This window comes from Capsicum annuum, chromosome 1, assembly GCF_002878395.1.
Source record: "Capsicum annuum cultivar UCD-10X-F1 chromosome 1, UCD10Xv1.1, whole genome shotgun sequence".
Classification (NCBI taxonomy): Eukaryota; Viridiplantae; Streptophyta; class Magnoliopsida; order Solanales; family Solanaceae; genus Capsicum; species Capsicum annuum.
The window spans coordinates 54627101-54699189 of record NC_061111.1 but is presented as its reverse complement, the minus strand read 5'-3'; the positions used below and the strand labels follow the sequence as shown (position 1 = coordinate 54699189).

The 72089-nt window shown below is 34.3% G+C and overlaps 2 protein-coding genes across 3 annotated transcripts; one reads left to right on the top strand and one right to left on the bottom strand.

Moving 5' to 3' along the window:
• Positions 1–46731: 46731 nt before the first annotated feature.
• On the bottom strand, positions 46732–47484 carry LOC107846659. The gene has a single exon (XM_016690997.2). The coding sequence runs from the start codon at positions 47482–47484 to the stop codon at positions 46732–46734; it is 753 nt and encodes a 250-aa protein (XP_016546483.2).
• Positions 47485–49078: 1594 nt separating this feature from the next.
• Positions 49079–60645, top strand: LOC107874740 (NAD(H) kinase 1). 2 transcript variants are annotated; one of them, XM_016721493.2, is made up of 11 exons: positions 49079–49975; positions 52135–52282; positions 52375–52494; positions 53607–53776; positions 54298–54411; positions 54644–54738; positions 57888–57994; positions 58785–58858; positions 58974–59052; positions 59268–59575; positions 60090–60645. In XM_016721493.2, the coding sequence occupies exons 1-11, from the start codon at positions 49928–49930 to the stop codon at positions 60408–60410; spliced, it is 1584 nt and encodes a 527-aa protein (XP_016576979.1). In that variant the 5' UTR covers positions 49079–49927; the 3' UTR covers positions 60411–60645. The 2 variants fall into 2 exon arrangements, with proteins under 2 accessions (XP_016576979.1, XP_047250374.1); XM_047394418.1 differs by lacking the exon at positions 58785–58858 and having other exon boundaries at positions 49082–49975; positions 59272–59575.
• The last annotated feature ends 11444 nt before the right edge of the window (positions 60646–72089 follow it).

Here is a 72089-nt window from a genome sequence, read left to right as displayed (position 1 = left end):
GAATTGTCATGAGTTTAAAGCATGAATTTTAAGCCCTAAGTTTAAGTGTTATGATTTCAAGAAGATCATGCTCTTAAGTTTTCTTCGATAAGTTTATACCAAGATTTAAAGAAAGAAGTGATTTTTGATCCCAAGCTAAGACGTGGAATCCACATTTGTTCATATTGATTGTAATTTTAAGAAAAAGATGCATAACTGGTTTTCATTATAAACCCTTATGTTATTTTAAGGTGAATTTCCTAAAGAGCAAGCATATACGTAATATGGGAGTAGTATTTAGCACCGAGTTGGGTATGAGTCCAAGGTCACATCCCCTAGAACTATGTGCCACCGTAGGTTTTAATGCCCATATTGGGTTCAGTATAGTGATCACTCTAGCTTAGGTTCTATTCAGATGGCAAGGATAGAACAGCTCTCCCAAATGTGGGTAAGACGTTTGACTCCATGATAGCTCACATAGATTATGTCGGTTAGAAGAACCTTCTAAGGAAAGAGTAAAAGTTCAGCTTTTAGAACTAAGTGTTATGGTTCACAAAGTTTATTCAGTATGTTTTATTATTCATGATTTATGACTTTCATCTTTCAGTTTTATTCAAGCTCAAGGTGAGTCATTTACACTTAGCATGCATCATTTGAAATTTTATATGAATATTCAGTTATTTTTTTACTTATGCATTCACCCCCACATACTCAGTACATTCCAAAAGTACTGATCCACATATATGTCTATGTGCAACATTGTCTCATAATGTAGGTACTAGTTGTAGCCCACACATCATAATCAGACAGTGTGTAGTTTTTAGTAAACAGGTGATGAGTCCTTTTGATTCGAGGGCTCGAGTCAATCATAGTTCGAGTAGCATCTTATTTTTCTTTGTTCATTCCTATTGAATAGAGATAGCTAGGGGTCATGTCCCGGCTACCTATAGTCAATATTAGTAGAGGCTTCATAGATAGTCAGTAGTGTTGATGTATTTGATTTCAATTTTATTTTCTATAACCAGAGTTGTAATTGTTTTAAAGATGTTCAGCTAAAGATTTCTCTTCTGCATGTTACTTCTAATTCTATGTATTTTAATCAGTAGGTCAAGAATTATGCCAATATAGGGTTAGCTTGGGATCACTTGTGGTCCTAAGCACCGTGTGATGTCCAGGGGGTAGTCTCGGAGTATTACAGAAACAATCTTGGATACGAATTTTGACTGCACCGATAGATCCGTTATATCAATTTTAATCTATTTAGACCTTTGGCTCGTGTCTCGATGCACCCGAGCTCATTTTGACCTATTGATCAAAAAGTTAAAAAATCATAAATATGGGTGCGGGACCCATATTTGGTCAAAAAAATCTCAAATTAAAAATTCAACTTTTCCATCAGATCTAAAACATCAATTTTAGGGTGGTAACATGTTTGATGTGATTTTACGCCTTTTAAATCTCATTTCGACTCTAGGTCTGAAAAATTATAATTTTGGGTTTCAGGTGTCAACTCCATGAAAATGACATTTTTTTCAAAAATTTAATATTATCATTGAGTCTGTCACCTCAAATTTAGTGTGGTTACACAGTTTATTTGTATATATCAGAGTCCAAATGAATTTTGGGCACCACATCGAAGTCCGTCTGGACTGGGAAAAAGCTGGTGCAGATTTTTCTGCACTATTTAAAGCAATTTTTGAGTCCATTTTGCTCATTTTTTAAACTTTTCTCTTGAGAGTTGAAACCTAAAAGTGTGGGAGCTTAAAAGTGAAGCTTATGAGATCTTGAAAAGCTATATTAACATCTATTTTTTATTCTATTATGGATTTAAGGTAAGAATTTACCCTTTTATTAGTAATTTCTTGATTAATTTCTCAATACTTCAAAAATCTTAGGACTTGATTTTAAACCCCAATTTCTCTCCTTTTCACTTTAATAATATTTTTATCTTAGAATTACTAGTTTTTCATCAACTTAACCTTCAAAACAACTCCAATTATTGATTTTAACCCGAATTTTAAAGATTTTACCCGATAAAGCTCAAAAATAGTTTTTCTTTGATTTGAACCTCATCTAGATTTGAATTGGATTTTTAGCTTTCTAATAATATGGGACATACTTTTTTGAAGTAAAGTTATGATTTCGCCCTTCTTTTTTGAAAACCCATTTCGGGGGTCTGTTTGGACCTCGAACCAAAAGTAGTCAATATGGGTATCATTGGTCTCTTATTAATGAGTAGATTACTATTATGATAGTGTGATGATATTTTGGGATTGTAAAGTAAAGATGGACGCTTGGAGAACGATTTGAGGTTTTGTGGTCCGGTCTTGAGGTAGGCTTCTACCTACTCTTCTTTGAAGATGATGTGTGTTGTATATGGCATGTGAATGTGAATGTTAAGTTTGATTGAGATTATAATGACTTAGTCTTGATTATTGCATTTTGGGAATTAGATGAGGGTTTTGGACCCGTAAGGTGGAATGCTTATGGCCTTTTAGAATTCTATGACTTTCTCCCTAGATTGGACTAATTTATAGCATGAATATGATATGACACTAGGTTTGGGATGTGGTTTAAGTATTTAAATCATGGTAAGTATGATTAGCCTTAGTTGGGCTAGTCTAGTGGTCTTCAAATCATAATTTGGGTCGAGTTGACTTAAATGCCCATGTTCTTAGATGAAGCTCCTATCTTCGTATTGGTTATGGTTTACTTGAAATCTAGAAGTAAACTAGATACCTTAGCCTAGTTTGGGGCGCAGATTGTCTAAATGTGGAAATTGAGGATTTGAAGTTGGTTCGTCCGACCTACTTAGGCCAAGACTTGTATTAGCCCTTGTGGACTTAGTTGCGGAAGTTAGGCATAGTTGAGACTAATGATCCTTATTTATGAGATTTGCTTAGTGATTTGACAAATTATGATAGCTTTCCTCTATTATGATTAATGTCCTATAGAGATGTTAATTCCTCTTATACGGGATATTGGGCCTTTAGAGATGTCGTTTCCTCTTAGATGCAATATTGGGCCTTTAGAGATGCTATTTCTTCTTAGATATGATGTTGGTCCCTTAGAGATGTTTTTCTTCTTAAACATGTTATTTGACCTATAGAGACGCTATTTTCCCTTAGATACGATATATGGACTATAGAGATGATACTCCTCCTAGATATGATAATTGGCCTAGAGAGGTGATATTCCTTATAGTCATGATGTATGACATATAGATATGATATGTATTATAGATGTGATATTCTTATTCATATTATAACTTCTAGTGTGAGATGCCTCCTATATGTAAGATGATTATAGATGTGCTACGATTGTCGATATGAGTTCTGGATATGTATATGGGCTTAAGGTCGTGATTATGATGTTGTATTATTTCAGATATATTATTAGGCCAAGGGTTGTGTTATGATACTGGTTGAATATCCGGGAAGTATTTATACTTGTAAAGGATACGGTTGTAGAATGTGGATACATATATGTTTATATGCTTACGATTTCATTGATTGAATATCAGTAATGATGTGCATAGATTTGGTACATTCATGATTATTATATTTGTATTGATGTGATCCTAGCTGAAATATGATCTTATCACTATTTTTCCAAAATAAGGGTTAAAACTCACTTTTTACCTTAACAATGGATTTCTTGACTAAAATAACTGCCTAACTATATGGATTATTTATACATATAAAAGATATTAAAAAATTATTTTAAAGATTTGACCAAGACAGATTTTGGTCTATGACTTGACACTATTATTTACTCCGTTCATGAGATATTCTGACCCTTTCTACATTTTCACAATGATTTAGTCTCGAAGATCATTCGGGGGAACAGACTTACGAATTTACACTCTTTTTAGCCACAATTGAGTTTGTGCACCTATTATATATCTATATATATGTATTGATACTTGTGATGATATTGATACCCAATAAGGCCAGAGGATATTATGATTATATATTAATACTCAGCAAGGCCGAAGGATACTATTGCAATAAAATTGATACCCGACAAGGCCGGAGGACATTGGCTGGAGAATACTGTTATGATGATAGATATCCGGCAAGACCGAAGGATACTGTGATGATAATATTGATATCCAGCAAGGCCAAAGAATATTTTGATGATATATATACACCTGTTTTGAGTTTGGAGGATGGTTGTGATATTAACTATGTACCTTGCATTTATTCTTGCATGTGCATCGCCTATTACTACCATCTACCTATGTTTATCAACCGATATGGGACGGTTGCATAGATATGGGTGATGACTATGCCTTGTGTTGTTGTGTGCTCGTTGAGCCTTCCAAGCCTAGGGTAGTGGGGGAATGAATAGGCTTAATTAGGTATATGATTTTCCGAAAAAGCTGGTTATACGCATTGTTATGATCATTGTTATGCTTAGCTTATGACAGATTGGTCATTGATTCGGTATCGAGATCTGAGGTATAATTTTGGCCTCTCTTATATTATCATTGCATTATTATACATGATTATTTTATGTCTAGCAATGTGAATTAGAAACCCTGAGCTGGTTAGCACTAAATCTTATTTGGATTATAATGAGGCCTTATAATGATGATATGATGACCCAAGTTGTGCCTCGAGATAACCTTGCGTTCATATACACACACATATATATATGATATCTAGCTATATTATCTATGGTACTACTATATATCCCTTTCTTCTTTTGTTTACGTTGTATATTGATTCCTTGGCCTTGTATATTGTTATATATATTCTTCATTCATCCTTTCCTTCATATAATGGTCGGGGATATATGTATAGGATTAAAATGTATGAGTATGGCTAGAATAGGATAGTTCTTCCTTGATACTTTCTTAGCCTCATTATGTTGGTATATTGGACATGATTAGGATAGGCTATCCTTATTATCTCATTGGCTTGTTATATGATTATTGGACATTTGGGTATAGTCTTTCAATTTTGTTTATATGCATTGCATATCTTTTTTATATTTGGAGCTCAGTTTAAAGTTGTCAGCTGAGTACCTTTGTTTGGTACTCATCCTATACTTCTACAGCCTGTAGATCATATTATGAGTTATCATCGTTAATGTGTGCATCGTGCAGAGCATCTATGATTTGGAGACTTACAGTGGGCTCCTGATATTTCAGGGTATTACTTATATCTCTCTTATGTATTAGACTAGTCTCTACATTATTTTTGGAGATAAACTATATCAGTGTAATTCCTTTGATTTTTCATTTTTGTACTTTTATTATATTAGAAGCTCTTGTACTGATACCACCAGGTTTTACAATTTATTCATGCATTTGCACTTTTGTTATACTTATTTTGCATTCTTTCCTTATTCTATTGAGTAGTCTGTTACTAGCCATTCTGAACTATGGGTTTGGCTTGCCTACTGGTGGGTCATAGTAAGCACCATCATGACCTGAGAATTGGGTCATGAAAAATTGGTATTAGAGCCTAGGTTTCACCGGTGTGTTAGTATAAGAGCTAAGTGTTAGTAGAGTCCTGCAGATCAATGCGGAGATGTCCGTAACCTATCTTTGGGAGGCTACAGGGACATTTTATAAAATTCACTTATTGACTTCTTATCATGTATTCCCATTGCTATGAATCTAGAACACATTCTGTAACTCTATTCTATCCTCGAAAGATGATGTGACGTTATCGACAGATGCGATAAGACTTCAACATGCGTTTCTAAAGTTTTAGTGCAGCATCAGACTAGAGAGGTAAAGATGGATATTAAAGACCTTTAGCATCAGATAAAAGAATTTGGGGCCATCTTAGGATCTAGTTGAGCTCATGGCTACATCAGCCCTTTAAGGTTCAGCATTAAGGATCCCGAGTCGATTGTAGATCCCGCATAACCATAGATGACATGTGATTCATCAAGAATTCCTCAGACCAGTGTTGGGTATGTTGGTGTTCATCAGGGTTCTTAACTAGTTTCTAAGTATAAGATTGGGTTTCTTGACTGGGCCAGACACATTTTTATGCTATACTCTTTGAGTCGAGCATAGTGCATAGATTATTTAAGGTTTTGCATTATCACTCTATTTGGCGTCAGAGCACTTGATAGAATGTGATTCTTTCTTTTTGATAGAATGTGATTCTTTCTTTCCTCAGGATATTGATAATGAGAGGAACATAGAGAGAACAACTATTAAGACTTATGGAAGTAGCGGCGAGAGGCCATGCCATCACTATAGTGTTATTGGTATTTTATCCGAGAGTGAGGATCCTTTGATAGATTTCATCCTTACTTGCATCATATCAGCTTTTGCAGATAGTATTTCAAACAATGAGTGATTCTCAAATTAGCTATAATGATCATAGTTGGCGGAGTTTCTATTAGACTTTGTAGAGTTTTAGGTATTATTCTTCATGCCATTACAGCCACTCTAGTTTTTGAGAGGTAGTGTCATTGGTTGTGTTGTGATGAGACACTGGTTTAGAGAGTGCCCTAGATATGAGTTAGTTGATTAGATAGAGTTAGCATGTATTCCCAGCCATCCTAGAGTTTCTGAGATAGTCTATGATTGTGAAAGAATGGAAATAATTCTAGAGATTTCTGTTAGAGTCAGTTAGCCAGCCATTTGAGCTCAATTTGTGTTCTCGGTATATTGATGATTCAGGAGTTTCTACAAATATAGAGAGATCGACTATTGATCTATAAAGTATCCTTAACATGGGATTTTTAGTCATTTAAATCAGCCTCATGATGTTGTGGCATCTTCAATTAGAGACACTGCGTTTGGCGCCTTAGTTAATGATTTAGTTGGTCAGTTTGAGTTTGGACCCATTCAGATTTATTCTCTTTAGCCTGTCAGGTATGTGAGCGTGGATTTCACCATGATAGATGTGCTTTTATTTCCGCATTTATCTTTTATGATGTGTACTAGGGTTTTTATACCTATTGATGATTATATGCCTTGATGAATAGATATTGGTTATAATGTGCCTCATTATTGAATTCATGATTATGTTACTACTCCGTGATTTATTTTTTTAGTAGTTGATGGAGTAGAGTTGTATTGTTATTTGCTTTCTACAGGAGTAGCTTTGAGTTAGAGTCCCATTTATCTTATTGTGGCCCTTAAGTGGTACATGACATTGATGTTTATTTTGGTACCGCGTATTCATTATATTAATGTTGATATTGTTGTTGCTATTGTTATCACTTCTTGAGATTATTGATATTATTTGATATTATTACTTGATGTAATTGATCCTTGCTGAGTAGCTGTTTAGAGTAGTGTTATCTAGTTAGAATTCCATTTTTTGTGATCTTATTCAGTGGATTGAGTAGATATAGCCTGATTTGATGATTTATTTCCCATAGTACAGTGAGGTTGATTTTTCCCTCTTGGCTAGTTGTGTTAGATTGATTTAGGAATATATTGTGATTTCAAATGTAAGTTGACCTTCCGTTGTTCTGTGTGGTTTTTAAGTTGGCAATTTAGTTAGATTGGTTGTTATTAAGTCTGAGATTTGTAGACTTGCCTCCTGGATTGCGAAGGCTTTTGTTTTGGCTATCCCGTCCCATATAACCCATTTGTGAGATTGATCAATTTTAGATTCGTTCTTCATTGTGGCCATTTCTTTGCCTGATAGTGGTTTTGATATTAAGATTGAGATGATGTGGATTTATCTTATAGGCTTGTTAGGTTCATTCCCTTTTTATGGTTTTTCCTTATTATTAGTGTGGAGATTGGATGCTCCTTTCCTGTGATATGGTTTTACCTTAAGTGGATTTGGAGAGTTAGAGGCGGGTGGCCTTTCCTGTGATCACTTCTTAAGTTGGCAAATTAGAAATTATTTATCTTGATTTGTTAATTTTCTTGTGACGGGATTGACTTTGACCTTGGTTTTGAGATTGGTATATTTTTTCTTTGATGGTGTGATTCTTGGGTGGATTAGGGAAATCTCCATTTCAGAGTTTGTTCGGCCTAATGAGACTTAGTTGAGTGATTCTTCTCGATGATACGTGCCTATCTATTCTTTGTCAAGATAAAGTGTTAGATTGATTAGTTGTCGGCTAAAATTGCATTTCTTTAAGTTGGTAGATTTTTTGCCATTACTAGTGTGGTTTTTTTCCTTGGGGAGTTTTTGACTATGTTTGGGTAGTTCATGACCTTCAATGGTTGTAGAGTGGGTTAATCAAATTCTCTGTCGGTGATTTATCCTTTGCCATGATTTATGTTTTGTGGCTATATTTCATACCCTCTAGCTGATATAGAGTTTGTTGCTTATGTTTTCAGTCAGTGATTATCCCTATAATAATTTTTGTTCTTCAAATATGTCTCGACTGTGGCTTGGTATTATTCATCTCGGATATGTCAGATTTGGATACTAAAGTTGACATTGATATAGCCTTATTGGCTCAGTTTTTGATTTGATGTTTTGAATGGAGATTTGAAAGTATGATAAATTTGGAACATGAATGCCTACCCATTTTCAGGTTTGGTTTGGGCGGTTGAGATCGATCGATTCAACCTTGGTATTGATATTTTAGCTAGGTGTTATAGAGCTTGCATGCAACATTCGCTTTAGACTTATCTCAGTTAAGATTTCATTTATAGGTTGGTTGAGCCTACTCCATGGTTGCCTATTGGGTCTTCTCAACTTTGTATTGATTATAGTTGATAAGTGCTCAGATAATAGCCCATGGACCCGGTATTGGTTCTTTTCGCTTTGATCTTAATTCTCAAGTTTTCTTTGGGAATTTTGGATAATATACTCAGTTGAGGTATTGTACTTGAGTTGGATTCAAAATGGTTTCATTCTCGATTGATGGGACATCTTGGAGTGGAATATTCAGTGATGAGTAGTTATGCCTTGATCCTTTAAATTTCAGTTTGACTACCATCCAGACTGGTTGTAGCATTGGCATAGATTTCCTTCCTTGAGTATCTTCATTTGTTTTCCCAGACAATGTCTTATGGGTTTATTCTCATGTTTACCTTATGGACTTTCAGTGGATCATTTTTAGTTCTTTGAGTTCTCTATGATAAAATTGTATGAACAAGACTCAGGTGATTTTCCTCCTGGGTTTGGAGAGGATAGAAGGTGTGGAATAGTAAAAGAAGGATTATAATTGGATTTGGAGTCGGCGGTGTGACTCATGTATTGGTTTATTTTTGACTTAGATGAGCCTTTATTGGATTATATTTGTATCAAGATAGTATCAATCCAGTTAGTGGTGATGTTAAGTTTTGGCTGATTGGAAGTAAAGTGGGGGACCTGGTTAAAAAGGGATACCTGTGATGAAATCTCTTTAAAGTTATCTCTCTTTATTGAGGTCATTTGGGAAGTCATGCATGGAGCATGCAGGCCCAGTATCTCATCCTTTCGAGCTTTTCAGATTCTTTCCATTTGTTGACTTTTGGGGATGAAAATTCTTTTAGTAGTGAATATTGTAATGACCCTTTCGATCATTTTTCATATTACGACTTATCTTCGTTGTTTGAGTTCTCCATAGCTTCCCTAAGTCATTTATGACTTGTTGGACCGACGATTCGGTTACTAGGCAGTTCGTTTGGTTTTTAGAGACAATTTCCTATTTTGAAGTCTTTGTTGGTTCCAAATAGCTACCGAATGAAAACTTCAGTGAAATGGTCTCAGATGCGAATTCTGACTGCGCTAGCAGATCTGGAATATCGATTTTAGGATAGTTAGACCTTTGGTTTGGGTCCTAATACACCAAACTCATTTCGACCTATTGGCAGAGAAGTTGAAAAATTAAAAAATGGGTGTGGGACCCATATTTGGTTGAAACGCAAATTGAAAATGCGACTTTACCAACAGATCTGAAACATTGATTTTAGGGTGGTAGCATTTTTGGTGTGATTTTTGGTGGGACCTATAAAGTGAAACTTATGGGAGCTTAAGAAGCTAGCATAACATCTATTTCTTGATTCTATTACGAATTTAAGGTAAGAATTCACTCTTTTCATAGTAATTTCTTGATTAATTTCTCTAAACCCCAAAAATCTTAGGGATTGATTTTAAGATTTCACTCTTTTCACTTGAATAATATTTTTATCTTAGAATTACTAGTTTTTCATCAATTTAACCTTCAAAACAACTCTGATTCTTGATTTTAACCCGAAATTCAAAAAATTTACTTAGTAAAGCTCAAAAATGTTTTTTCTTCAATTTGAACCTCATTGTTTACTCGATTTGAATTGAGTTTTCTGTTGTGGATTCCTAAAAATATGGGATACACATTTTTGAAGTAAAGTTATGATTTTACCCTTCTTTTTTTAAAACCTGTTTCAGGGTTCGTTATGACCCTGAACCAAAAGTAGTCAATATGGGTATCGTTAGACTAATATTGATGAGTAGATTACTATTTTGATAGTATGATGGCATTTTGGGATTGTGAAGTAAATATGGGCACTTACAGAATGATTTGAGGTTTTGCAGTTCGGCCTTGAGGTAGGCTTCTACCTACTCATCTTCAAAGATGAAGTGTGTTATATATGGCATGTGAATATGAATGTTAAGTTTGATTATGAGTGTAATGACTTAGTCTTGATTATTGCACTTTGGGGATTAGATGAGGGTTTTGGACCAACAAGGTGGAATGCTTATGACCTTTTTGAATCCTATTGCTTTCTCCCTAGATTGAACTAATTTGTAGCATAAATATGATATGTCGCTAGGTTTGGGATATGGTTTAAGTGTTGAAATTATAGTTAGTATGATTAACCTTAGTTGGGCTAGTCTAGTGGTCTTGAAACCATAATTTGGATAGAGTTGACTTAAAATGCCTATGTTTTTAGACGAAGTTCCTATCTTAGGATTGGTTATGGCTTACTTGACATCTAGAAATGAACTAGATACCTTAGCCTAGTTTGGGGGCATAGATTGCCTAAATATGAAAATTGAGGATTAAAAGCGAGTTCATTCGGCCCACTTAGGCCAAAACTTGTATTAGCCTTTGTGGACTTAGTCGCAGGTGTTAGGCCTAGTTGAGACTAATGAGCCTTATTATGAGATTTGCCTGGTGAATTGATAAATTGTGATGACTTTAGTCGAATTATAATTAATGACCTATAGAGATGTTAATTCCTCCTAGATGTGATATTGGGCCTTTAGATATGCCATTTCCTCTTAGATGCGATATTGGACCTTTAGAGACGCTATTTTCTCTTAGACATGATGTTGGGCCCTTAGAGATATTATTTCCTCTTAAACATGTTATATGACCTAGAGAGACGTTATTTTCTCTTTGATACGATATATGGCTTATAGAGATGATATTCCTCCTAGATATGATAATTGGCCTAGAGAGGTGATATTCCTCATAGTCATCATATATGACCTATAAGATACGAGATATTTTATAGATGTGATATGCTTATTGATATTATGCCTTTTAGTTATGAGATGCCTCCTAGATGTGAGATGACTCCTATATGTGAGAAGATTATAGATATGCTACAGCTTATAAATATGACTGTCGATATGAGTTCTAGATATATATATATATATGGTCCTAAGGCCATGATTATAATGTTGTGATTATTCCAAACATATTATTGATCCAAGGCCTATGTTTTAATACTGGTTGGATATCCGAGAAGTATTTATCCTTGTAAAGGATACGGCTGTAGAATATGAATACATATATGCTTATGTTCTTACTATTTTATTAACTGAATACTAGTGATGGCATGTATAGATTCGGTACATACATGATTACTATATCGGTATCGATATGATCCTAGCTGAAATATGACCTTACCACTATTTTTCCTAAGTAAAGGTTAAAACCCACTTTTCACCTTAACAATGGATTTCTTGACTATAATAATCGTCTAACTAAATTGAATATTTATACGTATACAAGAGGTTAAAATATTGTTTTAAAGATTTGACCCTAACAAATTCTAGTTCATGACTTGACACTATTATTTACTCTGTCCATGAGATATTCTGACCCTTTCTATATTTTTACAGTGATTTAGTCCAAAAGTTCATTCAGGGGAACAGACTTACAAATTTACACTTATTTTAGCCACATCTTAAGTTTGTGTACCTATTATATATCTATATATATGTATCGATGGTTATGATGACATTGATACCCGATAAGGTCGGAAGATATTATGATGATATATTGATACCTGGCAAGGCCGGAGGATACTGTTACGATGATATTGATACTCGAAAAGGTCGGAGGACATTATGATGATATATTGATATTCGACAAGGCCAAAGGATACTGTTATGATGATATTGATATCTGGCAAGGTCAGAGGATACTATGATGATGATATTGATACCCGACAAGGCCAGAGGATGTTGTGATGATGATATAAATATATAACCGATTTGAGTCCAGAGGGTGGTTGTGGTATTGATTATGTACCTTGTATTCATTCTTGCATGTGTATCGCCTATTACCAGTATGCGCCTATGTATATCAACCGGTATGGTACGACTGCATAAATATGGGTGATAACTATGTCTTGTGTTGTAGTGTGCTGATGGATCCTTCCAAGCCTGAGGCGGTGGGGGGAATGCATAGGCTCGGTTAGGTATATGGTTGTCTAGAATAGCTAATTACTCGTGTTATTAATATTTTTATTATCATTGTTATGATCATTGTTATGTTTAGCTTATGAAAAATTGGTCATAGACTCGGTATCAAGATCTAAGGTATGATTTTGGCCTCTCCTATCTTATGATTGCATTATTATACATAGTTATTATATATTTATCCATGTGAGTTAGAAACCCTGAGCTAGTTAGCACTAAATCCTGTTTGAATTATAACGAGGCCTTATAATGATGATATACCGATCTAGGTTGTGCCTCGATATAACCTTGTGAAATACCCTAGTTTCTGGACCTTAGAAAATTTCATGTATTTTTTTATCTCTGGAGCCAATACGACTCATGGGTATGAGCCGTATGTTGGGGTACGAATGGTAAGGTCCAGTCGTATACTGACCAGTGTTGGTTAGTAGGATTTGGTCACTAGAATAGGTACGACTTCGTGGTACGAGTCGTATGGTTAGCTATAAATTGTTTGGTTACTTAACTTAATCTTAGAATTTATCACGAGTAGCTCATTTGGAGTCGTAAGTCAGGGTACGAGTCATACCCAGGATTCGTATAGGGGGTCAGTGTTCAATCCGCCAAGGATTTAATTTTGCCAGGGATACGGATGGAGGGTACAGATCATACATTTGGATATGACTTAGTTAGATGAGTCGTATCTTGGACAGTGTTTGATCCAAAGGTTGAGGTCTTGGGTACGAGTGGTGGGTACAACTCGAATAGGGAGGATACGACTCATGAGGGTCAATCGTATCCCTGTGACGGGAATTTTAAGAATTTAAGTGAGGGCAATATGGATATTTCCCCACTTATCCTAATTAGGTCCCATGATATATAAGGCACTTGAATGGCTATTTTACCCTAATATTCTATTCATAAGCACTTAGAAACTCTTCCTAAACACTTCATAATTCTCTCTAAAGCTTTTGGCCAAGGAAAAGGCTAGGGTTTCAACTAGAGGATCAATTTGGGATCTTGTTGCTGATTTCTTTCCATCTACTTCTCAATAAAGGCATGAATCTCTTCCTTCATTGTTATTTCAAATTAAATTTCCTTCATTGTTATTTCAAATTAAAGGCATAGCTTTTTTAATGCTTCCATGGTTTTATGGCTGTATGATGTTGGTTTTCAAATATGATTTGGGAGTTTTGATTCTAAATGGTTGGTAATGGTTTCCTATGGTTTAATCATGCTTTTATATGTATCATTGGTGGTTTTGGTTAATTGGATTACATGAGAATGGTTTAATGGTAATTGGAATTGATTTTGGTTATATTATACCCCCAACGTATTTGATAAAATGCTTATAAAGATATGTTTATTGCATTAACTTCTTTTAATGGAACTTTTACTTGTTTTCAAAATTTGAAAAGGAATGATCCATGGTTTAAATGGCTTGGAAAGGTTATTGGCTAATTGGTCATGCTTGTGGGGAACATGGAAGACTCCCAAATGGTTTAATATAGTAAATGGAAGGGCACTGAAAGTCCCCTTAAACCTATAAATGGTTGGCTATGGATGATACTTGCAAGTAAGGGTTGGCATGATAATACCAATATCAATGGACTTTGTTAATAATTGGTTTAATGGTTTGTTTATTTGGATAACGATTTTTAATTAAGCATTAATGGCAGGATGTGTAGCTAACCGCGAAAGGCGGTGGTTCCGGGGTGACCTAAACCAAAAACTCATATTTGTCGATATGATATTTGTCTTGGTGATCGCGTGTATGATTTCACACTTTATTTTGGGGTATGTACTAGTCCTCCCAATGGGATAATTCTCTGGTCGTGCGTCTACATGCAATGGGGCCCTTTCAGCAGGGGAGCTGAACCCATATAGCCCATGGATGGTTTAGGACGACAAAGCTACACAGCCCAGGTAATGGTTTTAATGGCATGCTAAACCCGATTTTCCTTTCCTGGCATGGCTATATATATGTGTGTATGGTTGTGTGCATTATGGATGGTTTTACTTAGTTTTATAAATGGTATTATTTTATCCTTATCCCGAGATCATGCTAGTGTTCACCCACTAACTCGTCTACTGGCGGTTATATACCCACGCTATGTAAGACTCGATCGTTCTTCTCCTCCTACATAGTGATTCACTTGGGAAATATTTGGATTGAAGTGGTCAGCTTCTATCTTTCCAAAATACTCTATTTTATGTTATAGATTCTTTTAGACACTTTGATTTTCTTTTGGATTATGGTTTTGGCTATGGTTGGGGGCATGTCCCAACTGAATTTTGTTGCTCTTTAAGTTAGAGGCTTTGTGGTACTTCTATAGGTTGGAATGGGCAGGATCGGTATAGGTGTTTGACTTGGCATTGGTATTAGTGTTGGGGCTTACACCCTTAGATGAAATTGTTAGTTGTTCCATCCTATTTCATTTTGGGATTAATTATATTATGATTTGGTTATAGCTTGGTTTATAGCCCTTGGTTTGGTTTGGTAGGATGATTTGACTCGATTGGGTTGGTCACGTTCATGATCTTATCATAGGGTCTTGATATGAACAATAACGTTATCTTGTTATATGTTCGGAATTCAGCCAACTCAGGATAGGTGACTATAGATTGGGTTGGGTGATGAGGGTTGACTCTAGTCCCAGTAGGACTTGAGATGCCCATTACGACATAGCCCGGGGGCCGGTTCTTGTCACCTTGCATCCATATATATGTATACATATATATATATATATATATGATATCTAACTATATATATCTATGGTACTACCGTATATCCTTTCCTTCTTTTTTTCACATTGTATATTCATTCCTTGGTGTTGTATATCATTATATATTTCTTCATTCATCCTTTCCTTCGTCTAATGGTCAGGGATACACATATAGGATTGAGATTTATGAGTATGGCTGGAATAGGATATACTAGCCTTATTATGTTGGCCTGTTGGACATGATTAGGATAGGTTATCCTTATTATCTCATTGGTTTGTTATATGATTATTGAATATTTGGGTGTAGTTTTTCCATTTATTTTATATGTTTTGTATATCTTCTTTATCTTTGGAGCTCAGTTGGCAGTTGACTAAAGGTATTAGCCATCGGTGACCATACTTTCGTAAAAGCACTATTGGGCTATGGTTCCTCTCCTTTCTCTTGAACCTCAAACAAAAATCGATCTCGCCATCAGCTCAACTAGGAGTTCCGAATAAAAAAAGTGAACTGAACTTTACTTAAGACGAAGGAAGAGAGTGCTGAAAAAAAATCTCTTTCTTAAATGCTTCAAACTACTAGTCATTAAGACTACTATCAATGAAAGATAAGGAAGTCCTTTACTTGACTTAGCCTGTATGCATTATACCTAACCCTTTCCTAAGATTTCTATCTCAACAAAGAAATGAAAGAATAACTCTTTGCTCGCTTGCAGCGCCTCTTAGTCATTTATTTTAGCTTGTCTTATGAAGATCTCTCAGGTGTCTATGGCAGATCCAATCAGTCTCGTGATGAAGAGAATTTCCGATATTTAAAGGTATCATAACGACAACTCAATTTGTTTGGTGAACTACTCGGGGCTCCCCATGGGTTACTAAAAGAGAGGGGATATTTTTTCTTCATTCGGGGGTTCATTCATTATGAACTAAAAAGTGGTTGTCTGATTAGTAAGGTCTTAAAAACGTCATAGAATTCATGATCGTCCATTTCATTTTTTCTTTCATCAAGTAGGCAATACGAATCTATGTTTTCTATCTTTCAATCGAATACCAATTGCTTAGATGCATTTGAAAGCCTCGAGATGACTTGCAAAAAAAATGGTTTCTAGGTTTGTCTTGTGTCTCCGAAACAAACACTCCATTTATTTTTGGGTGAACAACGGGGATTGAACCCGTGTGTGGTGGATTCACAATCCACTGCCTTGATCCACTTGGCTATATCCGCCCCTACTTAAAGTCTCTATCTACGATCAGATCCTTTCTGAACTCCTCTATAATCTCTTATCAAAGAGAATCTTTTTCCTAGACTATAGTGGCAACTTTTTTGTTGTGTTTTGGAATTATGTACAATTTGTTTGGTACTCATACTATACTTCTTCAGCCTATAGATTATAGTACAGGTTATCGCCATTAACGTGTGTGTCGTGTGAAGATGCCATGGTTCAGAGACTTAGAGTGAGCTCCTGATGTTTGGAGTATTACTTATCTCTCTATTATGTATTAGACTAATCTCTAAATTATTTTCACAGATAATTTGTTTCAGTGTAATTTCTTTGATATTTTATTTTCGTACTCCTATAATATTAGAAGCTCTTGTCCTGATACAAACATGTTTTAGGATTTAATCATGTATTTGCACTTTTTTTATACTTATTCCGTATTCTTTCCTTTTTCCATTGAGTAGTCCGTTACTAGCCATTCCAAACTATGATTTTGGCTTGCCTACTAATGGGTCATAGTAGGCATCATCATGACCTGAGAAATTAGGTCGGGACATGTATCTCTTACCTATATTGATTTTATATAAAAGCATGTATTTAAATTGTTATCGATGTGGTTTAATTGTTAGATTTTAAATGTGGGTTGAGGGATTTGGAATGGTTAGTGCATGAATTGAATTTCCATGGTTTTGAATTGATTATTTATGCAATAGTATCATAAATTTGAACTATTTAAATGCATGGGTGTGGGAATTGGAATGGAATATATAGGTTTCCCCAAACTTGATGGTTTAATGGTTTGGAATTGGCTTTAACCTTAACCCAATATTTGAAATTTGATTTAAGACATGGATTTATGCATAAATTTCTTCACTTGTGAAACCTTGCATTGCATAAAAGGTTAATGGAAGATAAATTGGCTTTTGAAAGGCCTTAGTGGCCATGGATTGATTTTGAATTAAAATTTTAGAGTCCTATTAGCTGATGGGTTTGAGTCCTAGTTGGCTAAATGGGTTGAAATCCTAATATTTGATGGGTTTGAGTCTCAATTGGCTGAATATTTTGGAGACCAATTGGTTGATGGGTTAGAGTCCCAATTGACTAAATGAGTTGAAGTCCTATTGGTTGATGGGTTTGAGTCCCAATTGACTAAATAGTTTGGTTTGGCATAATAACATTGGCTTGCAAGCTTGTTTATTTGGTATGAGTATACCATTCGGTAAATGCCTTAATGGATAACTCTTTGCTCAATGGTTGGGAATGTGTGTAAATATTTTAATTGGTCTTAAAGAAGGTTGTGTAGCTCGCCATGGAAGGTGGAGGTCCTAGGGGGACTAATACTGGAAACAATATTTGTCGGTGTGGGGTTCTTATGATTGTGTGTTCGAGTCACACTTGATATATATATTTTAGGGGACAGCTAGTTGCGCTGATGGCTTTAGCTTTCCCTTATTTCTCTTTGGTTCGTGTGGATAACACACACTAGGGCCCTTCCAGCGAGGGAAAGTCGAACTCATATAGCCCATGGGTTCCTTTATGATGGTTGAAACTACACAATCTAGGTTAATGATTTTAAATGTGTATATAAATGTGTACATATGGTTTTGAATGATTTTGAACTAATTTGATCATGGCATTATTTTACCCCTTATCCCTGAGTTACATGCTAGTGCTCACCTCATTAATCGTCCTAGGACACTATATTATTTCATAATGTAGTTTCCGAAGACACTTCTTTTGCCCCTATATAGCGTTAGGTGGATTAGCACGCCTTTGAGTTACTTTGAAGTGGTGAGCTTCTATTATCTGAAAGGCTCATCATTTCATAATTTGTTTCCCTAATGTTTTAGACCATCTTTTGGGTCCCTTTTTGGATATAGTCGGGGGCATATCCTGACCTAGATGATGTTCAGTTTTGTTAGAGGCTTTATGTGGACAATTATGGATTAAGAATTGATGAATTCTTAGAACCCCTACCTTGGTTCATTTATCTATCATTCATTACTATTTAATTGAATTCCTCATTATTATTATTATTTTGTGCTCATGAGGTTAGGTGATGAGGGTGGTCTCCGGTCCATGGTGGACTTGAGATACCTGTCACGGCTAGGCCCTAGTGCTGGTCATGACAAATAGCTATCATTTGAGTACCGAAATAGCCCTTTTCGAGGCATTGTATGGTAGGCATTATGTCACAATCAAAAAATCAATAGGTCATGATGGCACTTGTCACAGCGAACCTTGACAAGTAATCCTCTCCCCCAAACTATTACACACGGAGAAAAACAGAAATGCCCCCAAGGTAAGGCTTCTAGAACAAAGTAAACTACATAGATATAAAAAAAGTGGAAAGAATAAAATCAATACATGCAGTCATAACTCCTAAAACCTGGTGTCAAAAGTGTAAGAACTACTAATACTATCCAGGAGTCACATACATCAGAAAAATAACCACAAAGAAATAATATTTGTCTCTAAATACTAATAAAGACATAACTAATACAGAAAGATAGAGGTGAACTTCGGATGTATGAATGTCCAATCGTTACTTAGGTAATCTGAAAGCACCCAAAATCAACCGGTCTGAGACACACCTGAACCTAAAGCGGCACCAAATGGGTGAAGTAGGAGTGAATACGGTCCACTGGTACTTAGTAGGTATCATAGGTTGATCGAGCAAAGTAGAAAATAAAGAATATAAAATACACACTAAGGGTATGTCATCTAAAATTAAAAAATGTCCCACAATGGTAGCCCACACCATTTGCACTAACAGTTCTAATAAATCACATATATTGCAACATCACGTCAAGATAGAACACAAGTATGAATTATATCACATATAAATAGAACAGGGGAGACATGCATATACAAGATCATCAAATACAAGTAAAAAAAGATAAGATAATTACATAACTGGCAAGTTAATATAGCAATACAACACAATATAAACACAATAAAGTAAGTGCAATGTATATGATGATGATGATGATGACGCACGAGGTTGTCGCACAACCTCCGAAATCATCGCACAATCCCCTTATACATCTACAAAGCTAAAGCTTTTGATGTAGGACCCATAGGGGGTTCATCAACTCGTATACAATCCACATATCTCATATATCCTTTTCGGCACATCCCTCAAAAAGGGTTTTATAAGGTGTTACAATATATCCTCCCCGATACATCCCTCGGGGAGGGTTTTAAAAAGGTATTGCCAATGTTACTCATGTGTTGCCATAGTGGTACCAACGTTTCATGAAAGAATATGATATGAGGATGTAATGCTCACAACTAATCACAATAAGTATTTCCACAACCAACCACATGATATATTTCCACAACCAACCACAATGATACATTTTCACAACTATATGAGCCAATATCCACTTATTATTATTTTTACATCCATGAATTTCCATATGTCTCGTATAACAATAAGTATTAATATATCACAATACGTCTATGGTACCACATTAGGCATTTCAACAACACAATACAATTATTCACATATATTCAAGGCTATCAACATCACATAGGACCCCACACAATCACACATATCACATAATATCTCAGTTTCAACAATTACATTATATATAGGCCCCCACACGGGCACAACACATAGATATTCATTTTTCATGATTAGTTTCCACCCTTATTATTCATTTTGTATCATTATTTACTACCCAGCCCAGTCTGAAAGAGTTAAGTCATAACCTACCTCAAAAGCTGAAATACTACAACTAAGACTTTACTCCCAACACCTTAATCCTCACGAATGATCCCAAACTATTCAAAAAATATCAAATATGAAATCATGCATCAAAGAAAAATCAACAACACCTATATTGACTATTTTTAATTTGGGGTCAAAACAGACCCTCAAAATGGATTTTCAAAAAAGAAGGGAAAAATCATAACTTTATTTTAAAAATATATTTTCCATACTTTTAGGAACCTACAGTTGAAAATTCAAGCCAAACCGAGTTAGAAACGAGGTTCAAATCAAAGAAAAACTATTTTAAAGCTTTACCGGGTAAAATCTTTGAAATTCAGGTTTAAATCGAGAATCGGGGTCATTTTAAAGGTTAAATTAATAATGAAATGGAGTGAAATTAGGATTTAAAATCAATTCATAAGATTTTTGAAATTTTGAAAAATTAATCAAGAATTTACTAAGAAAAGGGGTGAATTCTTATCTTAAATCTATAATGAATAAAAAAAAAAGATGTTGATCTAGCTTTCCAAGCTCGTACAATCTTCACTTTTAAGCTTTCATGCTATTTTAAGGTTTAACTCTCAAGAGTCAAGATGAAAAATGAGCAAAATGGGCTCAAAAACTGCTATTAATAATGCAGAAAAATCTGCACCAATTTTTTTTAAGTTCGTACGGACTTCGATGGGGTGCCCAAGATTCGTTCGGAATTAGATATACACAAATGTTCCAGACTCATTGGTGAAGTCATATTTTCTAAAAAAACATCATTTTCACAGAGTTGATCCCCGAAACCTAAAATCATAATTTTTAAACCGAAGGTTGAAATGAGATTTAAAAGCCATATAATCACACCAGATATGTTACCACCCTAAAATCAATGTTTTGGATCTGCTGGCAAAGTCATATTTTCAATTCGAAGTTATTTCGACCAAATGTGGGTCACACACCCATATTTCTAATTTTTTCAACTTTTCGACCAATATGTCAAAATAAGCTCGAATGCACCAGGATCCTAACCGAAGGTCTACCTAGAGTATGTTTAGCCTTTCGTCGCACGGATCAAAAGATATACACATAAATCTAAAATAAGACTCTCTAAGTCATCAAAAATAACAATATCACAAAAATGATACTAAAATGCATTGAGGACTATCCCAATCACCCCCACACCCAAGAAATTCCAATCGGTCCCCTTGATTGGTATGAGATTTCATAGGTTAGATCACATAGTATTAACTTGATTCTTAAGTCTTTGGATAGGGTTTGGGTGATTCAGGATAGGCTCTAAACGTCTCAGGGTAAGCAAACAAATTTTGCAACCTACAGGCTCATGCCTTAAAGTTTGGTATTGCTAATAGGGTTTTCCTTCGTCTGTCGTCCATGAAGGGCATAATGAGATTCGGGAAGAGAGGAAAGCTTAGCACCAAGTATATTGGATCCATTGAAATTTTGTAGGCAGTTAGAGAGGTTGCTTATGAATTAGAGTTAGCTCCAGACTTTTTAGTCGTTCATCCCATTTTTAATATATCTATTCTTCAACGCTATATTCTAGATGAGTCTCATGTACTTATTTGTGACTCAATTCAGTTGGAAGAGGGGTTGATCTTTGTTGAGGAGCCAGTGTCCACTTTAGCCAAGGATGTGAGACGGTTGCATTCTAGAGATATTCCTGTAGTTAAGGTTTAGGGGAGACACTATTCTATTAAGGAAGCTAATTGGGAGGTCAAGGCCGACATACATAGTGGTTACCCGCATCTCTTTACCGATTCAGGTATTTTCTTGCCTTTAGTTCGTGGACGAATTGGATTTTAAGTGGTGGATATTGTAATGACCTAGGTTTGTGAATTTTTTATTTCTATGTGGTTTGACTAATTTTCCCTTTTTCGTAGTTGCTACACGTAGATATAGAGGTTCGGGGATGGTTCACATGGTTCCCGAGATGATTGGGAACGAGTTGTGTGAGTTGGTGGTTTTAGAGGCTTAAGAAGCCATATAGTTGACTTTGGTCAACATTTGTCGTTTTGAATGTCGGATGGAAAAATAAATTGAGATGTAGATTTGAAATGTCGTATTTAGGTTAGTAGCGGGGTTGGATCAATTTTGGGACCTTTATATCTCATTTCGATCCTTCATTTGCAGAATAGTGAAATAGGATTCCGGGGGTTAATTTTTTAAAAGTAACTTTTAAAAAAAATATGTTGTCGCCATTGATTCTCAAACGTCAAAATTGATTCTCAATGGAATCCCAATCAAATCCTAAGGGTCTGATCGAAGCTTCGTGGGCTTGTACCAAAATCAGCATTAGCTGATATCTGGTGTAGCTAATTAAGAAACAACGACCCAATACCGCTTAAACGATAGCCGCTTTAGCAGCCTGGTATCACTTTAGAGATAGTTGCTTAAGCGGCCACTGCCACTTCAGCAACAACCAATGTATATAAACCCTCTTCTTTTCCCAATTTCTCTCTATTTTTGGACCTTCAAGCTTTGAAAAAGGCAATTTTTTAGGATTTGAATGTTGATTTTTGTGTGGATAACTTCTAAACTCATAATCCCACAATTTTTCATTGATTTTACCTTCAAAAACACCTTTAAATCATCATTTCAAAATGAAAAAAAATTGAGGGGTTTATCGGTAGAGTTTAGAAAAGGATTTTCTTCATTTTGGACCTCGATTTTAATCTCTTTTTGCGTGGGTTTTCTCCGGTAGGCTTCCATAATCTTGGAAATATGTTTTTGAAACAAAATTGTGGTTTTACCCCTTTCATTTTTAAATCCTTTTTCAAACTCATTTAGATCATGGTTCGAATATGGGGAATATGGGTATCATTAGTGTTTTTAATGTGTAGATGCAACATTTGAATGTTGTAGTTGTTGTTGAGGACATTTGTGATAGGAAGGCTCCGTTTTAAAGCACTTTATATCAAGATTTTGTCTTTTCGAGGTAGGTTATGGCTTAACTTGTTTCAGATTAAGTTGGGTAGTTAATTAATAAGTAAAAAAGCATGCTATGGGTTGAGGAAAGTAACTATGGGGTTTATATTTCAAGACTATGTATACTGTTGTGTGCCTGCATGACGGCTTATATGTTTTTGTTGACTCGCGATATTTGGTATTGTTTGTTGTTCCTGTGGGACTTTATTTGACATCATTGGTCATATATGTGCATCTAAATGCCTTTAATTCTAGATATGATACCCGTGCGTGGGATTATTTAGCTAATTTTGGCCTTATTAAAGCATTGGTTGCTTTTATCATGATAGGAATTGACATGATATTAATGATATCTTGTATCCATAATTAATTAAATGGTACCTAATTGGAGTTGATAATTATGAATTATGGACATACTGAGTTGATTTCTGGGCTTACTTGTATATATTTCCTGTTGGATGGATTAGATATCATCATTTGAGTTGATTGTTAGTATTACATCTTCATTCCATACATATACATTTATGAGATACTGGTAGCACTGAAAAATGTTGTTTTTGAAAGAAAATGAGACACTTTTATGAAAATTCTCTCTGTGAAAATGAGTTGAAGACGAGAGTTGAGATTGAGATTGAGATTCAGAAATGAGATATAGTACATAGGTTACGAACCCTCTATAGGTCCTGCCTGGTAATTGCGAGTACAGTAGGTGTATACAGAAATTCATATGATCACTTTCACCATTCATTCCATCCACATCGCATTGCATACATATCTTGTTTGCTTTTCTTAGTTTACTTGATTTGTGTGTGATTTCCATGTATTTTCTCTTTTATATCTATGTTGTTATTATTTTTGTATACTTATATATGTTAGAACTGTTAGTGGAGATGGTACAAGCTACCGTTTAGGGCTTTTTTGTTTGCAGGTGACGTGCTCATAGTATATTTTACTTATTTTATTTTCTACTTTGCTCGGTCGGCCTATGATACCTATTGAGTATAAGTGAATCGTACTCACTCCCACTGTGCCCTTTCGATACAGATCCTAGCATGAGTACGACATGCGTAGGTTGAGATCGTGTTTTTGATTGGTGATATTTAAGGTACTAGACTGTTCTAGTGTTCAAGGCGGATTTTCGGATCTCACTCTATCTTACTATGTCTTTATTTGGGTCAGTGGCAGATTTTGTACTTTAAGTTTCAGATTTGTACTTAGATTGCTCTTACATTATGACACAAGGTTTTGGGTAGTTTATGTTCTTTTTGTTAGACTTGCGTGTATTATGTGTATATTCTGTGATTGGCCTGACTTTGTTCTAGAAGTCTCGCTTGGGTTATGTTATTATCATTTTTGTCTCTTTAATCAGTTTGAGTGATCGCTTACTTGTCAAGGCTATGCCGGGACAAGTACCATCATGACCTAGTTTTTTGGTCGTGACACATAATATCTCAACCTCCTAATAACCCAGAGATAGTACAATATAATGCAATATAGTGAAATGAATGCATAATACACAATATCACAAACAAAATTCAATCACGATAGTACGATACAAAAAGGAATAATCAGACGTAATATCGATCATACAAAAGAATACAATAAAATGCAAGTAGTGCAATGCAATAAAGTGATAATGGTGGAATGATAATGATATAAGTCATCACATGAATTTCGTATACTCCTTCTGAGCTAAAGCTCCCAGTAAAGAACCCATGGGGCTTGGCAACTCATATACTTTCATAAACTCAATCTCATATCTCAATCACCTTACCAGCACATCCTTTATTCAAGAGTTTTGTAAAGTGTTTCATTTTCTTTCAAAAATAATATTGTCAATCACCTTGCTGGCACATCCCCCGATCAATGATTTGTAAAGTGGCCTGTTTCTTTCAAAATCAGTGTTTCTCAGTGATACCAATCTCATGAATATGTATGGATAGACTGAGGATATAATGCTCAAAATCATTCAGTATGAAGATGATAATCAATTCAATACAGGTATAAATGATCTCAAAATTAATTCAATGTGTTAATACTTCATGATATAAGTCATAGCATGGCACCACTGGAATAATTAGTCTTTTAGGACATCAATAATATCAATCCAAGTCTCTATTTCAGGCATCACTACAATGATATAGGTATATAATGCACAAATAAGGCTTATATATAAATCTAAGCCCCCCCGCTCGGGCATTTCAATAATAATAAGGCAGCTAAATGCACAATTAAGGCATATAATATTAATTCAAGCCCCCACATAGGCACAACAAAACATATAATTTCTCAAGTAAATAATAATATACATATAAGCCCCTACACAGCCAACGCGATAATAATAACAATCCAAACAACTTAATACAAAGCGAAACTTTTCCATACCTAGCTTGCTTCATATAATAAGTCCCATCTTTTTTAAAGATGAAACCACTAAACTAAAACTATACTAGATAACAACATGCCCTATGAATTATCTTCATTCGCTTACCTAATAACTAAACGAAGATTTTCATTCTTAACTACTTAACTATAGTATCTTCCATTAAATCTTAAGAGATACTAAACCACAATAATTACATCAACTAACAATAATATCATAATTATCCCTTAAATGGTCGCCAAACCCTGATCATCACAAATATATCCACGAAACAAGATTTACTAAACATCAAAAGGACACCTATCTATAATCTATGCTAAGCATATTCTCAAGTAGCGAGATGATAAAGATAAACAATTATATAACTACCATCCATTAATAGACTCTGATACTCACAGAGATGCTCACCATTTTACCTAAGCGGGGCCCATAAACCCTAATCAATTCACAAAATACCAGCAGATAAGCATACAACACATAAACACCTCAGAAAAGAGTCAAGGTACATCTCAACTTTTCTAAAATAAGATCTTCAAGTCAAAATACAGTCTAAAGCATCAATCGAAAGTTATAATCCCATGAATCATCACCAAACACGTCCAATCTATTCAAATATGATATCTAGAAATCAAAAGAAGTCCAACGATATCTATATTGATGTATTGTGATTCCAGATCTAAAATCACTTTGAAAATCAGCTTCGAAAATAAAAAGGTAAAATTGATTTTTATTAAAGAATCACTTTCCCCATACCTATAGGATTCTAAATCTAAAAATCTAAGAAAAATTAAGTAGAAACTGAATTTGAGATCGAAGAAAACTCTATTTTATACTCTACCGGGTAAAAACCTTCACAATCATGTTTAAAATCAAAAATTTGAAGATGACTTTGTAATGAATCAATGGAAAATGATAAATACAAGGTTTATAAACATATTCATCGGAAAAGGCAAGAAAATCCCTTTAAAATCGCCTAATTTCGATATTCCAAACTCCAAAAATAGAGAAAATACGATTTGAGGTTGAAAAAGATTTAAAATCTACATAGGGGTCGATTGGCCATTACGAATACGACCCTCTTATCGCGAATGTGAGGATGACCCGACTTAGACCTTCCAAATACGAGCTCCCAGCTACGAACACAATAAGAAAATCGACCCAAACACTGATTGTTTCATCCTTCATCGCAATCATGTCCTACCCTCCCCTCCCTTCCCCTCCCCCTCTGCAAACGTGATTCACAAGTAATTCTTCTTCACAAATGTCGTCTAGGGCCACAAATGTGAAGAAGAAAATATATCTGCACCATAAACAACAACTCCTAAGTCCAAAATTCTCCGAACGGACCTCGAAATTCAATTAGAACTCCATAGTGACAAACCAATAATGCTACTAAGTTACTTTCGATGCTCGGACTCAATGGTACCAATGAATTTACTAAACGGGGACATTATCAATAAGTTACATACAAAAGCAATTTTAGGAAATTAAAACTAGGATTTCAACCAGATACTCAAAAAATCAGAAAAAAACCTAAATCAGAAAAAGACCTCGAGACTCAAACCAACTATGTAACTAACTCAAAATGGATATTTCAAATCTAATAAAACTGTCAAAATCACCATCCGATGGTTGCATCACAAAATATTGATCGAAGTCTACTACATCACTTTAAAGTCTACTCAAAACCACGAACTCATATAATTCACTCCTAAATGCATTGAAAACTAAGAAAACTATTTCCTCAACTCATAAATGATTTAGCGCAATTACAAAAAAGGGAAAAATGGTCAAAACATATAAAAATTTAAAAATCAGAATGAGGGTTATTACACACGTTTATACACATTTATACAATATCGATACATAGTTATACAATATTGATACTTTACATATACACTACATAATTATTTGAACACTATATATACATGCTTATGAATCATTTATACAATATCAATACATATTTATACATCATTTATACAATATTAATATATTAGATATACACTACATAACTACATATACACTACATAATTATTTGTACATCATGAATTCATGTTTACAAATTATTTATACATGAAAAAAGTTGCACGAAAAGAGTTTTAAAAAAAATTGAAAAAGTTTTTTTATTAAAGAAATGCAGCCATAAAAACAACTAAAAAAAGTTTTTCTTTTTTAAAGTGACCGCAAAAATAAGGAAGAAAATGGTATTTAACCATTTTAAGTAATAAACAAAAAATTGGCAATTTTTATTGTAAAATTTTTACTTTTTTATATATAAATGAATTTTTTTCCTATTTTAAATGGCATGATTATGTAAATACTCACTCTATTCAAAATTACTTATAAATTGTTTCCTAATTGAGTTTTTATTTTTACTTGTCATTTTGGACATATCAAGAAAAAATAACCTTTTTTATCTTATCCTTAATATTGAATGCTTATTCTACAAATTAATCTCAAGACACGATAGTATGCATCAATTAATAGGGATACTATGGTAAAAAGTCATGTTAGTAATTATATTCTTAATAAATGTGCCAAGTGAAATGTGATAAATAAAAGTGAACGGAGGGGTACGTCTTAAACCATTTCAATGCATGAAACTTAAGTTCCTTATGAATTTGAAAAAATATTCTTGAAGAAATAAAGGAAACAAAATAGCGTGATGAATATATTGTAGATCAGAGAAAAATCATTTGCACCTATTGTTTTCTTGTTTTTTCACTGTAAAATCCTGAAAAATTTTGACTAATTTTTTTTGGACCCTCCCTTGTGTGAAATGAAAATTTTTGACTTGAATTATGATAAGGGATATTAAAGGAGTGTGCTGGTTAAGTTTTGAATTTTTCGAAAGGAATTCGGGGTCATTTCGAAATCCTGAGGTAGTGAGGGTCCGCGATAGTGGTGTGCCACTCAACTTAGCCTCCACGATAAGAGTGTGGCATGCTGGCTATGCTCCGTAACAGTGGCATGCCACGCTGCTATGTAAATTTTGAGCAATTTGTTATTTTTCACATTAAGGTGGGAACTTTTTTATCCTTTTCACTTTTAAAACATCATAAACATCCCTCAGCCCCAAAAAAAACCCTAAATTTACTTGTTTTACATTGTTATTTCTTCTCCAACTCCTAAGTCAAGAAATACAAGGGGTTTCTCAAGGATTTCATTCTCCTGGCTTTAAACTTTGACTTCTCTTCAAATTCTTGTAATTTTCAGACATGTTGCTCATTCCCTAACTTGTATTTCAAAATGTGGCATAAAGTTGTTAATATTTATGTATTTTGAATGATTTATTTGAACTTGGGTTGAGGGTCTTTGTTTATTAACACTTGAATTATTTTTTACTTGTTTTAATGATTTGTTCATGCTTTAATTGATGATTTTTGGAACTGAATTGATGCATTGTTATAAGGGTTGAAATGGGTGATATGAATTTCACCGAATTGATGAATTTTTGGCATGATGATGATATTAACCTCAACCCACACTATAAGCTTAGTTTGAATATGAACTTTTGCATAATTTAAATATCTTTGAAACTTTGCATTGCATTAATGGAAAAAGGATAAAAATAATTTTGGAATGCCATTGATGGCTATGATTTTAAATTTTAAATGAAATTTAGAGTCTAATGATTAATTGGATTGGATTGGCATAGATGAAATAGCTTGCAGGCATATTGGTATGACGATACTAAGTGGGAAAATGCCTTAACATAGTACTCCATAGTTAATGATTGGTTTATGTGAAAATTATTTTAATTTGAACTTAAAAAAAATGTGTAGTTCACTGAGAAGGTGTAGTATCGGTGGGGGGGGGGGGGGGGGGGGCAACACTGGATACCATGTTTGCCAACGTTGGGGGTCTATATGACCATTGTGTCTGATGCACACATTATATTTTGGATGGCTATCGCCTTGGTGTCTTTATCCATTCCTCGATACATGTAGCTAACACGGACTGGGGTCCTTCCAGCAGGGAGAGCCGGCCCAAATAGCCAGCGAGTGTCTGGAAGGTCGTTATGAGCTACATAGTTCAGGACTAATATTTTAAACGGTCATATTTTATGTCACTTGTTCCTATTCCGGCATCCTATATATATGTATAGTTGTTGTGCGTGTTGTTTATGACTAATTTTTGATAAATGCATTATTTACCCTTTTTCTTAGGTTGCATGCCAGTACTGATCGTCTCCGAATACTACATCATTTTATGATGTAGGTTATGAGAGATTTTCTTGATACCCTGTGCAGCGTTAGGTGGTTTGGTACTCCTATGGATCAGTCGTGAAGTGGTAAGCCCTCTATCTGTCGGAAGGTCTGATCTCTCTTAGTTTATTCGTCATTTTAGATCTTTTGGACTTCTTTTTATTATAGTCGGGGGCATGTCCTGACTTAGTTGGCGTGCTTATATTAGAGGCTTTTGTGGACTGTATTGGGATGTCATTGATGTTTGGTTTTGACTCTTTATCTTTCTTCAAATTTATATACATCTTCTATTATTTTGATTGGCTTCCGTTGTTTACTTTTATTGTGCTCTTAAGGTGAGGCTAAGGAGGTTATATCCGACCTAGGGTGGGCTTGGGATGCTCATCATGGTCAGGTCCGGGTTCGGATCGTGACATTTATCTGACGTATAGTACTCACATTGGAGCTTGTAATGGAGTCAACTTTTTCTAGTTAGAACGCACTCGACAAAGACACACAGCTTGGCTTCAACCTTTACATTTTACTTCAACACTTAGTTTGCGTAGGCTTACTAAATGAAACAAACACACGCATGTACAGGAATTACTTTCTAATTTTGTATTAAACTCGTTCTACGAAAGCACACAAATTAGCCTTATAAAATTTAGCCAACATAGTCAAATCTGACTTGTGACCGCCTGTCTGTGCCTATTTATAGGCCAAATCATTATCACGTGCCAGACACATACCTCTATCCTAAATTAGTTAAAATTCTCAACTGATAGGCCAATTCAAATTCAAATATGAAATTCAAATTACAACTAACAATAAAGTTTGCCATGTCTAAGTCGGTTGTAACTATCCAACTGCTGGCATGTGCAAGGCACATGCCTAGTGCCAGTGCACTCTTGGTAGCACTTGTGCCAATATTTTGCACTAAGACCCTGGGTGTGTGTGTACGCGCCCATGCCACTGGGTCTGCACCCAAGTCGTCTTGTTTTGCCATGTCAACTCTGATTGTCTTGCCTTAGCCATGTCATCGCAACATGATTTGCCTTAACCTTAATCAGCCTTAGCCTTGATCTGTCTTAGCTTGTCCAATCGTCGTCATGCCTTAGCCACGCCGCTTTCAAGGCCTTGTTATGTCCGACCGACACGTGTCATGTCCTGCCAACATTCTCATGCCTGTAGACCGGCCTCAATTAAACTTAATCTTAACCGGAGTCATGGAGTTTGGCTAGGTTCATCATGTAAATCTCTAGACAAGCCTGAGCCTCCAAACCATCAGGCTGAGGGTCTAGCAGAGCCCAACTAAATTAGAATTTGCACCAAAAAGTTTCAGATTAGGGGGTAAATGGCTCCCTAACAAAGGCGAGGGAGACTCGAACCTGTGAAATCTCTGATTAAGATTGAAGTAGTAATTACCACTCCACCCAATCCTTGTTGGTACGCCTGATGTTATTTTCACATTGAGCCACTTTATTTTAAAAAATCAAGAAGTTATTGATTGCCAAAAAAAACAACCACCGAAAATACAATACTTCATGTACGTTTAAAAGAGATTGAAAATCAAGCCAAAATCGAAAAGGTCCAAAGTATTTAAAATAAAAAGGAAATTGAAAGTAAACAAAAGAGTACAGAAGAGACCTTACACAAAATCAATTGATATTCCGTAAGAGAATAATTCAAATTTAGTCAAATTATATCCTATAAGAAAATAATTCATATCTGAGTTATTCAACTTACAATTCTCTAAATATCTTTTCCCTTTTATATTTGGGTAATAAATGATAAATAATAAGTATTATTTTTTATATATTTTTACATTTTCAATCACTTGCTCAAACTTATATTCAAATCGAGTCTTGTTTCTCAACTCTTTCTCAAATTGATTCATTGTATATAACTAGTGGTGATAGGTCGTGCTGAGCACGGACCCAACATGCTAAGTTTCAATTTTTAAAATTATTATAAAAGCAGTGAAATAAATTTTTATTATTAAATAATTTTAAATAATTCAAGTTTTTAATTATTTTAATTTATAATATTTTTTCTTTTATTCTATTTTAAGTGACACGGATATAATTTTGAGAGTTAAGCAAATATCACGATTGAAGTAGCGAAGCAGACATGTCTTAAATGACTTATAATAACTAATTAGAAGTGATATAGCAAAATTGCTATAAAAAATACTTGTAAAAATAATTTAAGTGAGTCTCATATAAGATATCAAGCTAATTTAAAACATAAAGAATTATTTAATTATTTTATGTCTATTTTACTTTTTTTCTCCAATTTATTAACTTTTTAATACTTAAATGACTTATAATTAGAGATGATGTAGTAAATAATGGTTGAAGCAGTTGAAACAGACATATTATAAATGTCTATTTTACTTATTTATTTTATTAATTAGTTATTAATTTTCTAATACATAAATGACATATAATAATTAAGGGTGATATAGTAAAATTAGAGAGCAAATAGTGGTCGACAAGCATGTCGATCAGCTAAACGAAAAGGTTGTTAAAAAAATTAAAATTTAATTTCCTTGTTTATGTATTTTATGCTTCATTTAATTTTACCTAATAAAAATTAATATTTTAATCACTCAGATCTACATCGTAACTATGTATTTAATTTTTTGTTTGAATCTAATTATTTAGATCTCAATAGGTGTACTACTTTCATATCTTTTTTTGACACAGATATTACTATTGCAAAGTACTTTACCCGATAATTTTTAATTTTTAATTTTTTAATCTATTTTATCCTTGTTATTAAATATTATTTATAATCTAATACTTAAATGACTTATAATGATTATTTAGAATTGATATAATAAAATTACTATAAAAGTTACTTGTGAAAATTTTTTAAGTGAACCCCGTATAAGTCGTCAAGTTGATTTAAAACATCAATGGTTAACTAATTAGAAGCGATATAATAAAATTACTATAAAAAGTATTTGTGGAAAAAAATTTAAGTGGACTCCATATAAATCATCCAGTTAATTTAAAACATCAAGTGTTAACTTATAATTTAGTGTCTATTTTATCTTTTTAATGAAATATTATTAATTTTTTAATGCTTAGATGATATATAATAATTAATTAGGTGTGATATAGTAAAATTACGATTGAAGTAGACTAAGTGGACATGTCATAAATGTCTATTGTATTTTTAATTAAATATAATTAATTTTTAAATACGTAAATGACTTATAACAATTAATTAGGAATGATATAGTAAAACTACGATTGAAGCAGCTGAAGCAGGCATGTCATAAATATTTATTTTACTTTTTTCATTACATATTATTAATTTTCTAATACGTAAATGACTTATATAATTAATTAGGGATGATATAGTAAAATCACGATTAAAGCAGCTGAAGTAGATATGTCATTAATATCTATTATATTTTTTTAATTAAATAATATTAATTTTTTAATACGTAAATGACGTATAATAATTAATTATATAATACTTCAATGACTTATAATAACTATCTAGAAGTGATATGATAAAATTACTATAAAAGTTACTTGTGAATTTTTTAAAGTGAACCCCGTATAAGTCGTCAAGTTAATTTAAAACATCAATGGCTAACTAATTAGAAGCGATATAGTAAAATTATTATAAAAAGTACTTGTGAAATTTTTTTTAAGTGGACTACATATAAGTCGTCAAATTAATTTAAGACGTGAAGAGTTAACTTAGAATTTTGTGTCTATTTTACCTTTTTTTATGAAATATTATCAATTTTTAATGCTTAGATAATCTATAATAATTAATTAGGGGTTATATAATAAAAATCACGATTGAAGCAATTGAAGCAGACATGCCATGAATGTTTATTATATTTTTTAATTAAATATTATTAATTTTCAATATGTAAATGACATATAATAATTAATTAGGAATGATATAGTAAAATCAAGTTTGAAGTAGCTGAAGCAAACATGTCATAAATATCTATTTACTTTTTTAATTATGTATCATTAATTTTCTAATACGTAAATAACTTATAATAATTAATTAAGAATGATATAGTAAAATCACGGTTAAATCAACTGAAACAGTCCTGTCATAAATGTCTATTTTTATTTTTTATTAATTTTTTTAATATTTTAATACATAAATGACTTATAATAATTAATTAGGGGTAATAATAAAATCACGATTGAAGCTGTTAAAGCAGGCAGGTCATCCACAAGCTGTCTGCTTCAGCAACTTATTATCACTTATATATTAGTAGTAGATTCGATACTACAGTAAATATTTATTTTAATTTTTTCATTATATATTACTAATTTTCTTATATGTAATTAATTAGGGATGATATAATAAAATCACGATTGAAGCAGTTGAAGTAGATATGTCATAAATATCTATTATATTTTTTTTAATTTACTAATATTAATTTTCTAATACGTAAATGACTAATAATAATTAATTATCTAATACTTCAATGACTTATAATAACTATCTATAAGTGATATAATAAAATTACTATAAAAGTTACTTGTGATTTTTTTTTAAAGTGAACCCCGTATAAATTGTCAATTAAATTTAAAACATCAACGACTAACTAATTAGAAGCGATATAATAAAATTACTATAAAAAGTACTTATGGAAAAAATTTTAAGTGGACTACATATAAGTCATCAAATTAATTTAAAACATCAAGAGTTAACTTAGAATTTTGTGTCTATTTTACCCTTTTTTATGAAATATTATCAATTTTTAATGCTTATATGATCTATAATAATTAATTAGGAGTGATATAATAAAAATCATGATTGAAGCAATTGAAGCTGACATGTCATGAATGTTTATTATATTTTTTAATTAAATATTATTAATTTTTAATTCGTAAATGACTTATAATAATTAATTAGAAATGATATAGTAAAATCATGGTTGAAGTAGCTGAAGCAAGCATGTCATAAATATCTATTACTTTTTTTTAATTATGTATCATTAATTTTCTAATACATAAATAAATTATATTAATTAATTAAGAATAATATAATAAAATCACGGTTAAAGTAGGCATGTCGTCCACTAGCTGTCTGCTTTAGCAGCTTATTGTCACTTATGTATATTAGAAAAAAGACATCTTTTCTTCTCTGAACTTGTGTTCCAAACTCACTTTAGCACTTAAACTTAACTTTTGTTTATTTACCTCCTTAACATCTTTAAAGTGTATTTATTTGACCCCTAAAGCTGACGTGACATTTTTTTTTAAAAAGGGGCGCGTTTATTTATTAAAAAAATTAATTTCAGTAATCTTATATTTAAAATATAATAAAAAAGTTTAAAAAATTAAAATAAAAATAAAAATAAAAAATGGACACTTTTTTCTTCTTTCTTCTTCAAATCATCATCAACAACAATGCTCAAACCTCCATTAACAACCTCAAATTTTTTTCACTTTCCTCCATTAACACCACCCAAGAACAGTACTTTTCTTTAATTTTTTTCACTTTCCTTCATTAACAACACCACCCCAAGAACAATACTTTTCTTTAATTTTTTTCACTTTCCTCCATTAACAACACCACCAAGAACAACACTTTCCTTTAATTTTTTTCACTTTCCTCCATTAACACCATCCAAGAACAAACATGAAAACACTATTAAATAATTTTCTCCATTGAACATCATCTCAATCTTCAATCCAACTCCCTCAAAATTTAGAGAAAAAAGTAAATTAAATTGATGATTTTGTTTTTAAATCACTTATCATCAATGAGATTTCTTTTGATTTTTACTTTTAAATTTTTTTGTTAATAAGACAATTTAAAAAAATTAATTTTAACTTGATGAAAGTATTTTTGTGTTTGAATAAGGAAGAAAAGTGTGGGGGTGGGGGTTGAAAGGATGGGATAGGGGTGGAGCTGAAAGGGGAGAAAGAATGGCGGGGGGAGAGGGGTGCTGGAAGGGAGAAAGAACGGGGGGTGGGGGGGGGGGGTGGGGGAGAGGAGAAGGGGGGGGGGAATTTTTTATTTAATATTATATATATATATATATATATATATAGTAAATATATATTTTTTGCTCTTTAAAACAAAAATACATAAAAATAGTATGTGTGTGGGATTTTTTTTTTAAAAAAAATCCTAATTTCTTACGTGACAATAACCTGGCACTGATTTAGCACTGACATGACGCGTGTGTAACCCACTCTCCGTTGTGAGTATTTAGTTTTGAGGGGTGAAAGAAATACACTTTAAAGATATTAAGGGAGTAAATAAACAGAAGTTAAGTTTAAGTGATAAAGTGAGTTTGGAGGACAAGTTCAGGAAAAAAAAGATGTATTTTTTCTATATATTATTAGCAGTAGATTTGCAAGTTAGGTCGCGTTCATATTTCTCTTCAACACATTCACCTCTTGATTGTTATATCATGAATCAAGACGGTATTTGGGTTGTTGATATCGTTTCATTAAAAGCACAAATATATTGTTATATAATTTTAGAAAGACTTGCAATGAAGCTTGATTTTTAAGCAGATTGTAATCTTCACTGTTTATGTAAAATGTTTTGTTGAGAGGTTTGATTGGCCACACATTATTCTTTCTAATACAAAAATCTTCTCATTCTAACAATTTTGAATAGTAAAAACACAATCCTAAAATCATCTTGCAAGTTGGAAAAGGGGAGATATGAATAAACTGTATATTTTTGAAAATATTCCTAAATTATATTAATAACTATTGACGTTCAATTTAATCCTTATTTATCTTTAAGAATTAACTTAAATAGTGATTCATCAATCGACTAAATTAAATTGCATAAATTAATACATAAATTCTCTCGTAATTCATACACGTATTAATTGTGCAGATTTTTAAACGGTAAACCAAACATCATATTAATTTTATATATTAATAACTTAATTCTTATCCACCTGCCAAATATTATATAAATTATACATAGTTTAATATATAAATAACTCTGTTTTTATCGAGTAACCAAACAACCTCTAAGGACTGTGGAAGAATCAAGTGTTTAAAATATTCTCCTCCGTATCAAATACCCCTTTCTAAAGTTGTTAAGTCTATTTGTGGAAGAATCATGTGTATAAAATATTGTCCTCCATATCATATACCCTCTCTAAAGTTGTTAAGTCTATTTACAACACCCATATCTTCTTTTAAATATACAAATTCTCTATGTCTAATAATTTAATTCTTAGAACAAGATTATGAATCTCTAAATTGAATACATAAACGAGGACTCCTATTTAGATGGGATCCTCCCTTTGATGTGTAAGGATTTCAAATCTAAGTATTAAAATTTCAAAGGTCATTTATTGTGTGGAGTAGTTACATTAAAGAGGGGAGACCAAGGTAAGCTTCAACCAACTTGGCAAAATTCATAAGTAGAAGGAAGAACACGAAAAAACCAAAGCCAAGGTCAAGTTTGAAGGCTATAGAAACTACTTCCTCCATTTTTTTGGTTCCAAGTATATGTTTAAATATACTTATCATAACCTTCCTTATATGCCCTTGAGTTTAAATATAATATTCAATGTCGACTTGAAAAGGAATAAAATTTAATAATGGATATGTTGGTAAAGTTATCTTTAATTATTTAGAAGTGGATAGATTATTAAAGAGTGTGCCCAAGCCAAAAGAAGCACTTAGAAAGGAATAGAGGGAATACTAAAAATCAAAATAAATATTTCATCCGTTTCAATTTGTTTGATCTACTTTCTTTTTTTGTTTGTTTAGAAAAAGAATGTCTCTTTTTCTTTTAGCAACTTTTTAATTCCAACTTTTCACATGACATACTTAAGACCAAATATTAAAGGATATTTTAGCACATTTGGTATATCTCCAATTTATGACGATAAGATTCAAAAATATCCATTACCTTCTTAAACTATGAACCAAATCAAAATAGTCAAATAAATTGAAACGAATGGAATATTTTAATAACGATTGTGATAGAGTAAGTAAATACTATATATTATACTTCTTCATCTTTAATTAGAGGTTTTAGATTCGAGTCCTACTTCATACAAAGTCAGTTCAATTTGTTCATTATAGTTGACTTTACTCTACCAACTCCCCATAAATAATACAATCATTCATCGACTATTCAATTTCATCACTCCAATTAAAGCAATGCTCGGACGTCGTAAATGAAAGAGACTTTGTAAATCATGTCAATATGGTGGTCTTCAAAATATTTCTTTTTTAAAAAAAAAAACTCAAATTATACTTTCTTCAACATTTAACGTCAATATGTTTTGTTATCACAGGATATCCAAAGTTAATCTTTAGTCTAAGTGCATGTATGGCACTTTGACCATCATAATTTCTGTCAATATCGATTTAATATAAACCAAAATCGTTGAACAAATCCTTTAATCGTAATGTTTCTTTATTTACTTCGATTGCAATAAGAACAACATTCAGTGAATTCTCACAAAATGGAGTCTAAAAAGGGTAGAGTATGTGGATCTTACCTTTACCTCTTGGAGGTAGAAAAACTATTTCCGAAAGACATTTGACTCAAGTGAATCAAATCGAAGTAGTAATGGAGAGAAAACGACGAAGAGAAACATGACAACTAATAGGAAAGTAGTGTGGGACATATATGCAAGGAACTGTAACATCAACAAGGAGCGATCACCTAAACATAGTAAACAACAGATGATGGCAGATACCAAAAGATAAGGTCTACATGAATAGGCTAATACTACGACAGACAAGGTGCTCTAGACTACCACTAAACCACAAACTACACAAATAGGCTAATACTAAAACAATAGTAAGCTACCTATTAACCTTCTACCCTTATCTGCGACCTACACACTCTCCTATCTAAGAAGAATATGATATATTTACTTCGATTACTGTTAACATATATATATATATGTATATATATTAGTAAAGTTTTATCCGCTCGACACGTGATACACTAAAGATATGTATACTCAACTTTGGATGTAAACCGGTCATATATAATAATAGTATTTCAACTAGGTTGAGGTCGAATTCACAGAAGATATAGAATCACTTCGTTGCAAGTTGTGTTGGTGGTAACTACTCAATTTATAGCCGGTTTTTAATTCATAGTAGTTGTAAAGGTTGATTTATAAATTAAACTACTAAAATAGAAAGTAAAGATGCTTCGATTAATGTTGTTCGTAAACTTATATTATCAATACATCAAGATTGTGTCCCCAGAATGGATTGCTTTATTCTTCTATAGTCATGCAATTACATGGACTTAGTGTTATAGGTATGCATACAGTCTCCTGCATTAGACTGATCGAATATATTCAGTAGATTCAATTAAGTCTAATATAAATCTATCAAACAAGGATTAAGTCTCGAGTTCATGTAAGTCTTCTTTTATCAAATCCTAACCTGTTCTTCGAGTCTGTAGATTAAGATATTATGACTTATGTTAATATTTACGACCACTGATCCTTTCTATTAAGAGTGAAAAGAAGTTTAGTATCTAACAACCCTAATAACATGGAATTACATGAAGATCTTATGGACTACACAATCTTATTGGGTGTACACAAAAATCTTATGAACTACACAGTTTTATTGAGTTTCACAACATCAGTAGAGGATTTAGCTACTCATACTAACAAATAAAAGAAATAACAAAAATATGTATAAAGAAAAAAAAAAACATTACTTACTATGATTAATGAAAAGCTTGAAAGAATGTTGAAAACTTCGTTCATGAATTAAAGAGCTATTATTCTACCATTGAGATGACAAAACTAGAGACAATTTTGATTCCTACACACTTTCAAAATTTATTTTGAGCCATAGACATTTTTTTTTCATTTATTTTTTAGGGTTAGGTCTAAAAAGTGAGCTAGGGTTGTGGGGTCATGGGTTCTTTTAACATTTTTAAAACTTGAGGAAAAAATACAACTTTTTTAAAACTACAACATGGTCCCTTTTTATATTTTTCAATTTTGAAAATATTTATTAAAACCATTTAATATTTTCAACTACACATTTCTCTCTCCTCAAACTCTTCCTTCTCCCGATTTTAGTTCTTATTTTTTCGAAAAAAATAATTCGTCTGATTCTTGCTTTCTCAGGCGAATTTTTTGAATTTCTCTTGCTCAGGTAAGTGTAATTTTCTTCCCCAATCAGCTCTAGATCCATTTTAGTAATTTTTTTCGATGACTCTTTGTGTTGGGGGTTTTCGATCTTGACAAAAATTGCACTGTTCTTCGTTGAATTAGTCAAAATTTGAGTGTTTTTAGTTAACATTGTCGATTTCGCATGTTTAATCGGGTTTTGCTTGGATAATGATTAGAATCTTTTTCAATTTGTATAGTTATATTGCGTTTGATTTTGAATTTTTTGTACTGAATTAAACCCATTTTAATGGTGTTCTTGTTGTTGTGAATTGCACTGCCAAAGTTGAAACTTGAATTGCATATTTGATGTGAGGCGTTTTTTCGTTTTTCTTAATAGACCAGTGGTCGATAGATCGACCACTACAGATTTATTTTTGCTGCATTTGTTCGTTTTTTTTAATAGACCACTGGTCGATAAATCGACCACTACAAATTCATTTTTTGTTGTAGATCATAAATGGTGAGAAAAGTTCATAGAGCGGTTAAAAGGCTGCTTTCACTGCTTCTATCAGTAGAAAGTGAAAATCCAAAGAAGTCTTGAAAACTTCAAGAGAAAAAACCCGTAGTCGATGAATCAGAGTCGAAAGCCAAATCAAGAATCCTTGTCGATAATTTCGAATATGACGAAAGTAGTGCACAAGAGAGTAAGGATGCTGAGGATAGCGAAGGTAAAAGTGAGAGGAAAAGCGAAGAAGAAAGTGAAAGTAATAGTGGGGATGGTGAGGATAGGAGAGATAGCAGAGACGGGGAGGAGGATCCCCTATCCTTGCCAATTTGTACGAGAGATATCTCCGTTAAGTCATACGGCTTAACAACCTGGATGGGTGATCTTGGCTCTTTTCCTGCAAAGATTTCTGTGAGTGCAAGAATGAAGGTGTATCGAGAGTTTAGACGAGTTCTTGTTGAACAAAAGTTGTATTGTGATTTTAAGAAGACATGTTTCGGACACTTGAGACATATTCCAGAACATTTTGAGTTTAATGGACAAATGGTTCATTATATGTTGCTGTGACGTATAAAAAAAGCTGCATGAAATTTGGTTTTGTGTGAACGGTAAGCCAACTTATTTCGGCTTAAAGGAATTTGCTTTGATTATGGGGCTGAATTGTTTAGCATATCCTCGTGAATCAAAAATGAACAAAGTCCTCCAAAATTGAGAAAGCTTTCATTTTAAGGTGATGAAGAACAACAACATTACTGCTGCAAAGTTGATTAGCCTGATGAAAGGTAATAGGCTGAATAATCAATAAAAGTTGAAGTATGCTTTGGTTTAGTTTGTGCACGTGATGTTGTTGACAAAGGACCCGCCAAAGAAGGTGGATTTGTACCACATCAAGATGGCGGCTGATTTAGAATTCTTCGAGGGGTATCCATGGAAAAAGAGTCCTTTGAGCTGACCTTGAGCTATCTGAAAAAGAAGACTTATCTGACCAAGCAGAAAGAAACTTTTATCAAGAGGAATAATGCACCGTACACGTTATTTGTCTTTCCCTGGGCGTTTCTGGTACTTATAATCAACCAGCCTATTGATTTATTATAGACCCCTACATATTTTGCAGTAATACATAGACACTGTAAACTTACTTGTTCTTCTATTGATTGGAGGTTTGGATATATCAAGCCTTTCCTCATCTGGGAAGGTACGCCGACAAGTCGTTGGATTTTCCCCTGTCCATTTCCCGTCTTCTTCGATGGCACACGTCGAAGTGCGACAACATAATGGAAGGCGATCCGTTTAAGTACGAAGAAAATAACACAAAGGTAAAATTATACTTCTTATGATATGCTACTAATATTATTATATTAGTGCATTTTTTGTAATTTATTTTTATTTTTTTATAGATTGTGCACCAATACCTTACCTTTACTATCCGTGAGATGGAGCAGAGATACATGAAAACTTTTAAGACATACACGAAAGAAGTTAAGGATACGTAGATCGATGCGTTGAAGGCACAGCTAAAAGACATGACTGTCCTGACTTCATCAGTGGAGGTCACAGACGAAGACGAAGATTTAGGTAGCCACCATTATGTTTCAAGTCCACCACGCGCTTGTGATCATGATGGTTCAAGTGAACTTAAAACTTCACCAGACACTTCTAATGACGATGACCTACGCGAGTGCGTTGCCTTGCTCAGGAAAAGTCTACTAAATATTGCTTCTTTTGTTAGGGTGAAAGGCTGAGAAAAATCGAGAAGAATAAGAAGAAGCAACAAGAAGAAGGTAAATTAATTTATTTTTTGCTTTTGGAATTTAATTTTGTTGCATATATTTAGTAATCCTTTCAAAACAATACAGTGCACCTCAACAGCCCCCTCTTAGCCAGCATCAAGTAAACCTCGAAGAACTTGCAGTCGCAGTGATGGATATGGCTGCAGCAGATGAAAAAGGTGAAGAAGAGAAGAAAGAAGAAGAAATGAAAGAGGAGAATGCAGTAGATGATGATGATGATGATGATGATGATGATGATGATGATGATGAAGAAGAAGAAGAAGAAGAAGAAGAAGAAGAAGAAGAAGAAGAAGAAGAAAAAGAAAAAGAAAAAGAAAAAGGAGAAGATGAGGAGATGACAACTGATGCAGAAGAATAAAATGAAGAGAAAATAAAAGAAGATGGTGAAAAAAATCAGAAGAAGAAGAAGACAAAAATGAGAAGGCAGTTGAAGAAGAATTAGTGGTCGAACGGGAGGTTGAAAACATTGAAGAAGATAAGAAATCATCAGAAGAAGAAAATAAGAAAAATGAGAAGAAACAAGTTGAAGAAGAGGAGAAAAAACATGAAGAAAAAGAAGTAGATGTGGTGGACATCGTTGCGAAACTCAATTAAGAAAATAAGTAGTTTTGTGGATTTGGAACAAACAATTTTCTTAATGATTTTTTTTCTAGTGATTTGTTCTTTATGTATAAATTGAATTACATATATTTCACATGTTTTTTTAGTGATTTGTTCTTTATAGATAAATTGAATTACACAAATTTCACATGTTTTTTTAGTGATTTGTTCTTTATGGATAAATTGAATTACACAAATTTCACATGTAAATGATGGTATTTATTGATGAAATAATGTTCAGTTATTCCATTGAGTCGTTAGATTAAACAACTGGCTGCATTGCGTTACCAGTTCAGCTGTTGTCCTAATTTATAGTGGTTGATTGGAAACATAATATAAGTTGTTCTCTATAATTTATAGACTTAACATACTATCGATTGAGTAATTCATACATTTACTTACCTTAAATATCATGGTTTTATAGAGATCGATGATAAAAGACATAGACATAATTCTCTATTAATTATAGATTACACCCAGGATTGATTTGAGAAACCTTCCGTCTATTTATTCAGTTTCCTATATCCCTATTACACCTTTTCAGAAAGCCAACAACAATAACAAACCATACAATAAATTTTTTAGGTCTTTCTCATTTTTCTCGATCAAAATTAGCCTTTGCTTTACTTGATCCCTCTCAATTTCGACTTCTTTTAACAATCCTTTCAAGTAATCCCTTTTCTCTTTGGCTTCTTTTAGTAATGTCATGAGTAGATCTCTATTTTATTCGGATTCCCGAAGCCTTTGGAGTATATGAAACTTAGAAGCGCCTAAAAAATTTGATGTCGATGGACTGCTCGTCGGTGAGTCTTCGTCAAGCCGCTTAAAAAAGAGCATCCGTCATTATTCTTTCCAACCGCACATTTAAAGAATTTTTGACCTGAATTTCAATCGGTGCGTGACGTTCTAAAAACAGTTGGATTGTCACAATGACATATGTAGAACACTTTTGCATTTGATTTTTGGGATGCTTGAGACATTGTAGTTGTTAACAAAAATTAAAGCAAAAAAAAATGAGAGTGTTAACACAAAAATAGCCTTCCTTTTATAGAAGAAAAAGTGAGATATTATCGTTGGGTGTTGATTTGACGTGTACTTTATTATCGTTGTAAAAATTTGATATTTTATTATTTTTTTACTGTTGGTCTTGTTTCATAGACCATATTTATAATCGATGCCTTTTCAAGCTTTTGATAGATGATTCACCGAATAGATATACAGTCTAGCATATACTAAGAGCTAATTCCTTAACAACCTCACTAGACGATGCTACATATTTATAGATCATAACTAGCACATATTTTGAGAAGGATTATTTGATCAATAAAATAACAAATAATTAAATTTTATGCAATTAAAGGAGCTTGAACAAGTCATGTGATCGTATGAAAGTCCATGTAAACTGGATAAGGTGATCAATGATGTGTGAGGATGAGTAGTGGATGAAAAACAAACATGCATGGGGCAATGTTTATCCAAAGCACAAGTATGTTGTGAGGAAATTCATTTGTTCAACCACAACTCATCACCTCACATCTTGTTTCACCACTTTCAATTTATATGAACCCTCGTACGATCAAATGACTTGTTTAGGCTCATTCGATTACATAAAATTCAATTACTTATTATTTTATTAATTAATTAATCCTTCTCAAAATATGTGCTAGTTATGGTCTATGAATAAATATCATAGTCTAGTTATTTCTTTGTGGAAGTAGTTAATAGTCTATGATAAGTCTAGCATAGATTTGTACAACTTCATTAATACATGCACTAGACTATGACACATATTTATAGACCATGAATAACACATATTTTGAAAAGGATTATTTAATTAATAAAATAATAAGTAATTGAATTTTATGCAATCGAATGAGCCTAAACAAGTCATGTGATCGTATGAGGGTCCATATAAATTAAACGTGGTGAAACAAGGTATGAGGTGATGAGTTGTGGTTGAACACCAACATCCTTAGGGCAATGTTCACCAAAGTACAAGTATGTTGTGAGGAATTCATTTGTTCACCCACTACCCATCCTCACACATCATTGCTCACCTCATCTAATTTATGTGGACTCCCATACTACCACATGACTTGTTCAAGCTCCTTTAATTGCATAAAATTTAATTATTTATTATTTTACCGATTAATTTTTTTTTTCAAATATGTTACTAAGGGCAATAAACCAATACTGTATATTATTGACAAGGCTTACAGTCTATGAAATTTACTGAACACAATCGATGGATGTGTATTGTTTAAAGCATCGATTATATATTTTTTCGAGCATAGATACTGAGAGCAGTATCGAATAAACCCCATCGACTCTATAATTAATTTTGTATAAATTAACATAATTGCGGATAGATCAGATTAGTTTTCCATTAACGTATATGAATTAATTTGATGTCTGACAACTGTCCCGTTCATCTTCTACCTTGATCTCATGCAAAAATTCTAAAAAGGAAAAAAAATAAAAAATACAGTGGCAAAAAATTCAGGAAACAAGAATTAAACCAGAAAAAAAATTTAAACAAACATTAATTTCATCTCACTATCATTTGATTCATCTTCTAACATCAGAAATTGCAAAAACTTAAACCAGAACAAAATTACAAAATTTAAATTTACACGAATGTAGGCAAACAAACATATTTCATTGATAATTCATTGCAATGATGGTGCAGAATCGTATTTACAGCAAAAACGAAGAAAAATGAAGAAGCTTTCATCTAACATTCCTAACCATAAAAGCTTCTCCTAGCAACGAACTTAAAACAAAAAAAAAATAAAAATAACAAACTTAAAACTAAGGGGATGATGGGGTGATCATCTCCTCCGGATCCATGTTGAGCCACTCCACAATCGCCCGTAAAAAATGAGCAATCCATCGAAGTTTGCGGTGGACATGCTCCCAGTTCTGCCCCAGTCCATATAAGAGGCGATTGAAGTCGTTATGGAGGAGAGAACATCGTAGTTACGGTTGATCCTCCTTCTGGGTCTCAAAGGAACGTCTGACATCTTGTCGATTTAATCTGATTTTAAGGTGATGAAGATAAATTTTGGGTGCAGTAAATGGGTGTTTATATAGCCCAAAATAGAACCCTTTGGTTTTTCCGTCCTTTCATTGATAGACGTGTGAATGGTGGAAATCGAAGAGAGATAGCGTCTACCCAATCAACGCAATGTGTGATTGGACGTGTAACAACTTTTTTAAGGTGTAATAAATGCTCAACTATTCACATCTGTTCCTTTGAATATTTAAGATTTTTAATAGACTGTAAATTAGATCGATAATATACCATTTGCTAAATAAAGAATAAAAGAAATAGACCGAACACACAATATATGTAATACTTTAAAAAGGTCGATAATAGATGAAGAGTTAAGTCGATAAATCTGGCATTAATCAGACTACTAAAGATTTGTCAAAATACATACACTGTCATGACTTACAAAAACACAAATTCATACAAGATTAACTACGATTTGTTATTGTTACAAGTGGTTCTTTTGTGCCCGGGTCTCTTGCACAGTGAACACTTGTTTGTCCTCTTTGCCTTGAAAGTCTAGCCCACGCTCTTAACGCATTTTCTTTTCTTCCTTTCGATCTTGGAGACCACAAGAGGTGGAATAATGTTCACGTCTAGTAATTCTTGTGGAACGCGCCATTCGGACTCCAAAAAAACAACATTAATTGATTTCTAATACGCAAAGAGGTACTCTTCCACTTTATACAGGGGCGAAGAGTAATCATAGACTCTCAAACCATAATCTTCACCGTGCTTCGATCGCAAAACGGCCATCGCGTGATCGCATGGTATTTTGACCAGGTCAAACTTCCTACAAGAACACAACCTTTCTAGTAGGTCGACTTTGGCCGTACAACTACTTCCAAACATAGTGTATTACCTTTCGTCCCCGCTTTTGTTCTCCATATAGAAGGAGTCTCCCTCGCTCATATTGTCTCTTAAGATCTTTTCTCCAGCGGGAACAAATTTTGTATCCTTACATTTGAGGACGTAGGCACGCCTCTCCCTGAATATTTCACCTAACCTTTTGGCAATCTAATTGAATATGGATGCCACGGGGTACTTCCTTTCATCAATCAATATAACATTTACTGACTCGACAATATTTGTGGTCATCACGTCAAACTTGTTACCGGGGAAATATGCCCTGCTCAATTTCTTAAAACCAAGCTCATGCTCGAGGAAAAAGAATGCTTCGGGACAGTAGTTTTTAAATTCCACAAAATAGTCGCTAAACTCCTCGGGAGAATATGCCTTTGCCGCGTTGTAGAATAGATAGAAGTGTTCTCCGCAGTGGTGATTTACCCAGAGATTTTTACCTAGGTTTCTCATACAGTACCCTTGATGAGCATGGTTGTACGCCTTTGCGATGCCGTTGGCGATGCTCTTGTGCCTATCGGAGATAAAACACAAATCTGGTCCATCGACCACAATAGACTTCAGCTTCTCAAAGAAGAACGTCCAAGATGCATTGTTCTCCTTGTCAACGACGCAAAAGGCAATAGGATAAATATGGTTCTCCGTATCCTGTGCAACCGTGCTTAGTAGCACGCCCTCGTACTTGTCGTATAAATGAGTGTCGTCGACCGCAATAGCCTTCCTCATGTAGGCGAATCCCTTAATGCAAAGGCCCAACGATAAAAAGTAGTACATAAACCTACAATCGACCTTGTTCACCATGATGGAATAGGTAGTGCCAACATTAAGAGCGTCGATCATGTACGAAAAAGCGGGCAGACAGGAATACTCATGCTCCGCTGTCCCTCGAACTATTTCCTTAACAATCATACCCCCAACCAATATTTCCAATAGCTTGGTCTACTTTTCAAGTTCTTGAAAATGGTCCTCCGATTCTCGCTAGTGTCTGGACCCTTTCCTTCGCGATACATGTTCACACGTAGCGATGCAATGACTTTAGATGAGATTTTTCTATAGCAGCGGGTGGCGTATTCGATGCCGCAACTATGATCGGCGACGTGTTTATAGATGATGAATTTGTCCATGCATTCATACTTCTTTGCCCGCAACATTCACCCGCAGCTAGGACAAACACATTTCACCTTGAGAAATTTGCTGCAATTCTTCAACGTAGCATAATCAAAAGAATTTCTCACAGCTGCTACGTCCAACAACAATTTCATCTCCTTTTTTACTGCTAAATATTTGATTTACCTGAAAAGTAGTTCCATCGGAGAAGGTGAGGTTGGTTTGTGCTCCCAATTCGCATTCTTCTCTCCCTTCTTCAGAGAAAATTAGATCTTCCAATTTCATTGAATCATCTTCCTAATCCATTGGATTAGTATCAAAACTCTCATCTTCAAATGAATTATCTTCGTCGATTGTCGGCTGTGGTGGCGGGATTGTCGGAGACCCCGGAATGATATTTATTCTCAATAATGGCCTAGAGTCATCGGCAGTGGCATCCAACATATATAACGACACATGTCAATCATTATTTATGAACGTGGAATGTATTTTACCACGCCAATTCATTACATAGCTAATCACAATGTTCTTTGGCTCGCATTCTAATTCTCCACTCTTAATTATGCTTCGAACCATGTCGTCGTACGATCCATTGCGACGCAGCGGGATGGGCACTGTCTTCTTTGTAGATGATTTCCACCTCCAGCAGGTGGGACCCTCCTTCTATGCACCCATATAATTACCACCCACGACAACTACCTCAGCTACTGCCATAATAGACCACATACACAAATTGATAATAGATCAAGGTTTAGGTCTATAGATGGTCGATGACTGGTATGAATACGTCCGTACAAAGATGCAAATCGACTGATTTTCGATATAATCGTTGCCCTCCTAGCTCTGAGATGAAAAAATATATGTGTAGGACTTCTAAACTACTAAAATATATTTAATGACGAGGTATTGAACGGATTTGGAAAGCTTTTCGAGCTAGTAAAAATGATGAAAAAAATTTTGGATTTTTTTTTTCAAATAGGATGGAACAACAATGGAGGCAATGATGAAGAATGGAGATTTTCAATTGTGATGAACAATTTTTTGTCAAAAAAGTGACCGAAAAAGTGGTCGGAATCGGAAATTATTGGTGAAAAAGGGAGCTCCTATTGGTGACTTCTTGGACAATTTTCTAAATTAAAATAAGAAATATGAAAAAATGATGGGAATATAAAAAAGGTGGGAAATATTAAATATTAAATGGATAGGGTGGAGGACTAAAGTGTAAAGTTTAAAACATGTGTGGTAGGTTTGGATGAAAGAATCGATGATGTCATAAATGTGTCTAAACACCTAATTTTTCAAGACTTGTGACTAAATACCAAAATAAATTTTAAAAGTGTCTAAATATCAAACTATCCCACAAAACTACGACTAAAATATGCTAAAAACTTATGTCGGATCTCTTACAACAAAACACCTAACATCTATTTATAAAGGACAAAAGGCCGGTAGGCATCCTAACTAATTCATCTTTCGCCGCCGCCGCCTCAAGGTTTACGCCCAAGTCTGCTACCGTCGACTTTTACTTGTATTGTTATCGTTTGTCCATTAGGTTTTCTGTAATCACGTCGTGATTTTCTTTCTACGGTCGTATTTTGCTTTCACAAGATTGTCTCACAAAATTCCCAAACAATTGAGGTCTTTCTTCATCAAATCAGATCGCCAATTGAATTTGCAATCATCCTCTATCTCGTTTTCTAACCTTTTATTTATAGAATCTTGACCAATCATTTCTCTGAATATATTCACATTTAAGTTGCACTTTATCTTTTGATATGCGATCCTAAATCACCTTTTTTTTTTTAATAACTTTATGTAATTTTCCCACTCTAAATCTTCAATATGTCTAAAGTCTATGAAATTGTGAAAGGACAAGACATGTCATTTGTTTGCAAAATCTTACTAAACCAAAACTATACGTCAAAAAGAAGTGACTTCCCAATTAGTGGGGAACTTTTATTTTACAAGTAAAAGGGACATTGACCAAGCATGTGATCCAACGACTAACACATCACAAAAACAATATAAAAATCGACTCTCTCCTTGACTTCCCACGCGTCTATGTAGGTCCCACCACCTCTCTAGCTGCTGCTACTTCTTACCCATTTTCCTTCACCCCCCCCCGCCCCACCCCACACCAGACCTATATATATGTGCTGTATGTAATTCATTACCATATTCTTGTTCCTCAATTTCATTAACCCCCTTGAACAAGAGAGAGCTGTTTGGTGAATTCTTGATTTACATGTCAATGAAACAGACTCCTATGTCTCCAAACAAACATACCTCTAATGTAAGCACCCCTCCCATTTATTTTTTGGCTCCGCTAATGTTAATTCCACTTTAGTTTTTTCTTTAAAATTTTATTTCCAGCATGAAATTGGTCGAATTTAACTGAATTTCTAGCTTTATTGACTGGAAAATTGTTGAGGAGATATAAAGTATAGTTGATCATCACTGGTCAATGTTTCTTGATTTTGTTTAGTGTGAATTGGAAATACTCTTTTAATCATTTTAGCACTCCCTTTGTCCTCATTTATGTGGTACAATTGAAATTTCTTTATCTCAATTTATGTGTCACAATTGTAATTTCATAATATATATATATATATATATATATATATATATATATATATATATATATAATATAAATTGTGATTTATAGTACTCTTTTACTTAGTTTTCAAATATATGGATTTTATTTCAAAAAACTTAGAGCTTGAATGTCGGAATTCAGGTCAAAATTTAGAAGTTTGAATCTAGAAATTTCAATGGTAGAACTGATTTCTATATGCCATTGGAACCAGGGAGTTAGTAATGAGACTTGAAGATTTTTGAAGTCAATGGCATATAGAACTGATTTCTAGTTGTCTCTTTTGGGTGATTGAGATAGTTGAATTAGCGATTTACCAAATATTGATGGCTAATTGGAAAGTGTTATATGCATTAATGACAAGTCTTGTCATTAAGGGAGACAACCTCTTGCAGAAATGTAACGTGCCCTTCCCCGGACCCCACACATAGTGCACCGGGCTGCGCTTACTTGTTATTGAGGGAGACATTTTGGGGCTGAGAGTTCTTTATTTTATAAGGTGGGAGGGTGTTGATTGACTTTTTTTTGTAAATTTGAATGTCTAAGTTGGATATTTCGACCATATTCAATGTCGCATCAAGCAATTTCAATGATCAATGGAACTATTGGGTCCTCCTAATTGCATTAGCTACTACAATACTGAGTATTGTGATTAAGTGTTGTCAAGAAAATCTCTATTGAAAGTATACGGGGTTCGCTACAGTGTAAATCGCCTTCCGATTCTTTTTTGACTTCAAAATAACCTATAACCTTTTTACCATATCAAGTTGAGATATACAATATCCAAATTGATTGTATATAGTTTTTCAAAGGGGTTTTTTATGGTAATGGATAAATTAGCAATTGTCTTGAGACTTTGGGGTTGAATGCTCTAGTATCACAATCAAGCTGAAGTAATCCTGTTTTCTCATCAGCAAGTCTGTTCTCATTAACTCTTGCATTTTCTCTCTTTACTGAACTTATTGAGCAATTAGCTCTGCTCAAGAACTTATAGTAACTTTTTGTTATATTTCTGAAATGGTTTGTTTAATTGTGTACAACTCCATTTATTACACTATGGTTTTGGATTGGGTTCAAATCTTTCACTCTATTTATTCATGGATGTGGCCCTACGTCTCATTTATTACTCTATGGTTTTGGATTGGGTTCAAATATTTCACTCTATTTATTCATGGATGTGACCCTACGTCTCAGACTTTCTATCATCTTATGATTTTCAATTCATGATCAATAAATTAGGAGAGTCCTCCACTTCTGTTTTGATTCTTTTTCCTGAAATGAAGATAATTCTTTTGTATGCATCTGATTTTATGGTAATTCGGTATGAATAATGAATAGAAGTTCGACAGACAGGGAAGTAAAAGGACACAAGAAAAATCATGCGGACACAAGAAAAATCATGCAATCTTACACTTCTTTAGGTTTTATCTCCTTTTAAGGTTTAGATATGTTTTAGACTAAAACTGGAATACAACATCACCTATGAAATGTTGCATGAGTACTGTTTTATCAAAGCATGTTGAAGCTCTTTTTGGTCTATTGCATTTCACAAAATGCAATGATGGACAAAACTTTTAAAAAGTTTCATCAGAGCTAAGGCTATTTAATCTCATTTCGTATAATAACAACTTTCCCAGTGAAATTCCTCAAGTGAGGTCTGGGGAGGGTAGAGTGTACGCAGACCTTAGCACTACCTGGGGAGGTCTTTGTATATAGTACGTATGATAAAAAGCCTTTTCTACGAAGGCAATGCCTCCTTGTGTATTTGGCGTTGATACTTTGTTTTGTGCATTACTGTGTTGTCTTTGATGTCGCTGGTTCTCTAACATCCTGCAATACTTCTGGCCACTTCTTAATAGGGAAATGCTAGTGTTTTGCCACCGGAGAACGGCTTTAGCGATTCACTCTCTATGTTGAATTCTGAGAAGGCTGTAGAAGAACTTATTCAACAGCCTATTCTTCACGGGATTGATGATCATCTGATTGAATTTGCTGAAGCTTTGAGAAGTATGATCTGCTTTTTCTATGATTAATCATTTGGCAATGTTTGGAATTTGCTACACCATATGATACAAATATTTTACTCTTCTATTTATTAGCTGTTGCAAAGGCACTAAGACAAGCTGCTGAAGGGAAGGCTTCTTCACAAGCGGAGGCTTCTGAATGGAAGCGTAAATATGAATTGGAGAGGTCACGTAATTTGCAGTTAGAGAAAAGAGGTACTCTCCCAAAGAGGATTTTTGTGTACCGATTCCATCTCAATCTCACTTTCTCTCGTCTCAGATCGTCTTTCCTATTCTGCATGAGTACAGTATCCATTTATAATTGTGTCCTCATTTTAATACCACTTCTCTGGCTTGTTTTCAAACAAACTGTTTCTCTTATTTCTCTAACTTGAGGATAGCAAGCAGTATTTATATACAGGTTGTTAATAACAAAAGAGCCATAAATTCTATTCTAAATAGTCCATTTTCAGAAATAAGATGAGTAACATCATAAGCTGTATAGTTTCACATGCGTCGTTTCGTAGGTGTAATAATTCCTCAATTGTTTTTTACGGAATTGAAATTTGCATGCCAACTTTTACACCATAGTCCGCTTTATTTATTTAATTAATTAATGTCAAGATTTCCATGTTCTTGCTGGCTATTTTTCTCATTCTTAGACTCTTTGCCTTCTGATTTATCCGATTTGTGTAACTAGTCCATGTATTTCCCTGACTTGTACTTAAAATTACATAAGTGAGGAAAATCTATGTATATCTTCATTCTTCCAAAAGAATTTGAAGTATGTATATGTGTGTGTGTGTGTGTATAAGAGGGAGGGAGGGACACATGCAAAAATATTACCTACTACTCTTTCATGCAAAGTAATAAGATCTTATCAATGCAATGCAGTGATGATCCCAAAACCTTCCTATTAGGAACACAGATTACGAAAACGTTTACTTTGACGTTCTAGCCAAATCCTCTATGTTTTGTAAAAATGGAAGACTACGATTATTTATGGACGGGTTGGAAGTGACTCTAGGAGAGTCATAGAGAATAAAAGAGATGAATTGAAGAATGAAAGGGTAATTGGTCTCTAATTAGTAAAACATTGGTCATCTGTTTTCTTTATCAAAAAAAGATTTGTTACTACATTGAAGCAAAGTGTGGTCTTAATCAAAAATCAGTCCCGTAGTCTATGCAGTCAGAAGTAATGAGAAAACTCTCTGGTTAAAGTATTATTCCTCATTTTATCGTTCTTGAAGCACCAAATGCTTCTTATCGAATTAAGTTTGTTGGAAAAAGCTTTGCTTTATGGTAAAATAAGTTGTCTTCCACTGCAGCAATGCCATCAGAGAAGCATTTGGATGAGAATGGGCGAGTAGCGTCAGATGGTGCTGTGGAGAAATCTGACAAATGTTGTGGGGAGCATGGAATTTGCTCTCATCAGGTTCTTCGTGATGGAGAACATGATCATGATGCCACTGTTGTTCCAAACAAGATGATCAGAAAGGTATGTGTGTGTACTATTTTGTTTCCACTATAACAATTGTTGTTGCTTAATCTTCGTCTGCTGCGAATTATTTAGTGTGAAATATGTTTGCTTTGTCTTCACTATTTCTTTTGATATATATTTCATTTTGTAAAATAATTTCAATGTTATAAGTATTCTCCAGTTACTACATACTCCTAGAAAGATTTTCCTAGTTATACAAATTACAACCCCCCCTCCCAAACAAAAAAAAAGTTGGTGTGAAATATACTTCGTCGAGCACTGGGAAAATGTCCTGCCACATTTGGAAGCCATTGCTTACTTTGAGGCTATTATTGTTGCAATATATTTCCATGTTGGTGAATTATTGTGCTTTATTTAGCTATCTATCTCAATATTGAATACAGAATAAACTTCAATATTTTATCATATACTGGTACGGAGACGAGATCTTTCCGTCCCGTGTCCTATTTCTTATCTTCTAATGATTTTATGATTTATTCTTGCAATACTTCCTAGTAATAATTCTTTTAATGAAACAGGCATCATTCAAGTTGTCATGGTGTTGCAACGGTGACAAAAGTAATCAGAAAAAACACGATATTGTCTCTTTTGAGAAGGGAAACATAACAACTGCAGAACGTAGCAGTAAACAGGTCTTTCCTATTTCCAAACCTTCTAACTCCTCTATTGTCAGTTTGATGTTTTCAATCATGTGTACTTTTACAGTTCTCTTGCCTTGTTTGCCCATGATAACAGAACTTCAAATGAATACCTTAGGCTTCTTTTTGCTGTTGCTTTAAAATTTAATTTCTGCTAAAAAGACTTATCAGAAGAGAAAACCACTTCATCTGAACAGGGAATCATTTTTTGTTCTCTCTTTTTCAGATTTCTTTGAAGTGGGAATCTCCCCCACAAACAGTGCTTATACTGACAAAGCCAAATTCAACTGCTGTTAGAATGCTTTGTTCAGAAATGGTCAGGTAGAATACTAGAGTATAATCTTACTTTTCTTTTCTGCATTTGGTCTTTCTGAGGAAAAAAAAATGTACTAGAACTCAATGGCAATGCATGTTTTTACGCTTAACATTTTGTTAGGTAGATTATTCGAGATGTCATGGTAATGCATGTTTTTACGCTTAAGTTATTTCCTTACACTTTTGTGCTTGTTCCTGGTCTGCGCACACCCCACTCTCTTAAGGTTTCTCACAGTGATCTCATTTCCAAAATAAAAAAATTCTGTTTCTGATTTTACTCTCTACTGCAAAAGATGATTTAGATCTTTCGTTGGTAAGATTGTACACAACTAAATAGGAAAGTCAGAGTATATTTGCAAAATAGCAATGTTGTTAGATAGACCCCCTTCTCAAATACACGTTACCCAAGGGAAAGATTTCTCGTATTTTGTGCTTGGCGTGGTGATTTGGAAGGAAAATCAATTAAGAAGAGGAATTTTCACTTTTATAGGGAAAAGCCTCAAAGCATATCTAAATGGTTTTGGATTTTTGTGATTCATTAATAATGTTACAAGCTGGTTCTAGGTTTCAGTGATTAGTTTCAAGAATTTCGGATAATTTGGTAATTTGTCTTGATACCCATTGGAGTGATTGAGATGCACGCAAGCTGATGGTCCCAATGCCACTGCTTTAATGAAACCAAATAAAATTGGTAATTTGTTTTTTGCAGTAACTCCATTAAGAATTTGGAAAAGAAAATACCACAAACATATGAAAATGACTTACAAATACTCTCCTTCCACCTTTTGGTCTAAAAATACCCTCAACTTCCGTTTTTGGCTCACAGATACCCCTCCTTCCCCTTTTTGGTTTAAAAATACTCCCAACCTTGAGAATTTCAACATTTAGAGGTCTTGAAAATTTCTTTTCATGCTTTTTATTTTAGGAATTAGTAAAACTGATAAGAGAGTGGCACATATTGATTGAAGTATAACAGAAAATTAATAAGGTATAATCGAAATTCAAAGGATAACTTTCACAAATTGAACGAATGATGTTAAAACTCCGTTAATAAATGCAACATTAGATAGACATAAACTGATGCCTTGTGTTAAACATGAGAAACAATATAAGGCATGATTGGTGTTATCCTCAAAAACTATGTTTGTGCCAAGGGGAAAAAACCCTCTGTTGCATCCAACCAGGTTAATGTACTGTGATTATGAAATAAATTGAGATGATAATGTACAATTAGTTAGCTAATGTATAACTTAGTGTTAAAGATTTATCTAGAAGACATTAATTTATTGCTTTGACTCAAGTACCAAAGGGGAGTAAATATACTTGTGCCATGGTTACTAATTTAACATTTTATTTAGGACAAAGGTGGAATGCCCCAGTTGTAACGGTGGAATATGTCGAAACAGTCTAGAATTGTGCTGCTATATGAATTGTGATGATGAAACAGTCACAATTTCAAAATAATTCCTCTGATCGGGAAATCAGAAGTCGAATCTTAAATAAGAAATCAGGATTCAATGCTGAAAGAGGTGGATCGGGGGCTTAAGGGTTGAAAGAAAGATCAGGATTATTAGGAGCATGGTGGCTTTAAAATTGAGTGGATTTAAATTTAAAAATCTGGCTAATCATAATCGGCCACGTGGCTATTTTAAAGAGCCAAATTTGACCCAGATTTAGTTTGAGGGATAATCTTGAAACAAAGACAAAGGTTGAGGGTATTTTTAGACGAAAAGATGGAAGGATGGTATCCTTGAGCCAAAAAAGGGAGGTTGATGGTATTTTAGATCAAAATATGGATGGAGGGTATTTGTGAGCCATTTTCCCTATGTTGGGGATATATTTGACCCTTTTCCATTAAGAATTTCTGTGATATATCTTTAGTTACGTCATATCATTTATTTATTATATTTAGGTTCCATTTTGTATCAAATTCTTGAGCTGCCAATGATTTACTAGAAATTATAGTAGGATGTAATAGTTTCAATTTGAAACAAATGTAGAAATCCTTGTAGAGAAGGACCACGTGCAGCTTATAAATGACCTGCATATCTTTTCAATGAAATGGTGGAGAATTATGGTTTGCGATGAGGCTTTTGTTGCTTCTTGGTGCTTTATGCAACCTTCTATAAAGGAGGTCAAAAAATTGTTGGCTGATTTGGAATTTCTCTTCTTGTTCTCTCCCTAAATCATAGTTATAATTGATGTTAGCATTTAACAGACCTCAAATAGTGTTTACTTCTTTTCTCTCTTCGTTATGCCTCAAATCATTGTCCATCCTTTGGTTACGTCACAATCCTCCCTAGCACTCCTCCCTAGCACTCGTACACATTTTTAACTACAAAGCCATTCTACTGCCTAATAGTAGGTTGGAGACCCCCCCTCTTGCCACAACCTCTTTTGCTTCTGCAACTATCATGACATCTCTAGGATGATTTGGCTTTATGACATCCCTCATGTCCAAACCATGAGACCCAGTGTCAAACAAAAATATGGTTTTATTGAGTCATTGTAAAGATTTATCTGGCCAATAACATCCATTGAGGAATGTTTGAAGTTTCAAGGTCATGATGGACGTCGACTAAAGGTGTTATCAGTTGTCTCCCATTATATATATATATATATATATTTGATAAAATCGTGATCATTGCATTGTTGGATTCCTTTCCCACTTTCTAGTTCTCGTTTTTTCGTTGTCTGACCTTGGTTATTATTTAGATAAACTTGAAAATATGGAAAAGAACCAGCAGTGATCATTCCGTGAAACGATCGTGAAAGTTGTCTCAATCAATCAATTGCATCTTAATCTTAAATTAGTTGGGTTTGGCATGTGGATCCTCTGTATCTATTCCACTCTATCCAGCTCCATGTCACTTCAATACCATATATGAATTGTATTAACTAATATCAGATTCTTTCAGTGTTGAGCCAGAACTGCCTGAATGGCTCATTTACAAAGCAATACAGAATGGATAATATAGTCTTTACCTTTTAGTTACTCTTTGTAGTATGTATACTTACATTGGTAGGCATATTCTCTTTGGTCCTGATCAATTAAAAGTTATTGTTTCTTTTCCTTTTCATTTCTTCTTTTAATTATTTAATATCTTTCTTATGTTTGAATTTATTAGAGGCTTATTTATCTCTTTTCTTCACAGATGGCTAAAAGAGCAGAAAAGCTTGAACATTTTCGTTGAACCACGGGTGCGCACTGAACTTCTAACAGAGTCATCATATTACCAGTTTGTACAAACTTGGGAAAATGGTGAGTGGTAAAACATTTTCCCTTTCTATCAGTAAGCTTAAAAGTATATATAATTCTTCAAATCTTCACTTTAACGTTCTATTGTGTGGCTAAATCTTGGATTGTATGGGTTCATTATATTATGAACTCTGTTTAGGATTTTTTCGTATATTGTTAACTTCGCGAGTGGAAATGCTTACTGATGATCTGGTCCTCTTTTGATAAACAACTCAGAACAAGTGTCCACTTTATTGCTTTTGTTATCTTACCGTACTATTGTGCACTTTTACGTTTGTTATGAAAGCAACCATTTTCTGGTAAATCTGTTCTGCTTATATGTAAAAGTATGTGAGTGTTAACTGCTATAACAAGTGAATTTTGGAGCATTATTTCAGTATAACTGCTCCATACATGTAAGGATAAGTGTTGCATTTCAAGAAATGTGCGTGAACTTGTTTGACCGAAATACTGTTCTGTTGATCCATATCATGTCCAGTTCCTACTTAGCTATAGAGAAGTCAAAATTCTAGCTATGTCTTGCCCTGGCATTTAAAGCTTAACCTGTATTAATTGATGTTAGCACTGTTTGAGGAAGAATGCTACAGCTGCTAATTTTTTACTGTATAGTGTTGATTCGATGTTTTTCCATGTGTTATGGTTGGACCTCAATGCATATGTTCCTCAGTAGGTTTTACTGAAAACCCTGTTTTACCTAAATGTCGGCTATTAAAATAGTAACAACGTTTTGGTCTTATCTGTTATCAGTATGAAAAATTAATGCTAATTGCTAAAGCAACTTCTTGTTTGTCAGACAAGGAAATTCTGTTTCTCCACACAAAGGTTGATGTTGTTGTAACTCTTGGTGGGGACGGAACCGTCCTTTGGGTATGTAGCTAGTTTTGTCATTTTTGAACTAAAAGTTTATCTTGTACCATGTGTTCTTGATCAATACTTCATGTGGGGAGGGTGTTTAATAATTGCGACATGTTTTATATTGCAGGCAGCGTCAATGTTCAAAGGTCCAGTTCCTCCTGTTGTCCCATTTTCTTTAGGTTCTCTTGGCTTCATGACCCCATTCCGTATCCTTATCTTCCCATCAAAATATTTTCCTTCACATATGTGGCATACTAAGATATAATTGGATACTCTAATTGCTTCATTACATCGAAATAAAGAAATGAAACAGAATTCCTTGTGTCAATATAAAGCTGTTTATTAAACATACAACACAGAACACAGTAGCTTTCTATTGTCATGATTATTGCTCTTCTCTGGTTAGCTTTAACATTTCTAGATAGCGAGCGTTACAAGGAATATCTTGATTCAATTCTTCGTGGTCCCATAAGCATCATGCTGAGGCATCGTCTCCAGTGTCACGTGATTAGAGATTCAGCTAAAAGTGATCTGGATAGTGAAGAGCCCATACTTGTGCTCAACGAAGTCACAATTGACCGTGGGATTTCATCATTTCTAACAAATCTGGAATGCTATTGCGATAATTCTTTTGTTACCTGCGTACAAGGGGATGGCTTAATTTTGTCAACAACATCAGGAAGTACCGCATATTCTCTTGCAGCCGGAGGGTCAATGGTCCATCCTCAGGTAAATCCTCTCATAGTCATCACTTGTAAAATGATACCGTACTTTTATCTCAAGCTGATGTGATTTATTTTAACGAGCTACTGCTGGTTAGTATTAATTATGGATGTTATAAGTTATCATGGGTCTGACAGTTATTTTACTGCAACTTAAGACGTCGCAACAAATTACAGCATTGCTGCTTTATATTCATCCTCAACTTGCTTTAGCTTTTTGTATTAAATAAAAAATCGGTTGAATGTTTGAAGCCTCTTGGGAGGAGTGAAAGCCTTTCGACAACTTAATTAGACATAATATTTCTATGTGGTTAGTGCTTAAGAATTGTCCATATTACTTTAAAACGGAAGAGTAAGAAGCAAAAATTCGCAGGTTTAACCATTTCCAAAATTGCTTGTGTCCACCTATTACCCATTGGAATTGCAATTAGCACAATCATGATGCGACGGGCTTTTCCATAGTTCCCTATCTGAAGTCTTTTGAGTTGATTAGCAATTTTACTGTTATTACCAAATTGCAGGTTCCTGGCATTCTCTTTACACCTATCTGCCCACATTCGTTATCCTTTCGTCCTCTCATTTTGCCCGAGCATGTGACAATCCGAGTACAAGTACCTTTCAACAGTAGAGGTCATGCATGGGCATCATTTGATGGGAAGGACAGGAAAAAGTTGGCACCAGGGGATGCCCTTGTTTGTAGCATGGCTACTTGGCCTGTACCAACTGCATGTCAAGCTGATTCTACCAGCGACTTCTTACGTAGCATACATGAAGGTCTTCACTGGAATTTGAGGAAGATGCAGTCTTTTGATGGCCCTCGAGAGACACATGATCAGGTCTAACCTTTTATCTAGTAAGGAAATGAGGAGGCTTTCTGAATCCGTCTTATTTTGAAGTATCAATCAAGATTTCCTGCTCAATTAATGCAGAGAGGGGTCATGATGCACATACGCGCTTATACATGCAAATGTAGTGTTAACTATTAACTTTGAGAATGATGAGTCTCAACCTTAGGTGGTTTATTGTTGTTTGTAACTTGGACATAATAATAAGAATATAGGAAGGATTTTTGTACCATTTTGTACAGTTCTTTTATGCGAAATTCTCCCGTATTTTCTGTACCTCTTAAGTCAAGCTTCGGGTTCTTGATAAGTAAGGAGTGAGAAAATGTGTACTTTTTTGTGCATTTGGTTCATGTAACAATGTATTTTTTGGTTGATGGTATCTAAATAGCTTATTGATATCTTTAGTGTTGGAGTAAGGGGGGTAAATCAAAATGTTCATAGGCAAATAAGCAACTTTCACATGCAACTAGGTGGGAAAAAAATTAGAGGTTGTTAGAGGAAATGATGGTATGTTCAACTGAGTTTCCCTGTGCTTTCTTAGTTTTCACTTTTCGTCAAGGTTTAGTTCTATAGAACGGTTATCAGACAAGCTATGTGAGTATTGGTCAGTTAAGAATTTTCACGTCTAGAAGATGACAGTAGTGGAAATGAAACGTTGAGATAGATATGTAGGCATACTAGGGGAGATATCATTAGGAACGGCGATATTCAGGATGCGTTGGGAGTGACTCATCGTGAACAAGATGAGGATGCGTTGGGAGTGACTCATCGTGAACAAGATGAGGGAGATGAGTATGAGATGGTTCAGTAATTGACAATTGTATACAAGATGAGGGAGATGAGTATGAGTTGGTTCAGACATGAAGAGATCTTGCATGGATGTTTTAATGAGGAAGTCTTGCATGGATGTTTTAATGAGGAAGTGTGATGGGCGGCAATTTGAGGAGAGACAAATGTAGGAAAAAAAAAGTATTAGGAAGATTTAATAGACAGGATATGGTGTATTTGTATCTTGTCCCACATGCTTTAGGTGCTTCAACCCAAAGCCAGCTCTAGTGTAAAGGAGTGCCCATGACCACTTCTCCCTATTGTTTTGAAGAGATTAGGCGTTCCTAGCAATGGCAATATAGGTCAAACTCATGAGATCCGCTTAATCCGTTCAAGTTTTAATGAGTTTGGGTTAGGGTAATTTTAAGGGTACGAACATAAATAATATTTTGGTTGAAATTATTGACACGAAAATGACACTTGAATTTTAATTTCATTTTCTAGTCATTTGTTGGCAGTTTACACAATACTAATACAAATTTGATACATATCTTATACAAATATGTATTCTATGCAATAAAGCTACAATTTCTATATGCATTTTATAGATACGTACATACATACATATATACATATACTAGTCGCGACTCCCCCTCAGTAGGCACGATCCATGGATGCACAACCTTTAAAAAAGAAAAAAAAGACAGATGCATTTAAATCATATAATATAATAATTTTCACAGTTGGGCTACATTTAAAAAAAAAAAAGACCCATATGTTGCATAGTTTGCAGTATATGGTTAAAATCCGTTTGAGTCTAGTTTAGAGAAACAGAGCAACACATGGATAATCTAATGCAAAATATCAATCATCTGTTGCAACAGCTGCACAAGACGGGTAATCTATTATGCAACAGATGATCTATACGTCGCAACAGATGAACGATGTGTTATCAGGTTAAACATCTGTTGCATAATTTGCAGTAGATGGTTAATCTTTTAGGAGTCGGGTTCAGAGAACCAAAGCAACAGATGGGTAATCTGATGCAAGATATACCCCGTCGCAACAGATGTCCCATCTGGTGCATCAGATATAACATTTGTTACATCAGATATAACATCTGTTCAATATCTTTCTTATCTTTGAGTAGAATTATTTTACTTGAAGAAGACGTACTGCATCATCCGGAGTGTTAAAGAGATCAACCTTCTTAATATTGGTGTTGCTATTTGCAGCCAACCACCTAAACATCCTTCGATGAGAAACCTCATCCGGGTAATCCATTAACTGCTTTCGGAGGGTAGGAATGACTTCAAATGCCCAAACCTAAAAAATGTAAACATGAAGCAAGCAAAAAAAAAATTATAATAACTATATTCAATATAAATTAATGGACGAGTAAAATTAGTGATTAATTTTACCATAAAAGCCCAAGGAAAGCCGTATAATGTGGTCGTCCCTGAGGATAGCTTTGTCAGTAACTATTGGACAGCCAAGTAGAAGCTATCATATTCCCAGGGATAATTGTTAAATTTATCAAATCCTAAGCACGCGCCAACAAATTATATTCTATGACCTTGTTGACGTCTCTTGCCAATATAACCAAATGGGCAAACCAAACTAAGCACAATTGCTCCCTGTACTGCTCTGGTATGGTTTCATCCTCGAGATCTGTCAACAAATTCGATGTTTTGTAGCCACGTCGAGCAATGTCAAACAACCCATCTATTTTTCCCTTGCATTTTATTGCCTTGGATCTTTTGCGGGGTGGTGGTCCTTCTAGACGATGGCATCTCAAGCCCGTCACTATGGCAAACTCTTGCAAGCCAAAACAAACAGACATGCCACAGTAGTTGATCCAGATTTCATCCATCTTCTTTTTGCCCCCCTCATCCGGATCTTTATCATCCCTCGCGTACTAGATTCTGCACTTAAGAAGATGATATACCATCGTCATAGGAAAATGAATACAGGCAGAGGGGTCCTTAGGCAGCTCGAGAAAGCGTCCAAAGCAGCTCTTCTTAAAAAGTCCGCATATGTTTTCGTTCTTCATAATTTTCATAAAATGTTCAAAAATTTTCCCCATCTAACATTTAAGTACAATTTGACCAGTTAGTTGTTTTTCTTCTGGGTCATTTATCGGCATCGTAACTTGAAACCTGTCAATACTAAAAGTTTTGACAGGATCATGCTGGGATATCGATATTAACTCACGACCCGTCGGTGATCCATTATTATCATGTTGATGATCATCCTCTTTCTCTTTCTGACTCTACAATTCCTCCTCTTTCTCATTTTCATTTTCTTCATCACCATCTACGGACCCTTGTCCACCTCCCTCAACATTGTTTTCACATCTCTCCTCAGCTACACTTTTTTCTGACTGAGATTGTTCATGAAGCTCCTCCGAGTCCCTCTGTACTGTAGCTTTTTTTTGAGTGGTCAGACATTAATCCACTTTCACTTTCTTTTCTTTTGGGAGACATGTTTTACCTACAGACAAAGAAAAATAAAAGTTACATTACAGTTGATATATGCATAGACCACCAACAGCCACCACGAATACCGACACACCAACAGCCACCACCACAAACACCACCAACCAATGCCAACAAACAAACAAACACCACGAATACCGATACCACCATAAACACCACCAACCAATGCCACCATCGGTGCCACCACGACAACCACAAACACCACCACTACCACCACCACCAACACCACAAACACCATCCAACTATACCACGACAGTCAACGAAACACTGTAATAGAAACTAGGAATTTCTTGAGTTCTTCCTACGATTTTACCATCAAAACTCAAAATTGTAAACCCATTCTCGAAGATAATACAATTAAAAGTTTTATTTTTCATCATTAACTTAAAATTCCTTATTTTTTAGAAATAAATAAATAAATATAGAGCTCTTCTCAAACTCTGTTGCCTACGAAGACAAAGAAAATGACTGATACAAGTAAGAATGAAGTCAAAAATAACACCTATGTGGTCGAAAATGAGAAGAAAAACGATCTGTTGTGGAGGGTTGAGCAAATTTGTTGAGTAGTTGTTGTCTGTACTATATTGTTGAGTGAGAATGAGAGAGAAAGAGCCAGACCTCGAGATTTAAAATAATGAAACATTTTGTATGGGTTGATTTGTATTTTGGAAAAGAATGACAAGTAGTTTTGAAAATATTAATTTGGTCCGAAATGATCTTAATTATTTTTAAAATCATAAAATATATGCGTAATTTTTAACCCTCTCATCATGCAATTGCCGAAAGGGTAATTCAATTGAAATTGTATAAAAATAATTGAAGTTGTAGTTGACCGAGTATTCTAGGAGGTGACCCTGTGAAAACTCACTCCTGGTCCTAGATTAATCAATTTAGGTACTATTAGTCTAACATATGAACTAAATTAAAATTGTAAAAAATAAATGTTCAACATGTTGCGTCAGATTTCTCATCTGTTGTAAATTATCAATCAGATTAGGTAACAACAGATTATGAATCTGATGTAAATTATCAAACAGATTAAGTCATCTGTTGCGACAAATTACCTATCTATTGTAAATTATTAAATGGATCATCATATGTCACAACAGATTACCCATATGTTGTAGATTATCAAATAGGCGCTGTCATCTGTTGTGGCTAACCCTATGAGAACTCATCCCTAATCCTAGATTAATCGATAGTTTATCCTATGAGAACTCACCCCTAGTCCAAGATTAATCAATTAAGGTATTAGTCTAAGATATGAGGTAGTAAGAATCGGTTCGGCTCAGAGTGATCAATCGCCGATTCTGGTCGGGAGGAACGCAGTACCGTTTCATCATGCAATTGACAAAAGACTTAATTGCAGTTGTAGTTGACCCTATGAGAACTCACATTCAATTAAGGTATTAGTCTAACATATGAACTCAATTGAATTATATATAAATAAATGTTCAACCTATTGCAATAAATGTCTTTTCTATTGGATTAAATCAAACAGATTATGTAATCTATTGCAACATATTACACATCTGTTGTAAACTATCAAACAGATTAAGCCATTTGTTGCGAAAGATCACGAATCTGTTGTAAACTATCAAACAGATTAAGCCATCTATTACAACAGATTACCCATCTGTTGTAAATTATTAAATAGATTAAGTCATATGTTAGAATAGATTACCCATCTGTTGTAAATAATCAAATAGGCTCTGTCATTTATTGTAGTTGACATTATGAGAACTCACCCCTAGTCCTGATCAATCAATTAAGGTATTAGTTGAACATATGAGGTAGTAAGAATCGGTTCGGCTCAGAGTGATCGATTGACGACTCTTGTCTGGAGGAACGCAGTACCGTCTCATCATACAATTGACAAAAGACTCAATTGAAGTTGTAGTTGACCCTATATTTAATTAGGGTATTAGTACCCTAATCCTAGATTAATTAATTAAGGTATTAGTCTAACATATGAGGTAGTAAGAATCGATTCGACTCAAAGTTATCGATCGACGACTCTAGTCGGGAGGAACGCAGTACTGTTTCATCATGCAATTGTCAAAAGACTCAATTGAAGTTGTAGTTTACCCTATAAGAACTTACCCCTAGTCCCAAATTATTCAATCAAGGTATTATTTCCCTAGTCCTAGATTAATCAATTAAGGTATTGTCTAATATATGAGGTAGTAAGAATCGGCTCGGCTCAGAGTGATTGATTGATGACTCTGGTCGGAGGAAAGCCGTACCGTCTCATCATGAAATTGCCAAAAGACTCAACTAAAGTTGTATTTGACCCTATGAGAACTCACATTCAATTAAGGTTTTAGTCTAACATATGAACTCAATTGAAATTATATATAAACAAATGTTCAACCTGTTGCAACAGATATCTTTTCTGTTGGATCAAATCAAACAGATTAGGTAATATGTTACAACATATTACACATCTGTTGTAAACTATCAAACAGATTACATCATTTGTTGCGACAGATCATGAATCTGTTGTAAACTATCAAACAGATTAAGTCATCTGTTGCACTTAAATATTTTTAGATCTTTTTTTTTATAAAGCAATTTAGGTATTTTCTGTCCGAGATAAAATAGTTAAAATACTAAGGCGGCAAAAAATATTACTCGGTGCTACTTGGATAACTCAAAAATCTCCTGAGTGAGTAGTCTTATCTGGTCCTTTCAATGTCACCGTCTCCTCGTGCCCCTCAAAATTTATTAATGAATATTTAAAGCCTCCCATATCTAGAACTCTCTCTCCTTCAGCCATAAAGTAGTCTAGACTCAACTCATTACTCTTCTTTATTCTTTATTCTTGATTATCTTTGTTGTTTCCTTTTTTCCTCTTTTTTCTCTCTTTTTTCGGATGAGGATCCTTTGGGATCTCAACCAATCAATATCTTTCCTCGACTGAATTGGATGTTCTTACTTTTTTAACATTGCAGGTATGGTTCAAAGTTGCTCTTTTTTATCTCGTCTTCTTCTTTGTATGTCATTTAAATTAGATATTTACATTTGTTGCTATTAATTAGATATTTACATTTGTTTGCTATTTATTGAAACAATTGAAGGAAAGGTGACTTTTAAGTCTTGAATGAATGAACCGTTGTTTTTATTAAAATATGCGAAAAAAGTCATCTGTTGGAAGAACTTAAAAAGCCTTGTTATCAGTATAGTTTTTTTTATGTCTTTGTTTGGTACTTTGGTGGTGCTGTTGTTGGGGGTGGTGGTTATGTTGGAACATGTGATGTTTGTGTTGTGGATGGTGTTAGAATATATGGTGTTGTTTTGTTTGTTTCTTTGTTGTTGATGATGTTGGTGGTGGTGTTGCAACAGTTTCCCCAACTGTTGTAACTGGTGAATCAGCTGTTGGAACAGACGTAGCAACTTTTTAAAGAAATCAAACCAGTAGCAAAGATGGTTTGATTTATTCAAACAGATGGCCCATCTGTTGCAACATGTCATCCATCCTTTGCAAACGATGCCTCATCGGTTGAACAGATGGGTAATCTATTGCATCATATTGGTCATCTGTTGATTCACTCAATTTTGTGTTACCCTTTTGTAATGTTCTTTTTGTTCTTCTCTTATTTGACATCAAATGTATTTCTCTTATTTACAGATAAAAGAAAGTGAAATTGGATCCACTTTTGCCCGGCCAACATTAAAGGCTAGAGTAAAGATAGGTTCAGAGGAATAAGCTGCTTGCAGATGGAACCACTTCATATGTGGGAGGTATGTATTACTAATCAACCTATCATGAAAACACACATCCAGTACAATGATATATGAATGTTTGTTCTTTACCGATTAGGCATTAATTCTTCAAACAAGATATGACATTTTACAGTTAAGATTATTAGGTTCGAACTGGTAAGGCTGAGGGACCAAGATGGTGGTGTCAATACCCTGTTATAATTTAATGACGATTTATGCTTATGTTTTTGTGTCAAGTTTGGGAAAGGGTTTAAGTTTTTGGCGGCAGTGTAAATATCCAATAGTGATTGGACCGGTTTTAATGGCACAATAGACTTGTTGAAAGGCCTTCGAAGCCTCGCACTGCAACAAACAACGATGGATCTAATAGAAACTTCCCTGGTCCAAATTTATATGGATGAGTTATTAGAGGAGACTATTATATAGCAGAAGGTGTTTGGGAGAAAACCTGTACGGGAAGAAGGAGATTGAGAAGGTCATATATCATCTTAGTACTTGTTTAAGAGGATACACAGGGTTGGAAGAAAAGTGTAGCGAAATTAGCTTATGAAATTGACATGAAAAATGAAAAAGATGCAAATATGAAAGGAAGCAGCTTCGTGAGTATGGAAGGTGGTAAGATTATCGGTCTGAATTGACATGTAGGTTTCAATTTTGACTGACAACCTTACCGCCTTCCGTGCTCGCGAAGCTTTTTCCTTAGAGTTCTTGTCCTGCACTTTGTGAGAGTCTTCATTGAGGCCACGCTCACTAGTTGCATTCTCGAGCAAAATGCTTTGTCCAGCTCCAGTCCTGTTGACCATTCTTCTTTTTTTCATTGACTGACGGATTCTTATATTTTGATACACTTCCACATTTAAAGCTCATCCAGTTTTTTCGTTTCTAATGTGAATTTCATTGGCCAATTTCGCTACACTTTCCTTTCTACCCTATGTTTCCTCTTAAACAAGGTCTGAAATGATATATGGCCTTCTCCACCTCCCCCTTCGTGCATAGGTATTCTCCCAAGCACCTTCTGTTGTAAAAAAGTTTCCTCTACCAATCCATCCATATAAATTTGGACGAGGGAAATTTCTATTGGTTCTATCGTTGTTTGCTGCATTGCGAGGCTTCGAAGGCCTTTCAAGAAGTCCATTGTGCTATTAAAATTAGTCCAATCATTATTGGATATTTATACTTCCACCAAAAATTTGAACGCTTCCCCAAACTCGACACAAAAACATGTGCATGAATCATGCCATTAAATTGTAACGGGGTATCGACACCACCGTCTTGGAACCCTTAGGCCTTATCAGTTCACACCTATCAAACTAAACTGTACAATTCAGGATCTTATTTGAAGGATCAGTGTCTAATCAGTAAAAAACTGCAATCACAAAATCATTGCACTTTATGTGTGTCTTCACAGTAGCCAGATCAATAATATACATAACTCGCATGCATGAAAATGGGATCCATTGCACGCATCTTATTCTTCCTACCCCATCAAGACATGTCAGTGTTGCTTATTCATCTACACCAATTTGGTAAAATAATCACCTAATTTATATTTTTATTAATTGGTGTGCCAAGCCCACAGGGCCCATCTAATACGTAACGAAGGGACTATTAAAAAGAGGTGAAGACTTTTTATCTAACGCATTCAAAACAGCTAATGAACCGAATACTACATCTGTTGAAACTAAAACTGATGAATCAGCTATCAGAAGATATCAGAACATCTCCTCCAACTTATACATACTGTCCATCTGTTGCAACAAATAATACATAAGTTGCATCAGATGTCTTATTTGTTGCATATACAAACCATCTATTACAACAGATGGTAAATCTATTTTGACAGCCATCTGTTTCACATTCAATCTATCCATCTGTTGCAACAGATGCTAAATCTGTTTAAAGTGTTGGACGGTCTATTACAACAACTCAATAATAACGGCTTTTATCGAGTCTCAAACCGCTATGAAAAGGTGAGAAGTAATTAGTGTAAAAGAAAAAGTCGCAACTTTTCACAGATAATAAAATGCCACCAGTTTGAATGTAATTAATGCAATGGAGCTAAATAGTCCTGCCTTTTGGCCTGACACGTCCAGATTATATTATAGGTCCCTCCTTAATCTTCATTCAACTCTATTTATTTCTTGCATTTTTTTCTTTCGTATGACATCTTCAACCACTTATCTTCAAAGAGCATATTTCTTTCTCGTTGAGGTAAGTTTTTTTCTGGCGTAAATTTACCAGTTAGTCGTATACGTTATATTACATTGTGAACATTTTTCTTTACATTTGTCAATTCATGCGTGTTCTAGATATGGCTAATTTTTTTTTCGAACATTGTTATTCTATGCAACACAGTCCAAAAACTTCAAAGGCACGTTAATGACCTGCAGAACGAGTTGGTCGCTGTGAGAGTGATAATGTTCAGAGAGATGCAGAGTCTGATGAGAGCCCTGCTGCTGCGAGTTGATTGGCCGGCTGTCATTAATGATGATGATGATGATGATAATAATTAGAATGTGTTTTTTCTTTTAGTGTATGTATTTTAATTTTTCTATATCGGATCTATACCTAATGTATTTTATTTTTCATTTAATGAAAAATTTACTTTTAGTCAGACTTTGGCATTTTAATTCTTATTCAATTTTCATTCTGTCTATTTCTTCTAATCTAACATGCTAACATGTCGACGGTTGGAGGCAATGTTGAATCCAGTAGCACTAGCAATTTTGACTTTTGAGTTCTTTCAACAGATGGACCATGTGTTGGAACTGATTGGTCATCTGTTGGGTTTCAACAGATTATCCATCTGTTTCGACAGATTTTTATCTATTGGAGGAAAGCATTCCAGTTGTTTGTGCAACTGTTGAAAATAATTGTGGTCTGCTGTATTATTTAGTTCATGTTTTGCCCTATTTTATTGATGCACAAGTTATTTAAAAAATATATATTTATAATATAATAAATGATAACATTAGGTTCACAACAATGAGTTAAATATATAAAAGTCCACAACAAAAAAACAAACAACAACACAAGTTTCTGCAATTACAACGATCATGGTGGATTATGATTCGGGCATGTAGTTCTTTTGTGGCCAGCGCACTTACATATAGAGAACTTATTTCTTCTTGATGAAAATGATTCTCCAACTCCAAGCCTCCTTTTATATGGCTTTCTTCCCGATTTGATAGTGCTCGGGTCAATATATGGAGGAGGTATTAATCTTCCCATAAGCTCTACTGGAACAACCCAAGATTCTTCGGGAGGCACCGGAGTAATATACCCACTATATGCCATTTCATATTTTTCCACCGAATAATATTGAGAGGAGTGCTCGTAAACTTCAGGTCCATATTTATGGTCGTATTGAGCTCGAAGGGCTGCCATAGTATGTGGACAAGGTATTTTTTCCAAGTCAAAAACTCTACACGTACAAGATCTTGTTTGAAGATCGACCGTGGCAGCATCACCATCACCGGTGATACGGAATTTGTAATTGCTATTTTATGAAAGAATAACCTTTTCCCCAAACTGATGATCGTTGATATTTTCTTTTTGATTTTGAGAACAAATCGGGTTTTTTTTCTGGGCACTTGAACTGCACATGCCTTTCATTAAAAAAATCGCTATATTTCTCGCTTAGTTTTTCAAACATAGACTTGATGGGAAATTCTCTTTCATCGCCAAATAATGAATTCACCAATTCAGCTATGTTTGATGTCATAATATTGTACCTATAGAAAAGAATCACTTAGTACGACATCAATCTAAACTTGTAAATCAAACAAGACATTAAATTCATAAGAATGTACCTATTTGCTGGACAGAATGCCCGGCTCCATCTCTCAAAATCGATACGTGCAAGAAATTCTGCTACCTTGGGATTCACATCCGCTATTTGATTGAAATGGTCTAAAAACTCCTCTCTACTATATGCTTTAGCTGCTCTATAAAAAAGGGTGACGACCCTTTCGTTGTGATAGTTGTTTTGAATGTTCTCTCCAAGATGCCTCATGCAACAACCAAAGTAAGCTGAAGTGAAGAAAAGTGAACCCATCTTTGGAATACTTAGATGCCTATCCGATACAAAACATAACTCTTTGGTATCTTCGATGCAACATCGCAGTTGTTAAAAAAAATACATAAGAGGCATCATATTTCTTGTCCGCTACATAAAAAGCGACAGGAACGATGTGATTCTCCGCATCCTGCGCCACCGTCGCTAGTAGAACTCCATTATACCTGCTCCTCAAGAAGGTACCATCGACGGCTATGCCTTTTCTCAAATGTTGAAAACCTTGAATCCAAGCACCATAGGATACAAAAAAGTACTTGAACCTTCCATTTTCATCCAAATGCAATGTCGTCTTACTTTTGGGATTTATGGACTCAATCATGTAACGGTAAGCATCCAAGACTTCATACCCATGCTTGAGTGTCCCCCGAACCAGGTCCTTGGCAATCCCCATGGCCTTATATACCTTCTAATAACTGACCAGCACACCCAAATCCGTAAGGAGTTGATTGGCCATAAGCCTTGTTGAAGGGCCTTTGCCATCGGGGAAACTACTCCTGAAATATTCATCGAGGACCTTTGCCGTGGCGTGAGGATTTTGTCCCGAGATATGCTCCGAACCACATGTGTGATTCTTTTCATGTTTATGAATGACGAATCTGTCAGAAC

Excerpts from the sequence above, each read along its gene's own strand:
- LOC107874740 (XM_016721493.2), top strand. The coding sequence starts at position 49,928 with ATGTCAATGAAACAGACTCCTATGTCTCCAAACAAACATACCTCTAAT. Across the intron at positions 57,995-58,784 it reads TGTACAAACTTGGGAAAATG|ACAAGGAAATTCTGTTTCTC; the intron begins GTGAGTGGTAAA and ends CTTGTTTGTCAG. Across the intron at positions 58,859-58,973 it reads GGGACGGAACCGTCCTTTGG|GCAGCGTCAATGTTCAAAGG; the intron begins GTATGTAGCTAG and ends TTTATATTGCAG.
- LOC107846659 (XM_016690997.2), bottom strand. The coding sequence starts at position 47,484 with ATGATTGTTAAGGAAATAGTTCGAGGGACAGCGGAGCATGAGTATTCC.